Source organism: Poromitra crassiceps, assembly GCF_964638095.1.
Source record: "Poromitra crassiceps genome assembly, chromosome: 4".
In the NCBI taxonomy this organism is placed as follows: Eukaryota; Metazoa; Chordata; class Actinopteri; order Beryciformes; family Melamphaidae; genus Poromitra; species Poromitra crassiceps.
Genome location: NC_139626.1, coordinates 62,847,309 through 62,919,397, shown reverse-complemented (window position 1 = coordinate 62,919,397; position 72,089 = coordinate 62,847,309). Strand labels below are relative to the sequence as shown.

The 72,089-nt window shown below is 44.1% G+C and overlaps 2 protein-coding genes across 2 annotated transcripts in view; both read left to right on the top strand.

The window, feature by feature from the left end:
- Window positions 1-32,966, top strand: part of LOC310774662 (striatin-like) — an 88,882-nt gene extending 55,916 nt beyond the window's left edge. Inside the window, exons 7-18 of the mRNA XM_083634769.1 lie at window positions 1,525-1,687; window positions 7,065-7,178; window positions 9,885-10,079; window positions 11,777-11,913; window positions 13,257-13,432; window positions 19,755-19,802; window positions 21,445-21,566; window positions 22,960-23,127; window positions 23,822-23,962; window positions 26,477-26,578; window positions 29,655-29,741; window positions 32,245-32,966. Of these exons, the coding sequence (XP_083490895.1) occupies window positions 1,525-1,687; window positions 7,065-7,178; window positions 9,885-10,079; window positions 11,777-11,913; window positions 13,257-13,432; window positions 19,755-19,802; window positions 21,445-21,566; window positions 22,960-23,127; window positions 23,822-23,962; window positions 26,477-26,578; window positions 29,655-29,741; window positions 32,245-32,414 (1,623 nt within the window). The 3' untranslated portion in view covers window positions 32,415-32,966. The remainder of the gene's footprint in view (window positions 1-1,524; window positions 1,688-7,064; window positions 7,179-9,884; window positions 10,080-11,776; window positions 11,914-13,256; window positions 13,433-19,754; window positions 19,803-21,444; window positions 21,567-22,959; window positions 23,128-23,821; window positions 23,963-26,476; window positions 26,579-29,654; window positions 29,742-32,244) is intronic.
- A 20,742-nt stretch (window positions 32,967-53,708) lies between these two features.
- btbd3a (BTB (POZ) domain containing 3a) lies at window positions 53,709-67,132 on the top strand (the record flags this gene model as incomplete). Its single annotated transcript, XM_083634771.1, has 4 exons — window positions 53,709-53,863; window positions 60,806-60,896; window positions 61,600-61,718; window positions 66,100-67,132. 4 exons carry the CDS (start codon window positions 53,709-53,711, stop codon window positions 67,130-67,132), a joined length of 1,398 nt encoding a protein of 465 aa, XP_083490897.1.
- Between the last annotated feature and the right edge of the window lie 4,957 nt (window positions 67,133-72,089).

The following is a 72,089-nucleotide window of genomic DNA, read 5'->3' as shown; positions in this document are numbered from 1 at the left end:
AGAAAGCTGAGAGCTAGACCCATACAGACCCATCTAAAGGAAGCTGAGAGCTAGACCCATACAGACCATCTATAAGAAAGCTGAGAGCTAGACCCAAACAGACCATCTATAAGAAAGCTGAGAGCTAGACCCATACAGACCATCTATAAGAAAGCTGAGAGCTAGACCCATACAGACCCATCTAAAAGAAGCTGAGAGCTAGACTCATACAGACCATCTATAAGAAAGCTGAGAGCTAGACCCATACAGACCCATCTAAAAGAAGCTGAGAGCTAGACCCATACAGACCATCTATAAGAAAGCTGAGAGCTAGACCCATACAGACCATCTATAAGAAAGCTGAGAGCTAGACCCATACAGACCATCTATAAGAAAGCTGAGAGCTAGACCCATACAGACCCATCTAAAAGAAGCTGAGAGCTAGACCCATACAGACCATCTATAAGAAAGCTGAGAGCTAGACCCATACAGACCCATCTAAAAGAAGCTGAGAGCTAGACCCATACAGACCATCTATAAGAAAGCTGAGAGCTAGACCCATACAGACCATCTATAAGAAGCTGAGAGCTAGACCCATACAGACCATCTATAAGAAAGCTGAGAGCTAGACCCATACAGACCCATCTAAAAGAAGCTGAGAGCTAGACCCATACAGACCCATCTAAAAGAAGCTGAGAGCTAGACCCATACAGACCCATCTAAAAGAAGCTGAGAGCTAGACCCATAGAGACCCATCTAAAAGAAGCTGAGAGCTAGACCCATACAGACCCATCTAAAAGAAGCTGAGAGCTAGACTCATACAGACCATCTAAAAGAAGCTGAGAGCTAGACCCATACAGACCCATCTAAAAGAAGCTGAGAGCTAGACCCATACAGACCCATCTATAAGAAAGCTGAGAGCTAGACCCATACAGACCATCTATAAGAAAGCTGAGAGCTAGACCCATACAGACCCATCTAAAAGAAGCTGAGAGCTAGACCCATACAGACCATCTATAAGGAAGCTGAGAGCTAGACCCATACAGACCCATCTATAAGAAGCTGAGAGCTAGACCCATACAGACCCATCTAAAAGAAGCTGAGAGCTAGACCCATACAGACCATCTATAAGAAGCTGAGAGCTAGACCCATACAGACCCATCTATAAGAAGCTGAGAGCTAGACCCATACAGACCATCTATAAGAAAGCTGAGACCCATACAGACCCGATTAATGTCGGACCCGGACCCAAAGTCACTTCTCTTGAATGGACCCAAGGATACGTTCGTTTTTAATGACTTATTTGACGATATAAAAAAAGAGTGATTGACAGCAGCGACAGCCACTCACCGGGTCTACTCGGGTCCTTTTGGACCCGCCATTTCACTGTCTGAGACCTGAGAACCACAGCAAATGGACGTGGCCCCGGACCCTCTTTCACTTTCTAAATGGACCTGATACCCGGGTCGGGTCCTCGGGTATTCGGGCATACCCGAAGACCTCTAGTGCATGCAATCATCTTCCCCATTGTGCAACTCTTCACAGATGGTGAGGAAGAAGCCGTCGTCTACCCCGTCTTCCACGACCTCTGACCTCAGCGACGACCCCGACACAGAGGAGGCTTTGAAGGGGTTCGACTTCTTGGCCAGCCCCGACGAGCTGGACGGATCGCCCGAGTCCAGGAGTGGAGAGGACAGCGGGGACTGGGGTGAGTCCAGAAGCGGGGGGGACAGCGGGGACTGGGGTGAGTCCAGGAGCGGGGAGGACAGCCTGGACTGGGGTGAGTCTAGGAGTGGAGAGGACAGCGGGGACTGGGGTGAGTCTAGGAGTGGAGAGGACAGCGGGGACTGGGGTGAGTCTAGGAGTGGAGAGGACAGCGGGGACTGGGGTGAGTCTAGGAGTGGAGAGGACAGCGGGGACTGGGGTGAGTCCAGGAGGGGGGAGGACAGCAGGGACTGGGGTGAGTCCAGGAGGGGGGAGGACAGCGGGGACTGGGGTGAGTCCAGGAGGGGGGAGGACAGCAGGGACTGGGGTGAGTCCAGGAGGGCGGAGGACAGCGGGGACTGGGGTGAGTCCAGGAGGGGAGAGGACAGCGGGGACTGGGGTGAGTCTAGGAGTGGAGAGGACAGCGGGGACTGGGGTGAGTCTAGGAGTGGAGAGGACAGCGGGGACTGGGGTGAGTCCAGGAGGGGGGAGGACAGCGGGGACTGGGGTGAGACGAAGCACCCACAGGGGGCGGGGCTCTTCACAATTAGCCTGGTTAATTATGTTTAGCTCTATGTATCAGTTTGGACTCCAGTCCGTCCACAGTCATTTCAGGGGGTGGGAGTATACTTGCCTTGACAGATGACTCCTTCAGCCAATCAACATCACCAAATCCAGTCCTTCCGCCAATCAGCGTCAGATCCAGTCTAATCCAAATCCACTCAGAAGAACGGCGAAAATGTCTGTCCCCCGACAAACTCTGCTGGTGCATAGTCTTGTTGCTTCGGGAGCCGTCGTACTGTTTTGCCAGCAGCGTCCCTGATTGGCCAGTTACGCTTTCAACTACGAGGCAGGTCCCTGATTGGCCCGTGGACTTGGTAATTTCTGAAAATGGCTGGGGGCGGGGCTGGAGGCGGGGCTGCAGGTCAGACTGATCCACAGAACCAAACAGGATGTGAGGTCACGTGATCAGGATGGTTTAGCAGGCTACTTCACAACCTGGATCAGTGGGTTTTAATCATGTGACATCAGTGTCCAGACACCACACACACCGGCTGCTTTGGCTAATTGGTTCCTCCTGGGCAGGGGTGCCCACACTTTTTCAGCTTGGGAGCTACTTTTAAAATGACCAAGTCAAAGTGATCTACCAAACATATTTATTTATATATATATACACCGAGTGAAAAACAGTGGAAAAACAGTGGAAACAGTGGAAAACAGTGGAAACAGTGGAAAAAGCATACAAAACAGTGCCGGAACCACCACCAGATCTGGGGCGGGTCTTAAGCCCCAGACACACCAAGCCGACAGCCGTCTGTCTCTAGTATTTGCGGTGTGTCGCGCACCTTTGGCTCAAGTCGGCTTTGTCTGCGGCTTTTCTGGCCTTGAATCGGCATTGGATCATTGGCTGGTCAGGGGTAGAGAAATCACCCTGATTGGCTGGTCAGGGGTAGAGAAATCACCCTGATTGGCTGGGCAGGGGTAGAGAAATCACCCTGATTGGCTGGTCAGGGGTAGAGAAATCACTCTGATTGGCTGGGCAGGGGGTAGAGAAATCACTCTGATTGGCTGGGCAGGGGGTAGAGAAATCACTCTGATTGGCTGGTCAGGGGTAGAGAAATAACTGATTGGCTGGGCAGGGGTAGAGAAATCACCCTGATTGGCTGGGCAGGGGGTAGAGAAATCACTCTGATTGGCTGGTCAGGGGTAGAGAAATCACTGATTGGCTGGGCAGGGGTAGAGAAATCACCCTGATTGGCTGGTCAGGGGTAGAGAAATCACCCTGATTGGCTGGTCAGGGGTAGAGAAATCACTCTGATTGGCTGGTCAGGGGTAGAGAAATCACCCTGATTGGCTGGTCAGGGGTAGAGAAATCACTCTGGCTGGTCAGGGGGTAGATAAATCACTCTGATTGGCTGGGCAGGGGTAGAGAAATCACTCTGGCTGGTCAGGGGGTAGAGAAATCACTCTGATTGGCTGGGCAGGGGTAGAGAAATCACTCTGATTGGCTTCGCAGGGGTAGAGAAATCACTCTGATTGGCTAGCAGGGGGTAGAGAAATCACCCTGATTGGCTGGTCAGGGGTAGAGAAATCACTCTGATTGGCTGGTCAGGGGTAGAGAAATCACCCTGATTGGCTGGTCAGGGGTAGAGAAACACAAAACGCTCTGCTCATTTTCCAACTTCATCTCATCTGATCATTACAAAACAGCGATATTTTCACAGCGTGCCTCTCGCTGCATCATATCACCCATTTAGTTTGGTTTCTCCTTATTGTTCCACTTCCACCTCTTCCTTTCTTCCACAAGCAAAAGACGAGACGAGGGCCGACAACAACGCTTATTTGTACAAAATAAAAATGAAAACACAGAAATAAGACTGTGAAGGCGAGATAAAACAAACCCGAAAGAAATAAAAACGAATGGGTTTGTGAATGGAGGCCATCGCTGCACCGGCTCAGTCACCGCCTGCCTCCTCCGTTTGCCCATGTATGACAACTCTCTATATAAAAGGTTCCCAGCTGGTGACCTGGCTGCCCCCCCCCCCCCCCCCCGCTGTTCACAGAAAATCCCTTTTTCTCTTGTTGCCTAGCAACGCATTCTGTTTATAACGACCAATGACAAAAGGCTTCCCCACGCAATTTGTGATTCAACAGCCGTTTTTTTTTTCCTTCTCTCAGCAGATAAAAGCAGTCGTCGAGGCGTCATAGCTAGATTGTGATCATTTGGTGTAAATCTCTGTAGCCTTCCCTCTTTTCTAAAGCCATAGTCTTAAGCTGAGGATCTGTTGTGGAATGACAGAAATCAGCTGGTTGTGCTCATCCGCCTCAGTCTCCCTTCATAAGCTGTAATAATGGTGGCTAACATAATGAAGGACAGTTTGAAATAGTCTGCGGCTGCTCCGTTATCAAACCGATTCGTCATCCTCCGTGTGCCGATGAGACTCTGAAGTCTTTTCCTTCTTGATCCCACTCCACCTCCTCAACCCGACGCATCACTAGCCCCGGGCTACCAGGAGGAGGCTCCACCTCCTCAACCCGACGCATCACTAGCCCCGGGCTACCAGGAGGAGGCTCCACCTCCTCAACCCGACGCATCACTAGCCCCGGGCTACCAGGAGGAGGCTCCACCTCCTCAACCCGACGCATCACTAGCCCCGGGCTACCAGAAGGAGGCTCCACCTCCTCAACCCGACGCATCACTAGCCCCGGGCTACCAGGAGGAGGCTCCACCTCCTCAACCCGACGCATCACTAGCCCCGGGCTACCAGGAGGAGGCTCCACCTCCTCAACCCGACGCATCACTAGCCCCGGGCTACCAGGAGGAGGCTCCACCTCCTCAACCCGACGCATCACTAGCCCCGGGCTACCAGGAGGAGGCGCCAAACCCATTCGTTCTCGTAAAATACGCTGTAATCGACTCCCCCTCAGTGGATTAGCATGTTTTCCATCATACATACATACATACGTTTTCAGCGTATTTGATCTTCTGAACATTGAAGGCGTTCGCTGCCGTCTGAACCATCATGCATCGTGTTGCTCTGCTACTGCCACAGAGATGACCCGACGCAGTCACCATCGTTTATCATGGAATGTCGTTTGCTTCACTTGTGACTTCTCTATGCAAACCCCCCTGGGCTTGACTGCATTAACATTTCATTTTGCAGGACTGAGGAGAACCCATCAAATTTCACTCCAGCTGCAAATCGACGTCTGAAGTTTCATTTGTGTTCCAACCCCTTTGTGTGTTGAATTTGTGTTGTGTACATTCGTGTGTCCATGTTCACCCATGCAGAGACACAACAGGCCGAGACGTGAATTCTCTCCCTTTCATATCTGCCTGTCCTCCCAAGAGAGTTTCAGTACTGTTGGAAGTTCTGTCCATTGTCCTCATTGTGTCCTTGTCCTCCTCTCGTTCTTAAAGGAGGAGCTGAATGTATTGTCAATGCTTGGAGCGGGGGGGGGGGGCGGGGGGGGGGAGGGTATTTCCAGACCTTAGCAGAGACCTTTAATATTAGAGACACCTCACTCCTGGCTCCGCCAATTTGAAACGGAACTCTTCCGGTCTCTTAAAATGGGCGTGGTTCTCGGCTTGTTGTGACTGGCTCTCTGTCAATGGTATGAAACTTCATTGGCTGACCAGTCTCCTAAGGGGGCGTGGCAGTGGTGAAACCTCCGTGGCACAGATACAGGAAATGACTGGAAGTTGGGGTGTCTCTATATTAAAGCTCTCTGACCTTAGTACATTTTGTACTAAAGGTCTGTTGATAAAAGAGAGTCACATTCGCCGTGTTCGGAAGGTTCACTCATTCACTCACTCACTCACTAGTCCCCATGTGGTGTTTATCATATAGTGAACCATCAAATGAGTTTCGGACACTGCCTGACTCTTCGCATTGCATTGTGGTATATGGGACAAAATGTAGCGTATGTTCGCTCTTCACTAGAAATTGCAGTGCATCGTGGGTATTTTATAGACTACTGTACATGTACATGTAGGGCTGTCCTCTAAAAGTCCACTAGTCGAATGATCAGTCGAGAGACCTGTGAGTCGACGGAGATTCCTCAAGTCGAGCAGTCGTTTTCCCCCCTCCATCTAAATTCCAATCTTAATTTCATTTGGTAATTTATTCTTGTTTAGATTGATTTAGCCACTTAGTTTTTGAGAAATAGGCTAAAGAAGCCCTAGGCATTAGAGATGTCATGTTCAGAGCAGCGGCGATGCCTTATTTTACACTGTCATTTGTTTACTCATGTAGGCTCCATGTTGTTTTAATGTTGAAAAGGTGAAATCAAAAATGAGGCTATAAGTTTAATTTAAAAAAGAAATGTGTCCTGCCTGTGTCATTATTCAGACAAATCCATGATCCACACGTGGGCAATTCAAAACTTGCATTATCACGATACAGTCTCTTATTCATTTTTAAATGCTCAAAAATATGTCCCCATCACTCTGTTGCATTGACTGTTAATGTGGTCTAAATAATCACTCAAGATATTATATATATATATTTTTTATAGAATAGTTGAATATTCGTATTTTGGACGGTCGAATCCGAGTCGACTGGCAGAATTCTGAGTGGAGGACAGCCCTAACTACATGTACATAGTGACTCAAATTAACAGTTGAGAATTCGGACACTACTATAAAAAAGAATGACAAACACAATTTTAGAGTGCTAGATTGAAAGTTAGATTCTTAGAAAGCCTTCCTCATTTGAAGTGAGGGGTGTAGTGTTTGGTTATCTGGGTGCGTTTGGTCCCGTCTGGCTGAGTATACTGTCAAAGTAAACTTGGTGGATGTATGTAACGTTGGTGCATCCAGACACTTACAACACCTTCCTCTTCCTCCTCCTCCTCCTCCCCCTCCCCCTGGCCTGTAGAGAAGGACGAGCAGTCCTCCCTGGGCGAGCTGGCCTGGGACGTGGACCAGGGACTGATAGCCCAGCTCAAGGAGCAATACAGGAAGGAACGCAAGGGCAAGAAGGGGGTGAAGAGTAAGTCCTGTACAAGGCCTATGGTGCATACACTCTCTCTAACGCTCTCTCTCTCTCTCTCTCTCCAACGCTCTCCAATGCTCGCTCTCTTAAATTCTCTCCAACGCTCGCTCTCTCTCTCTAACTCTCTTCATTCTGACTCTTCTTTTGTCTGTCCTCAGTTTCATGGCTTTCTTTCTTTTCCTTTAACTTTCTGTCTTCACCTAGCTTGAATTATCTCACTCATCTGTCTAGCTATCGACTAGGGATGAGGATCCACACCCGATATCGATCGATCATTTCCCATAATCCAAAAATCAATAAGGTCTGAGCTTATCAAGACTCGCGGGTCCCATAACATGACGTTACGTCTCGAGAGATGAGAGCAGTGTTAGGGTTAACTCATGACGAAAGTAACATATTACATATTACTTTTAGCAGTAACTCAGTAATATAACTTATTACCAATAGGATTTCACTAATATTATACCAGTTGCTTTGTCAATTACCGCAACACAAGTTACGCAAATATTTAAATAAAAATACAATAATTTCCAAATCAAATTGTGTGTTTTTATGCAAATACCCACTAGAGATGACAATAACAAAGGAAAAGGATAACATTTAGAATTTTGGACGGTTTACACTGACTGTTTAAAATTCTTTTTCAGGATGGTTCCGGGGCGGCGATGTCATTCTGCTACTGCAGTTATTTTGGTGAAAGCAATGCAAAAGTAGTGTAATAATAAGTAACTGGTTACTCTACACAGACTAATATTGTAAAGTAGCTTATTACTTTCAAATGAAAGTAACTAATAATATGTAGTATATTACATTTTGAAAGTAACTTGCCCAACATTGACGAGAGAGTCATGCCATTTACCTCAAATCACTGGTGCACAAACGTACATTTTTGAATTAAAATAAATTGCCTGCCAACCGCCGTTAACTAAACAAAGAATGTTCAGAAATCAAACAATCACAGACACACAGTTCAGCACTAAAAGCAATACCAGTTATGTTAAGAATGTATTGTGATCTCGTCTTTTTGCCTAATAATCATATAAATATATCATAAATATCATATAAATCATACAATAAAAGTATCGATATCGCTAAATACTTGGATATTAAGCTATTTTGAAAATGTATCAATATCAATAAAAATTAAGATTTTCCTGTGTCTAAGGAATGCACCGTCTTTTTTTTACAAAATTGTATACATCGGCCAATGCCGAGTAATAGTTTACTCCAATACGTTGATCCATTTCTGACCAATGCAGACTTAGACCATTAATTGGGCTCATGGAACAGAAATCGTTGCAGTATAATCCATTTGTATCATTAAAGCCCCATTCAGCAGCTTTTCCAAGTTTTGCTATTGGAGAAACGGCGCCCTCTGGGTGCAATAACATCAGTATCGATATCGCCATTCAAAGTCAACAAAACACAGCGGCAGAAAGCTCTATGTACATGTTGTGACATCAGGTACTCACCACGTGATGAAATAATAATGCATAGTTACGTGAAACGGCATTTTCGTAGCAAATCCACACCGAGTTACTTCCTTGTTTTCATGAACAAAACGCTCCCGCTGTACAGCGCATGCGCGCATCTTACCACCGGGACACAGGCACTAAACTGCTTAGTAAAGGTCACTCTACCATCCTCAATGACTAAAAAGCTGTTATATTAAGGTGAAAAAGTTACTGATTGGGGCTTTAATATAATAATATAATAATATAATCCATTAGAGAGTTATATCATCCTACTGTACTGCATGTAGAAAATAAAGTAATTGGCTTTACTTTGAGTAGATTATAGAGTTATATCATCCTACTGTACTGCATGTAGAAAATAAAGTAATTTGCTTTACTTTGAGTAGATTATAGAGTTATATCATCCTACTGTCCTGCATGTAGAAAATAAAGTAATTTGCTTTACTTTGAGTAGATTATAGAGTTATATCATCCTACTGTACTGCATGTAGAAAAGAAAGTAATTTGCTTTACTTTGAGTAGATTATAGAGTTATATCATCCTGCTGTACTGCGTGTAGAAAATAAAATAATTTGCTTTACTTTGAGTAGATTATAGAGTTATATCATCCTACTGTCCTGCGTGTAGAAAATAAAGTAATTTGCTTTACTTTGAGTAGATTATGGATGTTCGCTGTCGGACAATTATCTGACATTGATCCACTATTTTAGCCTTGAATCAGGCTAATATCTCAGTACATCCCTAATATAATATCCTCCTTCCCTCTTTCTTTCTCCATGTCTTTGTGTTGTGTTGGGTAATAATGCTCCAGTACATTTCATCTGTCGCTGCCATTTCAGCTCTTGACAAGTGTTTACGCTCTACCCACAACACCCCCTACTGGCCACCGCGCTTCAATAGCATTTCGATAGCGGTGTGACTCGATGATGTGTATAACGTTGATCTAAACATATCTAGAAATGTTGATATGCAACATATTTTAGTTCACAAATGTTGACATTCAAGTATCCATGCTTTGCTTTGCAGAAAAGCAACATTTTATTCAGGCGTCCGAGCAGGCTGGACAGTTTGGACTCTTGACACTTTGCTAATATCTGCTGCTCTTCTTCTCTCTCCTGACCTCATTCTCCTGCTCTGGTTTCTCCTCTTTCTCCTCCCCGCATATTTGTTTCTCCTCCTCCTCCTCCTCATGGCCACCGTAACCCCTCCTGGTCTCTGTCCACCGCAGGGCCGAACCGGTCTAAGCTGCAGGACATGCTGGCTAATCTGCGGGACGCCGAGGAGCCGTCCCTGCCCTCCATGCCGTCCCTGCCCTCCATGCCGTCCCTGCCCTCCATGCCGTCCCTGCAGCCTCCCGTCACGCCCCCCTCCCGGCCCAGCGTGCCCCGGCTCAACGAGCACGAAGTGGGACATCCAGAAGAAGGTAGAGAACGCATCCAAGTGATGATTTATATATATATATATATATATTTTGTGTAGTTATTGAGTTGAAGTGCCTTTGTTGGTTGTTGTGGGAGCGGAGAACGTCACTCATTTGCTTTCCCTGTCCATGTTTTCCTCTGACCTCCCTGTGGAGGGGAGAAACAGAATCCTGTCCACGTTTTCCTCTGGCCTCCCTGTGGAGGGGAGAAACAGTATTTTCCTACAGAGATCACTCATTATACAGGGAATCTGTTGCTCCTTAACACATTGAGTGCCACAGCGCTTCAGTAAAATTGTCTGGAGCCTGTGCCAGATTCACTTCCATTCAGTTGAAAACAGCTATAGAATTTTTTCTATTAGGGCTATATTGACAGGACTGGACTTTAATGAAACATTGAACACTCCTGCTTCTTCCAAAGAAGAAATTTTGTTTCTAGACAGTTCCATTATGAAATGACAGCCTCTGAAAAAAGTGCACTTTCAAGGGTTTTCTGCCGGGTTTTTTTACTTTTCAAGATATAGTTACTTTTATGAATACTTTTTGCACTCTAATTTAGAGCACATTCACTGACTCTGGCTGGTGTTTTCTGATGTGGTGGCGTGGTGTAGTTCTGTGCAGCCTGCTCCCCCCACCCCCCTCTCCCCCCCCCCCCCCCCCCCCCCCCCCTCCACCTCTGAGCTGCAGGCTCCTCCCCACACGCACAGAGTCTGTTTTCTCACAGACTCCGTTTTTGCCCCGGACGGATCCTAGCGCAACAAGGAAATGCCAAACGCGACTGAACGAAAAGTTTTGGCCGTTCGGCTTCGGGTGCTGGCTTTCTGGCAGGGAATCGTGTGGAGAAACTATATGCAGATAGATAGAAGCAGAAGAGCTCAGTTGTGGGCGCGGATGCAGCCGAGCCAACTGTCCGCTGCAGACAGAGCAATCTATACGGCTCTGGCTGAAGCATGCATCGGTTTCCCCTTTGATCACGTCTTTCCCTGCTTTCTCCTGCACAAAGTAAAGGATCTGAGGTGGGTGGCGCAGCTCCCGTGTCGATGTTTAAGGTGGCGCCGTGTGATCCCTTGAAGGGATTCATGCTCACTGGCTAGGTACGACCTTAAACAGCAGAATTATGGAATAATATGAATTATGATTTTAGGACGTGCACAGACGTCCTTGGCACTCCACGTTACTTTTTTTTAGGACGTGCACAGACGTCCTTGGCACTCAATGTGTTAAAGGGACAGCTCACCCCAAAATCCAAAACATATTTGTCCATCTAGATCGTTTTGGGTTAGGTGCCTGGGTTTTGGAGATATTGGCCCTAGAGGTGTCTGCCTTCTCTCGATTACAATGGAACTGGATGGCACTCGGCTTGTGCCATCCATGCGCCAAATAAATTTGAAAAACGACAACAATGTCTTTTTCCAGAAATAATGTCCCGGTTACTCAAGATAATCCACAGACCTTGCTGTGAGCTGTTTTCATGTGGGAACTATTTTCTTTCAACTGAACTACACCCGCTAGCTAGCTCGCTGCTAGCTAGCTAGTTCCTACATGAAACTGCAGCTAGCAGCAGCAGCTAGCTACCAGCTAGTGGGTTTAGTTGGGTCGAAAGAAAATAGTTCAGACGTGAACATGTGTCAGGTGTGTCTTTCTGAAGCATGCAGATGGCTTGTATAATATAACCAGCGTGAACGCGTGTGTCCCAGCAGAGAGCGTGACGTTCGTGCCGTCATCTGGGAAGTCGTTCCTCCTGGGCCGGGTGGACGAGGCCGTGTCCAGTGAGCTGGGACTGGGAGAACTGGCCGGCCTGACGGTGGCCAACGAGGCCGACGGCCTGGCATACGATGTGAGTACCACCCAAAACTCCAAACGGGCCTGCTGGGGTTTCTGTAGGGGGACAGATGGAGAAGGAGGGTGTAAAAGAAAGGAATGGACATTTATTACATTGCATTTACCTCGGAAGTCGAAGTCACACCAGAGTTGCCCGCATTCCAGTGTAACAAGTCGGAAAACCAGCCAGGGTTAGCCATTGTTCGCAATGATAGTTGATAATGCATTATGTGGTATTTTGCACATACGAACACTGTAGCAACATGTCCACAGACAGAAGTTAGAGAGTACTGTGTGTACTACTGATTTAATGAGACACAAATAAGACAGAAGTGGTAATAAACAGTATTTACTGTACTACAGCTTTCACTACTGTTGATGCGGGAGCTGCCATCTTAGATTTTGAGGTCAGGGTTGGTGATGTTCCTCCCGACTTTCCGAGTAGGAAATCCGAGTTCAGGGGGAATGTTTCCATCTGTGGACTCGGAAACAATTCCTTGTGCAAATGTAATGCGGCTTAATATACAATGTGTCTACATTCACCCGTTCATCCACACATGGCGGCAGGCTAACACACAGGGTGCTGGCACAACCATCGGGGCAGTTTTCGGGTTCAGTATCTTGCCCGAGGACACTTCAACATGCAGACTGGAGGAGGCGAGAATCGAACCACCGACCTCTTTTATCCAAAGGGATTAGTGGACGACCCTCCTCTACCTCCTGAGCCACAGCCGGCCCCAGGAGGAAAGAATCAGAATCAGAATCAGAATCAGAAAGACTTTAATGATCCCCGGGGGGAAATTGGGACAAGTTACAGTAGCTCGCTCACAGAACACACATAGCATAAAATAAAAATGAACCGTAGTAAATGCAATATTAAGCAAATAAGCAGAAAAACACAAAATAGCATAGAATAACTAGTAAATGCGATAGAAGCAAAAAGCAAAAATAAGTAGAATGTCTAAGTAGCAAAATACAAATATGTAGAGTAAGTATAGTATACATTCCATGTCAATTATCCTTATTGCACATGACATATTGCACATATTGCACATGATTTATATTAAGTCGGCTTGCCCTATACGTTACACGTGGCTCAGCCAGGCACAGTTAACCTATCGGCTGGCTCAGTCTCAGGGAGACTGAGCGTCTCCGAGGTGCTCTTTTAAGAGAGGCATTAAATAGACCCCAGAAGAGGGGGGGGTGACACAGTTTTGTCACCCCTGTCGCACAGTTTTGGGTGACAGTTTGATTCCCACAAGTGGCTACGCAGCAATTCATGTTTGGCGAGTTGCACCGATCCCTTTTGCATTTTCATATGCCTTTTGATAGCAGTATCAACGTATGTTGTTCCCTCAGATCAGCAACAACAAAGACGCTCTGAGGAAGACGTGGAACCACAAGTTCACGCTGCGCAGCCACTTTGACTGTGTGCGCGCGCTGGCCTTCCACCCCGTGGAGCCGGTCGTCGTCACCGCCTCCGAAGACCACACCCTCAAACTGTGGAACCTGCAGAAGACCGCGCCCGCCAAGAAGTGAGCGTCTCTGCCCGGACTTACACGGACACACTAGGGATGGGCATCGAATTTCGAATTTTCGAATAATCGTTGTTATTATCAGGGTCGACTTTTATTATTGAAAGTCGAAATTCGTTTATTTATTTTTTTTTATTTTTTTTTGTGAGTGAAATGTTACATTGTCTCCCCTGATTCTAAGTATAGTCGAATCGCTTGGTTTGAGGAAGTAATTTTTTTGTTATAAGCAACCTCTCCCTCTTCATGGGATTTCATCCGTCATTCATTTTTCCATAAACCTTGCTTAAAATGCTTATAAAAATTGTTTTCCTTGCTCAAACCAAGCGAGTCGACTATACTTAGAATCAGGGGAGACAATGCAACATTTCACTAAAAAAAAAAAAAAAAAAGTTTTTTTTTTACATTTTTAATTTTATTTTCGAATTTCGATTAAAAGTCGACTTTGGCCAGCGAATTTCGAATAGTGTTTTTGCTAGAAATGCCCATCCCTAGGACACACCACATATTTCTTTATTTTTACTATTTTGCCGCAGTTTACCAGAGTAGTGACGACGTCAAAACTATGAAATAACAAATAATGCGGCGACCAAAAAACTGTTGAAGAGCGTGGTGCAGGTTGGAGACCACATTGCATTAATATGTGGAAGGGTTAATCACACATAGCTGCACCTAGACTCGTTTGTGATGTCAGCCCCAACAGAACGTCGTTCTTCTCTTGTGATGTGTCACACGAGGAGAATGCCCATTTAGAATGCCACCTTTTTCTCCATATTTCTGCCCTGGGGGACTGTAAAAAAATAAGTTTTTTGGGGGGTATTTTCGTACTAATTATGGGCCCAAAATGTAAATTCAGGATAAAGATTTAAGCTGCACCACGCGCTTTAGACAAATCAAAACTCTTCTATTTTAGATTCTTGAAAACAGCCACCCTTTGCTTTGACAGACAAAGGCTTTGCAAAGACATGCATAAATAGGATCAACTTCACCGTTTATATTTGTCCAAGAAACAGATTTCAAGCATTTAAGCAGAAGCCTTTACATCAAAATTGCTTTAAACACAGAACTTTTAATGGAGAGTACAGCGTTCACAACTACTGCATTTAAACACAGAACTTTTGATGGAGAGTACGGCGTTCACAACTACTGCATTTTAGCAGGGATTGACTACTCCCAAAAAGTAGTCAACCAGTCACGGCACCGGTCAAAAGTTCCAACACATCTTCCCATTCACTTAATGAGAAAGTGTATCCAAACTACAGCCTAGTACTGTATTTATTTATTATTTTATTTACCCAATACAAATGATCAATAGAGCACCACAGGAATGAGTCTGGAAGTATACTTCTGGGTTCGTCAGGGGAAAAGTGAATGGGGTTTTAGAATGGGGATTTCACTTAGATGCGTAAAATAAGGTCTGTGTTTTTTTTTTTGAGAACAATATACAAACAAGACAAACCGTTTCAGACACAGGAAAAGGAAGGAAAAAAAACAAAAAACAAACATACATCAACATTGCAACATGGCGCTATCAGCCGCATAATGTGCTTATATAAAAAAAGGTGCATGGGGTCCTGCGCAAAGGGTCCATGAGGTACCAGCTGGGCGAGCCATCCGTCACCCCTAACCTCAGTTACTGGTCATCCTTAACCTCGTTGAAGGTAGGGATGCAGCGGTTTCCGGTTTGAAGGTATACCCCGGTTTGAAAAAGTCACGGTATCAAAACCACTAAGATTTGCCGTCATACCTTCTCCATGGTATCAGCTGTTTCCCCAAAACAACGTGCCGGTTGCTTGCAGAGTGCAGCTTACGCGGCCCCTCCCCCTTGCTGCATGCCTACCTAGACGCACAGTAGTGAGGAGCTGCCCTTGACTGTGTTTACAACCGTGTGTGTGATAAAGCAGGAGAACGCAAGGACCCCCCTGAACTTTCCCCCCATCTAAAAAGACGACGTCGGCTGTATGGGAATATTTCGGCTATTGTAAAATCACAGATGGCCATAGCCTCAACGCGAGACTCATCAGAATGACTGATGAGTCTCGCGTTGAGCCTAGGATGGACAGGGCTTAGATCTGCGTGAGCACGACCCGTCGTTATTTGTCAAATTCAAGCTACATTAAAACGTTGTCTTGCTTCAACATACAGTACATCGCATTGGACATAAACTATTTCCACCCGCAGGTTTGAGGAGTAGCTAACAAACGTCAGATAAATGCTCTCTCTATGCTAACGTTACCTACTGAGGCAGCTAACATGGCTAATTAGCTAGCTAACACCAGCTATCTTTCTCCACTAAAGTTAACGTTAGTTGACTGAGCGAACGGCGCTGTACAGCAGGTCGTTATCAAAACGTATTGCACTGAAGAGAAGTAACATTAGAGAATGACGAAAGACTCCTCCAACCTGTCAGTGGAAAAGTATGCACAAACTTTGTGTGTGTGAGTGAGAGAGAGAGACAGAAACAGGGACAGAGGCTGTGTGTGTGTGTGTGAGGAAACAATAATTGTGTCCAGTGTTCACCCATTACAAAAGAGAAGCGTGTATTTGATATTATTATGATGTTTTAGTTTCACATCAAATTAATTAGATTAAATCGTTTACATTTATAAGTAAGAACAGTACTATATTAACATAGTATAATAACAAACTATTAACACATAGCTACTTGCCAGTTAACTGTAATTACAGTTGGAGGTTACATTAACACTTTTTCTCAGTCCACAATTCAGCAAACTGTTAAAAATAAAATAAATTTTGTTCATTGGCATTTTTTACACATAAAGGTCCGCGATACCGCGATACCGTGAAACCGTGGTATTTTTGTCCAAGGTTATCATACCGTCAAAAACTCATACCGTTGCATCCCTAGTTGAAGGAGGCCAAAAACGGGTCCCAGATAGTTGAGAACCTCCCAAGCGTGTTGGTTCTCAGGGACCTGAGTTTCTCCATCTGTACAACAGAGATCATGTCCATCAGCCACACCTGAAAAGAAGGTCTGTGGTTAACAAATGTTTATGGGAGTGCAAATTTGGGTTCAGCAGGATAACCATCACAAACGTGAATAACTTTTATGCCTTCTGGAACGTAAATGCGTTTTCTTTTTTAAAACGCTTTTTTTAGAAAATGCTTCAAAAGGCATAAAAGTGATTCACGTTTGTGAAGATTATCCTGCTGAACCCAAATTCGTGTTCCCATCAACTTTTGTTAACCACAGACCTGATTTTATTCATTTAAGTGAAATCCCCATTCTAAAACCCCATAGACTTTTTTTTCCTGACAAACAAAAATGGTGGCGATTTCTGGTTAAGCCTACAAAAATAGCTCATCCCTGCGCTATTCTATTCTCATCAAAAATATCTCAAAACAGCCAGTAAAGGGTGAACTAATGTAGGCGGGACCAACCTGGGGCTATGTGAAATAGCAGAGTCCTGAGGCCTGTACTACAAAGCAAGATTTAGGTTGATCCTGATAAGTTTGGGTTTAAACCTGGTTTAGCCGTACTACAAAGCAAGTTAACTTCTTACCGACATATATTTCCATAGCAACTTATGCTTCACACTTAACCTGGTCCGCAGCAGGTTAAGTTGCAAGGATAAGATTAGACCTTAAATACACCGCCCACGAACCAATCGAATCAGCAGTTTGGAAAAATGGCCAACCCCTTTCTGGACGAGTTTCCCATCGAGGAAGGAGCACGAATTGTAATGTTGAATTAATCAAGGACTAAAGCCTTGCACTTGTTGCAGGCTACATTTTAATTAAGCCCTACTTACCACTTTGGAATATTTTTTTATATATTCATTTTTGTGCTCTCAAGTAGCCTATGTTGTTTGACCCCGCTGATCGATTGCAGCTGAATGGTGAGTGGAGAAATATCACTAAACCGGCATAAAAAGTTTACATAAATGTCTCCAAAGCGCACGGAGCCGTGTGCACAACGGAGCTGAGACTGACGTTGGGTTGGAATTGAAATGGTCATAGCCTACATGCTGGAATAGCCTACTACATCTAAGCAATTTAATATGGGATCACCTGCACACAGGCGATCCCATATTAACACATTGAGTGCCAAGGACGTCTGTGGACGTCCTAAAAAAAAGTAACGAGAAGTGCCAAGGACGTCTGTGGACGTCCTAAAATCATAATTCATATTATTCCATAATTCTGCTGTTTAAGGTCGTACCCAGCCAGTGAGCATGAATCCCTTCAAGGGATCACACGGCGCCACCTTAAAAATCTACACGGGAGCTGCGCCACCCTAAAACCTTGGCGCTAGATCCTTTACTTTGTGCAGGAGAAAGCCGTGATCAAAGAGACACCGATGCATGCTGCAGCCAGAGCCATATAGATGGCTCTGTCTGCAGCTGACAGTTGGCTGCGATCCGCGCCCACAACTGAGCTCCTCTGCCTCTGTCTATCTGTCTGCATATAGTTTCTCCACACGATTCCCTGCCAGAAAGGCAGCACCCGACGCCGAACAGCCAAAGCTTTTCCTTCAGTCCCGTTTGGCATTTCCTTGTCGCGCTGGGATCCGCCCGGGGCAAAAACGGAGGCTGCGAAAATAGACTGTGTGCGTGTGGGGAGGAGTTTGCAGCTCAGGGGGGGGAGGGGGGAAGAGGGGGGTGGGGCACGCAGGCTGCACAGAACTACACCATGTCACTACATCAGAAAATATTATCTAGAGTCAGTGAATGTGCTTGAAATTAGAGTGCAAAAAGTATTCATAAAAGTGACTTTATCTTGAAAAGTAAAAAAAGACAGCAGAAAACCCTTGAAAGTGCTCTTCTTTCAGAGGCTGTCATTTCATAATGGAACTGTCTAGAAACAAAATTTCTTCTTTGAAAGAAGCAGGAGTGTCCAATGTTTCATTAGAGTCCAGCCCTGTCCATATAGCCCTAATAGAAAAAATTCTATAGCTGTTTTCAACTGAATGGAAGTGAATCTGGCACAGGCTCCAGACAATTTTACTGAAGCGCTGTGGCACTCAATGTGTTAAGATGATTCATATCTAGGCTACTCCTGCATTTTGCAGCTGCAACTGTGTTTCTTTTGGCCTGTATGATGTGATTGAACTTCATATTTCCATTATATGAAATATGGAGATATGCGACTCTGCTGACAATAGCCTATATATGTGACCACAAAATAGGCTAGTTTTTATCAATGAAAACTATGCCCGCATCGTCTCAATTCAGAACAATTAGGATATCATTATTTTATATATGAATTATTCGATCAGTGCAACCACACACATAATGAGTGATAGAGATCATTATTCATTGAGCATGCGTTTCTAAATCTATGGTCTAAATAGGCTTACAGATTGTGGAAATTTATAGACTGAGATTACACATTTACACTCGCAAAAAGCTGCTGTAGGAGACAGAAATCGCTGATCAAAGTAAATCAAATGACGGATGTGAATACAAGCGGCAGCAGTAGCAGTCCTCCAGCAGACTATATCCAACGCGGATTTTCATTCTGACATAGGTTACATTAAATATCCGCTAAAACTCTGATCACACTGCGCTCCTCATTGAATGAGGAAATGGGTGTGCCTGCCGTGTCAACTCAGCTGTTCATAATGTGATTGGCTAGCGCACCTCTTTCGCGTGGACTGCTACTGTGCACGCCTGACTGTGCACGAGCGAAAAACGTGCGCGTGCACAGGCAGATCCCAGATAAATCCAGCTTCAGTTATCGAGTAGAAAACCAGCATCGTAGTATCGTTAAACTAGATAGCTTTGATCCTGTTCAGTCAAACCAGATCAAAGTGACAGATCGCGGATCTGTTAAGATAGCTTCGTAGTATAGGGTACTGATTGGCTCGATTGTTTATTTGTAAACAGCCATTTGTAAACAGCCAGTATCCGGCCAGTATCCGGATACAGGTCGCATTTAAAAACCAGGTGTAAATGGGGTGTATGATGCACAGTGTCGACTAGTGGTTTTGATAGTCGACTAGTCTGTGAAACCCCTAACGATTAGTGTATTATATTAATTTGTATTTATTTTGTATATAATATGCTCCAGTGTTGTAAAAGGTCAATGGCGTCACATTTAAATATTTCATTAGCTATATCGTTTGTTTCCATATTTTATTTTGTTTGCTGTGTCCTGTTACAATTTCTTGCTGCAGCGACTCAGTTTGGCCACAGATCATTTGACTTAATTGATCTTAAGATATTCCTTACTGTAACTTAATTGGTCTTAAAATATTCCTTACTGTAACTTAATTGACCTTAAAATATTCCTTATTCTAACTTAAATGATCTTAAAATATCCCTTACTGTAAGCCTGCTGTTTTTCTGCTGCTGTGTTCCAGATGTGCTGCTCTGGACGTGGAGCCCATCTACACATTCAGGGCCCACTGGTGAGTTCTTCCGTCTCAGCTGCAGTCAAGGTCAGAGTATAAAATACTCAATTCTGATTGGCCAACGAAGCCATTCTGACCAGTGCGTAGTTTCACATCAGATCATGTTACTCTGCTGTTGAGAAGTCTAACCAATTTTCCTGATCTCCAATCAAGGTAACTGGCACCACCTTGTGGCTAATGCTGCACAGTACTGAGAAATCATCATATTGTGATTAGTGGGCAGTGGTGGCCTAAAGGTTAGAGAAGCGAGCTTGTGACCAGACCGGCAGATTAAATCTGGGTGGGGAAAATGAAAAAGCAGTGCTTGCCCCTCCCTCATTACCACCACTGAGGTGCCCTAGAGCAAGGCCCTTAACCCCTACCGCACCAGTGGAGCTGCTCAGTGGCCAGCAGATGTGGTTCTATTGGTCAGCTTCCAGGTGTGACTGTGAACAGGGCACTCCTGAAAAAGAGAGCAGTGCTCTCAGTGAGACTGCCCTGTTCATGTTGAGGCACCACTCTGATGAAATAATTGCAGCCTCTTATGATTTGGAAATTGAAGTAGCTCATATTGTGATTTATTTTTTATTTCTCTTATTTTGTCATTGTGCATGCACCCCTACTGTACTGGTGTCAAAAAGACAACAACGTTACTGCTCGTTGCTTCGTGAGCCACAGGCTCATGGGAGCAGCCATTACAGTTTTACAGAAGCCATTACAGAAGCCAGCGGCTTCCCTGATTGGCTGGTCAACTACGAGGCAGGTCCCTGATTGGCCCGTGCTTGTAATTTCTGGAAATGCCCGCCTCGGGCTGGAGGCCACACGGTAGGGCTGGGTCGGTTTGAAAATGTTAAAACCGGTTCGATATTGCCGTCTAAACCGGATCGAACCGGTATACCGATTTTTTTTATTAAAAAAAAAAAAAAAAAAAAAAAATGTAAGCAGGGCTCCCGAGTGTGGCCCATAACTGTCTGTAGTGCAACTTCAGTCCACCTGATAGCGATAATACACCTCTAACCTGGTATTGTCAACCAGCAATGATACTGAATAAAAAGAAGCAGGACACCTGTGTAACAAACACACCCTGTATTTATTTCTCATAACTATTCAGCTTAACTTTTCTTCAAACATCAACATAATAAACAAAATAAGACTTTTGCATGCTAGTGCAACTTGAGAAGAGGCTAATACGAACAATAGTGCAATCAGAATGGACTGGCAATTTTTTCTTTTTTTTTTTAGGTTTTTTAGGTTTTTTCGGTTCGCACGTGATCAAACCGGTTTGGGCTCGTACACCGAACCGAACCGGTAAAACCGGAAATCGACCCATGCCTACCACACGGTCCCACAGAACGAAAATAAATGTGGGTTCACGTGATTGGATGGTTTACTAGGCTATTGATGGACAACTTGAATTTAAATAATAATCCTGTGAAATTACATTACATTACATTACGTCATTTGGCAGACGCTTTTATCCAAAGCGACTTACAATAACACATTTTTGTCAGCAATAGAGCAATCAACTATGCAACACAGTCTATGACAACTACAACCTCTGAAGGAACAGTGGTACAAGTTTTAGTTTAGGTTAGTTTTTTTTTGTTTTTTTTTTATTATGACTAATGACTAGTGTGTGTGTGTGTGTGTGTCTCCACAGTGGGGCGGTCCTCTGTGTCACTATGAGTTCGAGTGGGGAGCAGTGCTTCAGTGGGGGCGTGGACTCTACCATCCAGAGCTGGAACACCCCCAGCCCCAACATCGACCCCTACGACTCATATGGTACACTCTGCTCTGTCCCGCCATGCTGCGTGTACTACAACTTTATACAGGGGGCTCATTAGGGCTGGGTATCCGCAGCACTGATTTCCTGATAGATTTAGAATTAAAAATATGAATATTAATGTTTACAGATGTTTATGAGATCTCGTGCTAAGAACCAAAGCACGGCAGTCTAACAGGGTTAAAATTTCAAGCATCCATGGGAAAAGGTATTATATTAAGAGATCAATATTGGAGTTTATGAATCGATATCGGTTCCTTCAAATAAATACTGATTTGATATCGATATATTGATTTTTGATTGAGTTTTTTACCCAGCCTTAGTGGTCATCACCCTCTCTCCCCTCATCTTCCCTAGTAGAGAGAGCTACTGTCAAACTAGTAGAGTGTGAGTAGAGTGCAGATCTCTGTTACGCCTACCATAAAACTAGCCCAGTGGTTCCCATCCTTGAGGCCGCAACCCCAAGTGAGGTCGCCTGAAATTATCATTATTATTTATTTATTTGTTTATTTTAACACACCACACACAATTTAAAACTACGGAAGAGCATTAGGGTCACATGTGAAAAATGTATTTGATTTCTGTGTTTAAGTCGGTATTCTGAGAATGAAGTCAGAATTCAGAGGGAAAAAAAGTAATAATTCTGAGATTAGCCGTGGTTAGCGTGATTAGTCGTTGTCGTCGCTCAAAAACTGACAAAGAAAAGTTTGGTCTCGGTTTGAACCGCAGCAGCTGCAGATTAATTCCAGAGCCGATGTGTTCCACTAAAGTTAATTGTGATAAGAGATTAATAAATCCATGTTTCTGTTATCTTCGCCGCCATGTTGTTGTCCGTAGCGGATCACTTGCGCTCCTACCGGACGGAGGAGTGATTGCAGCAGTCAGTCATTGTAAATAAATAAATATGGAGGACTAATTGGCCCCTTGCTATTGGTCCATGATCTGCAAGCTATGTGATCACTGGACAGACAACCTGTCAATCACCCCAAAACAGTCTTTTCTATCATCTATTTTACTCTAAATGGGTGAGTTATATAGAAATTCATCCCTCATACAGTTATTAAACGTGAAATTAGCTATATAGGCCAAAACCATGTTTTGAACTAGGATGTAAACATGCTTAATCCTGTTATAAGGTCGGGCATTTTAACGTGGGGGGTGAATGGGCAACGACTCCCTTTTGGAGCCAGCCCTCAAGTGGCCATTCGAGGAGCTGCAGCGTGTCACTACTTCTATAATTTTTTTTATCATAATTAGAATGCTTATCTATTGTATGCTTCATGCTTTTGCCATATTCCCATATTTATTTTGATAAGGTCTTCATCTTAATGGCCATTCCCTCTCTCTCTCTCTCTCTCTCTCTCTCTCTCTCTCTCTTCCTGGTTGCTGCAGAGCCCTCTGTCCTGAGGGGGGCGCTGTGCGGTCACACAGATGCTGTGTGGGGTCTGTCCTACAGCTCCGCCCACCGCCGCCTCCTGTCCTGCTCAGCGGATGGGACGGTGCGGCTGTGGAACGCTGCCGACGTTTCGCCCGCCCTCGCCGTCTTCAACCAGAGAGGAGGTAAGACATGCCCCTCCCCCCTCACCAACCAACCAATCAGCAGCAGAGAGGTGGTAAGACACCCCCCCCCCCCCCCCCCCCCCCCCCCCTCACCATCCAATCAGCACCCGAGAGGAGGTAAGATTTATTAGGTCCTATTTGTCGCACAGACACTCACGGTCCTCGCGGATGCGTCGGGTATTGTTCGTGCTTTAGTCTCTGTTGTTGAGTAATTAAAGCGAATGGAGAAAGGTCTCTATAAGGTCTCTATAAAAGTTATTAAGTTAATGGAGAGGATTGTTGATTTTCAGAATGTTGAAAAGATTCAGTCAGCTTCAAGGAAAAGTTGGTTAATGTGTCTCTTCCTGCCTGTCTGTCTGTCTGTCTGTCTGTCTGTCTGTCTGTCTGCCTGCCTGCCTGTCTGCATGTGCGTCTGCCTGTGTGTCTGTCTGTCTGCCTGTCTGTCTGCCTCTCTGTCTGTGTGTCTGTCTGCCTGTCTGTCTGCCTCTCTGTCTGTGTGTCTGCCTGCCTGTCTGTCTGTCTGTCTGTCTGTCTGTCTGTCTGCCTGTCTGTCTGTGTGTCTGTCTGCCTGTCTGTCTGTGTGTCTGTCTGCCTGTCTGTCTGCCTCTCTGTCTGTGTGTCTGCCTGTCTGTCTGTCTGTCTGTCTGTCTGTCTGTCTGCCTGTCATATCTGTCTGTGTGTCTGTCTGCCTCAGAGCTGGGAGTGCCGACCTCGGTGGACGTGGTGAGCAGCGATCCGGCACACATGGTGACGTCGTTCACCAGTGGACACATCGGCCTGTTCAACATGGAGACGCAGCAGCTCATCCTGAAGCTAGAGGGCACCGCATCACCAGGTACACCACACGCACGCACGCACACACACACACACGCACGCACGCACACGCACGCACGCACACACACACACACACACACACACACACACACACACACACACACACACACACACCTGACTGACACCATGTGAAATCTGAAGCACGACACTGACTCCCATAGGAGCATTGAGAAATTACTCAGCTCATTTTTTGACCTGGACTCTTATTTTGCCATCTTTGCCCACCTGAGTGATTCTGATCAAAAGCTCATCACATGCTTCACTATAGAGCTCAATAGTCAGGTGACATCGTGACGTCACCTTTCGCCCCGGAAGAGTATTTCCAATTAATTTCTCTCATTCACCTTTTATCTAAAGAGTTTTAAGCCTGCAATAAAGCCAACTGGTGATCCAGAGAATCGCAACCATAAAACATTTCAATCATGGGAGACCAGAGGGTAATATTTGACAAGCAAGCTTTATACACAAATGGCATGGCGACTAGTTTTGGCATAATGACTCTGTGGTAAGATGACCCTCTTCTTGTGGTGAGAGAGGAGGGCATCTGCTCAGGCTAGGATAGATAATCCCCCCCCCCCCCCACACGTCATAACAGACGTCACACTTGACTTATGTTGAGAGCTGATTGCTATTGTGATATGTGGTAACATGAAACTTGGTCGAGACGACCATTTGTTTCAGAGTTGGAAAAACGTCGAGATACGGGGGTAAAGTACGAAAGTACCTGGTACAAGAAGAAAAAGGGATGAAGAGATACTTCACTCTTAAGAGCATAAACTGCTCTTAAAAAACAATCTCAGAAAACAATCAACTGCACCAAAGATGGATCTATCCCAACAGATCATCTTATCTTATCTTATCAAAACATCGCATAGTTAATGAGGGGAGAGACAAAGCACACTTGTTTTAATGAGGGGAGAGACAGAGCACACTTGTTTTAACTCATTCATGGCCAGTTTAGGACTGCCAATATTTAGCACAGGCCAAAGATTTTCATAATTGTTGGTCATCTTTCAAGACCCACAGTAAATTATCTATTAGCACCAAAGTGATTTGCAATACCTCAAAATGAAGATGTACGTCTCTGGGTTCACCAAAAAGTGATCTTTTAGCATGTTCTGTACTCTACTTATAGCCATTTATATACACCCTGTTTTCACCCAAAAGGTCTCTCTGAGAAGAAAAACAGGAGAAAAGGCGATTTTTGTAAAGCACACAATCTCAGGCAGAACTCGCTCTCAATTCTTTTATTTTGAACTGTATTGACATCAGACATGTAAATATTATTCGTTATGACACAAATGACAAAAAAATATATATATATATATATATATATATATATATATATGGGGCGTTTCATACATGTACATACATATACAAGTGCTTTTTTTTACATTCAACAATACAGTTTACTCAGTGTGAGTGAGTGTGCAGACAGACAGACAGACAGACACACACACAGACAGACAGACAGACAGACAGACAGACACACACACACACACACACACACACACGATCCCCCTTTTATCTTCGTTACGTTGTTTCCGGGTCTGAGTACTGCTGGCGTCTGCTGCTGTGACTGCCGCTTCTGCCTTGTTAGCTGTTCGTGTGTTTATTTTGTTTTGTTCTGGTCCACCCGTCCTCGTCCATGTCTCCCTGTCCTATACTCCCTGCTGTTTGATCGTTCCCGTTTTCCCCTCGGCTATTCAACACGTCCTCACCGCCCTCTGGATTACCCGTCAAACTGATCGATCATTTCCTCATTCCTCCGATGATCAAACACATCTCTGGATTACTTTCTCCCGTTTTCTCCCGGCTGGCACACAGGAAGGCGACCAGCTCGTGCAGCGCGCCGAGGGGCGTTTCAATGGCGTTTCTCCTCTCTGCACAAAGAAGCGTTTATCCGTTTTCTGTTTTTCCTCCTGCTCAATTTCAAAACAACAGCTGCGGTATGTGTTTGTTCACGTGTTGTCGGCTTGTCTTAGATGCCAGGGACCTGATAACATGTCACAGGCTGGGGAAGTCTTTGAACTACGCGCTGCACTAATAAAAACAAAAACACGTCAAACACGTCATTGGCTGGGAGGGCTATTCCTGATAACACGTCAAAGACGTCTTTGGCCATGAATGAGTTAATGAGGGGAGAGACAAAGCACACTTGTTTTAATGAGGGGAGAGACAGAACACACTTGTTTTAATGAGGGGAGAGACAAAGCACACTTGTTTTAATGAGGGGAGGGACAGAGCACACTTGTTTTAATGAGGGGAGAGACGGAGCACACTTGTTTTAATGAGGGGAGAGAGACAAAGCACACTTGTTTTAATGAGGGGAGGGACAGAGCACACTTGTTTTAATGAGGGGAGAGACAGAGCACACTTGTTTTAATGAGGGGAGAGACAGAGCACACTCTTTTTTGCAGCAGAACTCATAACCTCGTGCTCCATGAGAGATGTACAGGTAAAAATAGCATGATATGATATGGGACCTGATAATGTCTGCTCCGCCCCCACGCAGACGCTCCGTGCAAAATCAACAAAGTGCTGAGTCATCCCACCCTGCCAATCACCATCACAGCCCAGGAGGACCGGCACATTCAGTTCTTCGACAATAACACAGGTAACAATAACACAACACAGGTACAATAACACAACACAAGTACAATAACACAACACAAGTACAATAACACAACACAAGTACAATAACACAACACAGGTACAATAACACAACACAAGTACAATAACACAACACAAGTACAATAACACAACACAAGTACAATAACACAACACAAGTACAATAACACAACACAAACACAAGTACAATAACACAACACAAGTACAATAACACAACACAAGTACAATAACACAACACAAGTACAATAACACAACACAGGTACAATAACACAACACAAGTACAATAACACAACACAAGTACAATAACACAACACAGGTACAATAACACAACACAAGTACAATAACACAACACAAGTACAATAACACAACACAAGTACAATAACACAACACAAGTACAATAAAACAACACAAGTACAATAACACAACACAAGTACACTAACACAACACAAGTACAATAACACAACACAGGTACAATAACACAACACAGGTACAATAACACAACACAAGTACAATAACACAACACAAGTACAATAACACAATACAATAACACAACACAAGTACAATAACACAGGTACAATAGCACAACACAGGTACAATAACACAACACAAGTACAATAACATAACACAGGTACAATAGCACAACACTAGTACAATAACACAACACAAGTACAATAACACAACACAAGTACAATAACACAACACAGGTACAATAACACAACACAAGTACAATAACACAACACAAGTACAATAACACAACACAAGTACAATAACACAACACAAGTACAATAACACAACACAAGTACAATAACACAACACAAGTACAATAACACAGGTACAATAACACAACACAAGTACAATAACATAACACAGGTACAATAGCACAACACTAGTACAATAACACAACACAAGTACAATAACACAACACAGGTACAATAACACAACACAGGTACAATAACACAACACAAGTACAATAACACAGGTACAATAACACAACACAAATACAATAACACAGGTACAGTAAAGCCCATGGCACACCAATCAAACATTATGCAACAACTGCCAATGGATAATGTTTGATGGATGTGCCATGGGCTAAAGGGTTGAACATGCCGAATCTGACCAAACATCTCCAAACAAGGACAGACAGCCATGGTACACCAAACAAACATTTGTGTCTGTGTTGTAGGATGTTTGATTGGTGTGCCATGGGCTTAACACAGGCACCCGGCCGGAATCAACTGTAGACAATGGCTGCATCCTGATCATTTGGGAATTCAGGAATGTATCATGAAGTCAACATGTGTCACGTGTCCAGAGAGTGTGGAGCTTCACTCTGCGCTCCTTTCAGAATGGGGCGTTGGAAATTCCCGGCCGGTCAACTTGTAATCACAGCTCGGAAAATCCAAGAGAGAAACATGAACGGCCCCGAGATTGAATTTGCCACACTTGTTTTGATAGATTTTGTGATGCTGAAAATGGAACTTAATTATATTTTGATGATTATAAAATTAACACGTTCACTGGCGTCGACGAGATATCTCGTCAAAAGAAATCCAACGGTTGACTGCCGTCGACGAGTTATCTCGTCAAAAAAAAAAAAATTGACGGTGGGACATGGATCAAACCCTTTTACATCTCCTATAAAAATATGGGAGCTATTGAATGTGTATAACCTATTTTACCGACCCACTAAGTGGCGACAGTGCTCTCCAGACGAGAGAAAGCCAAGCAAAAACAGCAGCGTGAGGAAGCCATTCTCATGAAAATGGATTGGCGAAAACGCTTTCGCTTTCGCGCTGGGAGCTGGCGGTGGGGCATTCCAAAAATAGATTCTGGGTGCAACACACTTTGAAACACCAGCAGAAAGCCCAGAATCGCACGCAGCTTCATTCCAGCTGAGCTCACAACCGAAAACCCAGAAACGAACGAGCCCCATCCAGACTCGCCCAAAGAGCGGCCGCCAGCAGCCAGGCAGCACAGACAGCAGAAACTCGCTTGTGACACGCCCGCTGCAGAGCCACGGAGGGAGGAGGAGAACACACACGGAGGGAGGAGTTTGAAGGAGAGGGGGGTGGGGGTGGTGTTATGGAGGAAATTACTGTTCAGAACTATTGTTTAGATGTCTGATGTGTTACTGATGCCAAAAATAAATGGTTAAAGTGACTGTTCTATCGAATTTCACAAAAAGGCATTTATCTCAACTTTCCTTTTCAGACGCTGAAACCATGCTGTATTCTACTGCTAATGCCTACATAACTACTAACTCTACAAACTAACTCTTTTAGACAGAGAAAGCACACATTCTATTAGTTATTTTGAGATAATTTGTGTTCACAAAATCTTAGCAGAAAATAATCCTCGGCTCTTGAAAGATGAGCCAGAATCCTCAAAAAAAACCTTGGCAGAAGCTACCTACAGTAAAAAAAAAACTCTTGGCAGTGAATGTGTTAAAGGTAATTCTGTGTAGCGTTTTCTCCCCGTTTCCCGTTAAAAATCCCAGCTATTTCAAGTTAAATGTTGACAATAATACAACATTTACTTCCTTTTTATCAATTAGGTACTGCTCAATAAAGGACATATTTTGTAGTCATAGAAACATGGTTGGCACAGGGAATTTACGGCAATCTGGAGATTATAGGCTATAGCCTCAATAAATACAGATCTAATGTCTGTCCCGAATTGATTTGTCCATTAAACTGAAACCTCCAGGACACATGTCCAGGACACCAGGACACATGTCCAGGACACCAGGACACGTGTCCAGGACACATGTCCGGGACACATTTATTTGAAGCGGAAATGTTGGAGGAGTGACGTAGTGTGATAGTGAACCATTACAGAGAGGGGAGTGACATAATTTGATAGTTGGAGGGGGAGGGGAGTGATGTAGTTTGATAGTGAACTGTTATAGGGGAGAGAGGAGTGATGTACTGTAGTGTGATAGTGAACTGTTACAGAGGAGAGAGGTGGCTCATTGTGACTGATTGGCCTCACTTTGGTTTTGAACACAACAGAGTTTTACCAAAATGGATAAATGTTTTGAATGCATTTTGAATTTAAAGGTAAACTGATCCACTCCATGGTTGCCCATCTGGACGCAGTCACAAGTCTAGCTGTGGATCCCAATGGACTGTACCTCATGTCTGGCAGTAAGTATTTAGCATTTACCGGCCATATCATCATTATCATCTGTATTTTTATAACCAAATAAGTCACCAACTTGATTTTCACAGATGTCGAGAATGGATGTGTCAAGGTCAGAGACGTCTGCATAAAGTGACATTGTCTTTAGTACATTTTATTTGTCTCTTTTGAGCTAATGAAGCTAGTGAATAAATCACACTTGCAGAGTAAAGACCTCTGTCTTTAGCATCGTTCAGTGATGAATGACGTCACCTGCTACACCACTCAGGGTACACCCCACCCACCTGCTACACCACTCACCCACCTGCTACACCACTCAGGGTACACCCCACCCACCTGCTACACCACTCAGGGTACACCCCACCCACCTGCTACACCACTCAGGGTACACCCCACCCACCTGCTACACCACTCACCCACCTGCTACACCACTCAGGGTACACCCCACCCACCTGCTACACCACTCAGGGTACACCCCACCCACCTGCTACACCACTCAGTGTACACCCCACCCACCTGCTACACCACTTAGGGCAGGGGTGGGCAATTATTTTTCATGGGGGGCCACATGAGAAACCCAGATTGTTGCCGGGGGCCGAACAAATATTGTCATGCCGTAACCCATGGATGGGTAACTTTGATGATAGAGAGGGCCACAAAAAATGTCCTCGCTACCAGGTTTTGCTGAGGGCCGAACGGCGCCAGCGTGAAAAATTAGGTGCATTTGAAGCCAGGTTTAGAGGAATAACTAATTTTAAATTAACAGTTGTGATGTCATTATTCAGTCTTAACCACCAATATTTGATCCTTTTCTCACTCACTCCTATGTCACCACCTGCTCTCAGGGCTTGAAATTAACTTTTTTGACCACCTGCCAATATGGCTGCTAGATTTTAAAGTTACCAGCCAATTAGAATTTCCACTAGCTGAAATGTTTTTCTTGAAATAAATCAGAATATGAGTGGGTTAATTTAAGCATACGTATCAGTAAGTGTCCCAGGATGATCAAAGCCTGTGTTGAGGGTCACACGAACAAAAATGCAGTCTTGAAGCTAAATAAATCCAAAACCAATGAGTTATTTGAGTTATTTAAATTTCTACTTCAATGTAGCCTTTTAGTCATAAAGATTATTGAAAGATATTCCATATTCCAGACTGAAATGCTACAACAGAAGTGGAGTATTGGCCAGAATATGACATGAACATTTGGACACTTATTCAGCGGGTATCTTACATGTTGCCTTCAGGTGCACTGTGTGTGTAAAAAAAAAAAAAATTGCAATTCCATCGCGGGCCACACAGGTGGCGCTCGCGGGCCGCATCCGGCCCGCGGGCCGTATTTTGCGCATGTGTGACTTAAGCCGTTTTCCCACATGCGCTTTGTACCGCTAAATGACCGCAACGTGGTCTAATGCCTGCATGTGGGAAAGTCGTCGTGCCGGTATAAGCGCGACCCCGTCATCGCGGAGATTTCACCAGTTTCGAGCCAGTCAGAAGAGCGGTATGCATTTAAGGGCACACAAGTGGGAAACGGATCCAGTCATTTTCCGCGACACTGGTCCTTCTCTCATGGGCGAGGTGTACACACGTTGCTTAATGTTCCAGCGGGCATAATCTAATCATTCGCGCACATTAAAGCAAACTGGCGAAATGATCTTGTGATAATAACAGCGGTATATCAGCTTCATGTGTGGGCATGCTGATTTTCCCCTCTCTCCTCTGCTGCCTGCTCGCTCTCTGGCCACAGTCCGTCCTCCTCCTTCAGTCAGCCCGACAGGGACACAGACGAAGCAAAAGCACGAAGCGAAATGTGGAAGTATTTTGCTTACGTTGCCGACAGCGAAGGCAAGCCCGGACACATCAAACGAAGCCAGTCTGTAAAAAGTGCTTTAACGCGACGCAGGTGAACGGATAAACAAGCAAACTTATTTCACCATTCGGAGTTTTGCCGACACCTCACTCCCCACCCCCTCTGCAGTGCCGCCCCGCCCCCCAACATACAGGCAATTTTGCTGCTAGATTCTCACATGCGAATGGAGAGGTGTGAAGGGAAATGTCCGATATTGACTTACAGGTAATTTTCCGGTACGCATGTGGGAAAACGGCTTTAGGGTAATCTTGTCACTCCAATCTGTTGTTAAACACATCCGAAATCAACAACCACAGCAGCAGATATTCTACACTTACAAACACATATATATACTGGGTATATATACTGTATATATATATAGTTTATATATAAACTAGCATTCCAACATGAATGGATTTGCTGCCTTCTTTGCCACCCGTGTGGACACACTTCTGCCATTTGCAGTGCAGTGATAGACATGTCGTACTTATTATCACTAGGAAGATGACGTGAGCAGCTTTTGCTGGTCGGCAGCTTACATTGACAGTCAATCCAACAGAATGTGAACACACTATAATAACGTCTTAATACAGTGTCAGGACAACAACATGTACGCGCTCTTTCTCAGTCCTCACCTGCTGACCTCTGTGTCCTGCCAGGTCACGACTGCTCCATCCGCCTGTGGAACATGGAGAGCAAGACGTGCATCCAGGAGTTCACCGCCCACCGCAAGAAGTGGGAGGATTCCATCCACGACGTGGCGTTCCACCCCACCAAGTGCTACATCGGCAGCGCTGGGGCGGACGCACTCGCCAAGGTGTTCGTATGACCCGAACGACCGGGCCTGCGACGGACTGTTCAGCACCAAAGGACCCGCAAATAGCGATGGGCGTCGCATCGAGGAAACGCCCGTTTTGGGGTGGGTGTGTTGTTTTAGCAGGCAGTGTGTGCGGACAGGTAGGCGAGTTTAGTAGCTGTGCGAGTTCTGAGTCTGGATGAAGAAAGAAGAGGATTTGAGAGGGGAAAATGAAATAAGCGATAACGCTGGTGGCAGAGGACGGAGGGTGACGGTACATACTGTAGCTCCCGTAAGATTCGTCAGCTCCATCGCCCTCCCCATGTGACCCGGGCGGGCCCTCCCCATGTGACCCGGGCAGGCCTGGGTGCCGAGGCCACACCCCTTCACCACCATCCCCGGGCGAGACCACGCATGGTCGGCGAACCGGAGGAGCCGTTAAGACGGAGCCAAGGCAGGCGTGTTTTGTTTGTGTGGTAACAGATAAACGCTCTCTCCCTTCACTAACCCATACACACACACACACACACACACACCAGTTACTGCCTGTGTCGTTTGTTGTTGTTTTGAAATATTTCATGAATATGTGCCTTTTTCTTCAGAAAATAAAGACAGGTTATTTTAGGTCTAGTAGAAAAGTTTTTTTTTGTTTTTTTTGTTTTTTTTTTCCCCATTTTTGTGCATCACAGCGTGATGGGGTAGAGGCCAATTAAAGAGTTAATCTCTTCCAAAGAGCAAAATTAAGTTTCCATCCGTAGAGTTTAGTTTGACGTCAGAGTTGGAATACGCATCGTGAGTCGTATCCCACAGGACACAGGAGAGTTGGACACTAAATTTATTCCAAGTACTCGGAGACCGGAGTGCTCCTATTGCACCTTAAGATTACAAGTCATTGTGAAGGGTCAAACTTCACACGTTTCACATTTTTTGCTCTTACATCATGGCTTCAGTGTGATTTTACTATCTAACTAATTGAATTATTTCCTGTCCTCAGAATTGACCACAGCCTGAAAAATAGTTTTAGTTTGACCTTTTGATTTCAAACCAACTGAGCGGAGAACAGGTGATGGTCTTTGAGTAGCGGCAGTGATCCCTCGGGCCTCAAGGTCTTGCTTGCACCTGCTTTACTTCCTGCCTCTTAGATGGCTGAGTTGGGTGGGATGTGAAATAGGCCCTAGGTTTACAGTACCAGGCCACCCTGCTGCCCCTGCAGCCCTCCGCACACAACGGCATTGACTATGTTTACATGGACTACAATGTTTACATGGACTACAATGTTTACATGGACTACAATAATTGGGACTATTGAGCTTATTCTAAAGACAATATTTGTATTAAGGCGTTTCCATGACTTGCTTATATTCCATTCATATTCTCGTTTACATGCTACAGAGCAGAGTCCCATTCATGACGGAAGATCCACGACCACATGGCGTCCCTACGTCAGTTTCCCTCCTGAATTTAACCGGAAAGCCTTTCTGTCATGTTTCTACCGTGTCAGAGACAACATGTTTGGACTTCTTTTTACCGCTGGCAGCCATCTTTTCTTCTGTCATGTTTCTATCATGTTAGAGACAACATGTTTGGACTTCTTTTTACCGCTGGCAGCCATCTTTTCTTCTGTCATGTTTCTACCGTGTTAGAGACAACATGTTGGGACTGTTTTTTACCACTGGCAGCCATCTTTCTTTTCTTCTGTCATGTTTCTACCGTGTTAGAGACAACCTGTTGGGACTTATTTTTACCACTGGCAGCCATCTTTTCTTCTGTCATGTTTCTACCGTGTTAGAGACATGATGTTGGGACTGCTTTTTACCACTGGCAGCCATCTTTCTTTTCTTCTGTCATGTTTCTACCGTGTTAGAGACAACATGTTGGGACTTATTTTTACCGCTGGCAGCCATCTTTTCTTCTGTCGTGTTTCTACCATGTTAGAGACAACATGTTGGGACTTATTTTTACCGCTGGCAGCCATCTTTTCTTCTGTCATGTTTCTACCGTGTTAGAGACAACATGTTGGGACTTCTTTTTACTGCTGGCAGCCATCTTTTCTTCTGTCATGTTTCTCATAGACATATATAAAGGCTAGATGGCTTACCCGCGCTGCCGGTCAATGGAGAGCGACGTCGTCGCATGGTGGCCATCTTGCTACGGCACCACAGCTTTATATATATCTATGGGTTAAAAAAACGCTAACATTTTATTATTATTTTTGGCTCCAAATTACACCAAACTTAGACCGAAGCATCAGCATCATGAGATGAATTCACGCACCTAGTTTCATGCAGTTTCATCCATTTTGCTAGGCGCTATGAGCATCTGTTGTTGGGTTAGTATTATCACATCAGATGATCATAACTCCTAGGGAAATGGATGAAACTGCATGAAACTTTGTGCCTGAATCCCTCTCATGGCATAGATGCTTCGGTTTAATTTTGGTGTAATTTGGAGCCCATCAAAAAAATAGTGTTTTTAGTGTTTTTTTTGTTGTTGCCGTATCTCGGGAACGGAATATGCTTGTAATAAACCAAACCGTTTGTAAATCCGTCAAGATTTCAGCGAGTTATGAGTATTTTTGTCTGTGCACCCTCCAACAGCTACCATAGAACGTACCAGAAAGCCTGCCGTAGCAAGATGGCGGCGCTTCAACGACGCTGGTGACTCCGCCTTAAGCCATCTAGCCTTTATATATGTCTATGATGTTTCTACCATGTTAGAGACAACATGTTGGGACTTCTTTTTACCACTGGCAGCCATCTTTTCTTCTGTCATGTTTCTACTGTGTTAGAGACAACATGTTGGGACTTCTTTTTACCACTTGCAGCCATCTTTTCTTCTGTCATGTTTCTACCGTGCTAGAGACAACATGTTGGGACTGCTTTTTACCGCTGGCAGCCATCTTTTCTTCTGTCATGTTTCTACCATGTTAGGGGCAACATGTTGGGACTTCTTTTTACCGCTGGCAGCCATCTTTTCTTCGGTCATGTTTCTACCGTGTTAGAGACAACATGTTGGGACTTCTTTTTACCGCTGGCAGCCATCTTTCTTTTCTTCTGTCATGTTTCTACCGTGTTAGAGACAACCTGTTGGGACTTATTTTTACCACTGGCAGCCATCTTTTCTTCTGTCATGTTTCTACCGTGTTAGAGACATGATGTTGGGACTGCTTTTTACCACTGGCAGCCATCTTTCTTTTCTTCTGTCATGTTTCTACCGTGTTAGAGACAACATGTTGGGACTTATTTTTACCGCTGGCAGCCATCTTTTCTTCTGTCGTGTTTCTACCATGTTAGAGACAACATGTTGGGACTTATTTTTACCGCTGGCAGCCATCTTTTCTTCGGTCATGTTTCTACCGTGTTAGAGACAACATGTTGGGACTTCTTTTTACCACTGGCAGCCATCTTTCTTTTCTTCTGTCATGTTTCTACCGTGTTAGAGACAACCTGTTGGGACTTATTTTTACCACTGGCAGCCATCTTTTCTTCTGTCATGTTTCTACCGTGTTAGAGACATGATGTTGGGACTGCTTTTTACCACTGGCAGCCATCTTTCTTTTCTTCTGTCATGTTTCTACCGTGTTAGAGACAACATGTTGGGACTTATTTTTACCGCTGGCAGCCATCTTTTCTTCTGTCGTGTTTCTACCATGTTAGAGACAACATGTTGGGACTTATTTTTACCGCTGGCAGCCATCTTTTCTTCTGTCATGTTTCTACCGTGTTAGAGACAACATGTTGGGACTTCTTTTTACTGCTGGCAGCCATCTTTTCTTCTGTCATGTTTCTCATAGACATATATAAAGGCTAGATGGCTTACCCGCGCTGCCGGTCAATGGAGAGCGACGTCGTCGCATGGTGGCCATCTTGCTACGGCACCACAGCTTTATATATATCTATGGGTTAAAAAAACGCTAACATTTTATTATTATTTTTGGCTCCAAATTACACCAAACTTAGACCGAAGCATCAGCATCATGAGATGAATTCACGCACCTAGTTTCATGCAGTTTCATCCATTTTGCTAGGCGCTATGAGCATCTGTTGTTGGGTTAGTATTATCACATCAGATGATCATAACTCCTAGGGAAATGGATGAAACTGCATGAAACTTTGTGCCTGAATCCCTCTCATGGCATAGATGCTTCGGTTTAATTTTGGTGTAATTTGGAGCCCATCAAAAAAATAGTGTTTTTAGTGTTTTTTTTGTTGTTGCCGTATCTCGGGAACGGAATATGCTTGTAATAAACCAAACCGTTTGTAAATCCGTCAAGATTTCAGCGAGTTATGAGTATTTTTGTCTGTGCACCCTCCAACAGCTACCATAGAACGTACCAGAAAGCCTGCCGTAGCAAGATGGCGGCGCTTCAACGACGCTGGTGACTCCGCCTTAAGCCATCTAGCCTTTATATATGTCTATGATGTTTCTACCATGTTAGAGACAACATGTTGGGACTTCTTTTTACCACTGGCAGCCATCTTTTCTTCTGTCATGTTTCTACTGTGTTAGAGACAACATGTTGGGACTTCTTTTTACCACTTGCAGCCATCTTTTCTTCTGTCATGTTTCTACCGTGCTAGAGACAACATGTTGGGACTGCTTTTTACCGCTGGCAGCCATCTTTTCTTCTGTCATGTTTCTACCATGTTAGGGGCAACATGTTGGGACTTCTTTTTACCGCTGGCAGCCATCTTTTCTTCGGTCATGTTTCTACCGTGTTAGAGACAACATGTTGGGACTTCTTTTTACCGCTGGCAGCCATCTTTTCTTCTGTCATGTTTCTACCGTGTTAGAGACAACATGTTGGGACTTCTTTTTACCACTGGCAGCCATCTTTTCTTCTGTATTACTCACTGGAAGCTAGAGCATGCGTCGTCAAGTAGTTGGACTGCCCTATGTGGTGCAAAATGCTGCGAAAACTCCCGCTAGGACGGCACTGCGATTAAGTTTTATACATGTAAATGCATTTCAATAATGTGACTTAAAGGATAGGTTTTCCGTGGGGAATATGAATATATATTAAATCTCACGCCCCTAAGGTTTTAGAATCTGTTGAAATTTTTGAAATTGGTTATTAACTGCCATGCCTATCAAGCATCTATCACATTATTTCCATGTCGCTCTGACGCAAAACGCGTCAGAGCGACACCCCCCGCCTTGCGGAAGTCGTGCACCTATGAACTACAACTGTTGTGAGCCATGGTCCTGCCTCTAGAGGTCCTCCACGCCCCTTCAGAGGTCTTCAACAAAAACGAAAAGGCAGCCATCTTTTTCAACCGCCTAGCCTGCTGTAGCTAATATTAGCTTCCCATAGTTCCTTGCAAAGAGACCATATCTCGGGAACGGAAGCACTAATAGACACGGGACTGGCGGCATTGGAAAGCTCGTCAAATTTTACATCTAGTAGTAGGTGGGTTGAAGTAACGAAATCAACGCTGAGCAATGTACCCGTTTTTACACATTTTTACAGAAAATAGTTACAACATCAGATGCGCGTAACTCCTACGAAAATGCCTTAAAATGCATGAAACATTTTTTATGAAGACATCTCCCGACATATATACTACAGTTTAAATTTGGTGCAATTTGGAGGCAATTTTATTTTATATAATTTTCTTGTTCTTTGTATGTTTTATTGTCGAAGCCTTCTTCTTCTTCTTCTTTGAGTTTTATGGCGGTTTTTATGGCGGTTTTGTGGCGGTATTACCGCCACCTACTGGAGTTTGATATCAGCCAAATGCCTGAGGGGTGGGCATGAAAACGAAGGCCACGCGAGCCCAGTGCATTGTGGGAAATGTAGTATTTCGAGTCCCCGCACCCGCACCCCCCCCCCCCCCCCCCCCCCACACACAGAGTGGATTTCGGTTGATATCTCTGTGAGTAAACCTCCAATTTCAAAAATTTCAACGGATTCGAAAACCTTAGGGGCGTGAGATTTAATATATATTCATATCCCCCACGGAAAAGCCGGCCTTTAAGATCGGAATACTCCACGGCTTAATTATTCAACTATTGCTAATGCTTGTCCCGGTTATAACCTCATTCAAGTTTAGGTCATCAGAAAATGCTGTTTATATGGCAGTGTCTTATTCAGAGTATTGTTTTAATCGGGTTAATATCGGAATATTGCAGTCCATGTAAACGGGCTCATTGTCTCTTCGTAGCTGTCGGGTCTGTCGTGGCCAACAGCAGGTCGTCGTCACTAACTGAAAAGTTTCAATCCAAAATGAGCTCTCAACCTTTTGAAAGAAGCACCTTAAAGGAACAGCTCACCCTAAAATCCAAAATAGATACATTCTCTCTCACCTGTAGTGCTATTTATCCATCTATATCATTTTGTGTTAGTTGCCTGAGTTTTGGAGATCTCGGCCGCATAGTTTCTGCCTTCTCTCTCCAATACAATGGAACTTGATGGCACTCGGCTTGTGGTGCACAAAGTGCCAAAGAAATCCATTTGAAAAACTGAACAGCAATGTCTCTTTCCAGAAATCATGACCCCGTTACTCAAGATAATCCACAGACCTTGTTATTAGCAGTTTCATGGAGGAACTATTTTCTTTTGACCGAACTACAGCCGCGAGCTGCTAGCTAGTTCCTACATGAGACTGCAAGAGAAAATAGTTCCTACGTGAAACAACAAAGTCTGTGCATTATCTTGAGTAACCGGGTCATGATTTCTGTTTTTTGGTGCTTCGAGCACTACAAGCCAAGTGCCATCCAGTTCCATTGTATTAAAGAGAACCCAGACATCTCTGTGGCCAATATCTCCAAAACTCTGGCCACTATACCAAAACGATATAGATGAATTAATAGCACTACAGGGTGAGAGGAAAAATATGTATTTTGGATTTTAGGGTGAGCTGTCCCTTTTAAATAACAAAATGTCATGAAAATAAAACTTATTACGTATATTATTTCGGAGGAGCGTCTGGCAAGAGGGGAATCCAATGCGCCCGTACACCAGGCAGTACGATAGACCTCACACAAGCATCAACCAGCTGCTGGCTGAACGCCCACAGACCAGGAAGTAGCTGCTGATCTACCGTCATGGCCTGCATACCCAGAATGCCTTGTGGTCCGGTCAGGAACATAAACAGAGTCCCAAAGGTTGGTTATTACGGTTATGGTTAGGCAAGTAAAACAACTTGGTTAGGGTTAAATAACAAAATAGATGTGGCCTACCTGCAAATCAAACTCGGGTCCTCAGCATGGAAGACAAATGCCAACAGTTTTCTTATTTAACCCATGACCAAAGCCAAGTTGAAACAAAAATGAAACATGTTTGAAGAGTTTTGTGGCGTGCTTCTGTTCCCCCGTCATTTGTCCGTCCGAAGGCATTCTGGGTATGACGGTACAATGTCGGTAGATCTAATTCTCTCGTAACTGAAGATCAACATCAACACAGGAAGTAAATATTTTGTTCAGTGATTCTCTGACAGTACGCCGGTGTCAGCTGGAGTTTATAAAGTCATGCAGGTCCCAACCTATAAACATATTAGCAGATGTCTTCGTGCATTCTTTTTTTAATATTGAGTAATTGCGTCGTTTTTTCTTCCAAAATGAATCTCTTAACATTTTGGAATAGTTCAAATCTGATGTAGAGATTGCTAAAGCTTTCACCAAACCACACTTCACCAGGTCCCGGTGTTGTGGCTGGTGTCATGTTCTGTTGTGAAGGCTACATAGGACAGCAGTACCGTCTGTGACATGTTAGGATAATGTAATATACTGTGCCAAGCATCCGCCTGTGTTGTCAAGTGACACTGCTAGTGGTAGATCAAATGAAGAGGTTCAGTCCAAAGTTCAATCTCCACCATTTTGAAAAAGGCTTGACATCATGTGAAGCCCATTACAAATACAAATATTTTTGAAATACATTCATGGTTTAGAAATACTGACTGATGAGTTTCAGGTAGGACCCCCCCCCCCCCCCCCCCCCCCAAAAAAAAAGGATACAGTTTATTCACCTTATTCACCACGCCCACTTTTTCTCTCTTCCGCGTTCGACGCAAACGTATTTGTTCTTCCGGTTCAGCTGTAGTTCACGCGGTGCGAGCCCTTTAAGACCAGTGCATCTATGGGTAATGCCTACTGTGGCTAATATTAGCCGCTAGTTAGTTATGTTATATGGCAGTAAAATGCCACTGAATGACCAAATTGATATAACTTTTAACCATTTCGAGTAACACTGTTTTCATACAGATCACCAGCGTTAGTTTGTTGTTTATAACGTGGCTATATTCATAACGTTTTCTATCTCAGATGCGTTGTTTCGAATCCCACATAGGTTACGCTGGCGCAAAACGTGTGGGTTTCAGGACGAAACGGTCTCGAGCCACTAACGTCATCTTCAGAGCACAATATTCCTGGAATGCAAATTTAACTAAACAGTTACGTGTCCTCTGCATTCTACATAATATTAAGATATTACGGGTTGTTTTATTTTGTATGTTACATACTTATTGGCCAAGATATGTTAGTTTATGGGGGAGTAATTCTGCCAGCTTAGGAGGGGAGTGTGGGCGGCCATCTTGCCTGCGGGGTTTTTGGCAGCTTTTTGGCAAGTCTAAAAAATAAAAGTCGAAGAAATAATCTACATCCAGTTCTAAAACGGAAATACTCTTACGAAATGACGTAATGCGGAAGCGTCCATGTGTGGGCAAAGAATAAGGTGAATAGAGTTTTGGAAGTAATTACAAATCAAATACAAAATAAATAGTTCTACGAGTTTCTTCTCGATTGATCCACATTGTGGTGATGAGAAACCCGATTGGAAAGCATGCTGCTTTCTTTTTTTACAGTGTATTTAGAGCTGAATATCCAGACAAACTGCATTGGGGAAAATGTACAGTGATGCTTTTTCAAGCGGCTGGCGACTGCACATGTATCGATGTATCGGAGGAAGCATGTGCTAGTCTACGGCTCTCCCCAGATCGGCAGAGGGGGTGGAGCAACGACTGGGACAGCAGGGGGAATTGGCCAAGTACGACTGGGAAGAAAATGGGGGGAATCCGAAACCCCCTTTTTTTTTTTTTTTTTCCTACTTCCTACTAAACCCGCTGTAGCCAAAAGGCTCACTGCTAAAATGAGTTATTGTAGCTAATGCTATTAGCCGATGCTATTAGCCACTTTGTAAAATAAAGATAGCGCAAGACTCGATGTCACCTCGCGTAGCCACACCTCCGTCTCAAGCTCTCTGAGGTCTAGAGAAATCAGGAAATGTTGGATAATGACTCAATGTGAGACCTAACACTACACGTAAAAATGTGTGTATATGCTTTACACGCTAACTGGTTGAAAATTGTATTTTGTGTCATTATTTTTGAGCAGTCATTAGTTTTTTAATTACTGTTTGTGTTTGGTGAAAAGGCAGGCTTGTAGGATACAGGTAAATATTTTTTTAAGACGTATTCTCTGTTTTACTTGAAAAGTGTAGTTACTCTTTTGGGCTTGGTGTGATGATGCTTTATAGTGGGTGGTTGTGTGGGGTCACCTCTGAGCACTATTTTACATAACAAGATTTTGCTTTTTACCAAAATGTGGTCATCTCAAAAACGCAGGCGGTTTCCTGGGATGGTGGATTTGGATGGTGGGATTTGGTGTGTTTGTGTCGAGCAGAAATACAAAAAAAAAATACGACTTTTAGCATTTGTCTTCAGGTAAATATAGACAATGTAAAGAAGGGAAATTTAAAAAAAGTGTACAGTTTTAAAGTATTAAAGCAGATCTATTTATTAACTTGGCGTATAGTGTATATTAAAGGAAAATTTAACCCCAAAATGAGAATTCAGTCATTATCTGCTCACCTCCATGTCAGCTGAAATGCCCCCGGCGTTTGTACGAGCGCTAATGTTTGGAGTGAATGGAAGATGAGAACATTAAACAATGTGCAGCATAATCCAAGTGTTTTGTAGCCGAATGATTGCTCTGAATCTGTCTATCTGATTGCTCTACATCCAGTGTCTATCTCATTCTGTAAGACCACGGGTTCTCATTGACGCCACTGCTCTGTGCTCCGCCAGACCCCAGCCTCCCCTATTGGTTGGTGGTGAGCTATAAACCAGATGAGCCAATTTCCATGTTTTGGTTGCCATATTATTATACAAGAAGTTACAGATTGTTCTACAAAGAATAATGCTACATGATGAGGTGAAATCTAGGCCTTTGGGGACTCGCAATATTAGCGTTCACATGTTACGTTAGCATTTTAGAATTAGCCTATTAGCAGTATTACGTTGGTCTCGTCCATGTTAATAGACGGGCAATGCATGCGGTACAGAAAGAATATGCACCTGTTCTATTTTTGTCGGATCCCGAATGCATCTGACAGGTGACATGTGGGTCTGTTCAGTCTGACAGATGACATGTGGGTCTGTTCAGTCTGACAGACAGACTTTTTTTTTTTTTTTTTTTTTTGGTGCCCGCAGTCAGGCCACTCACTGAACAGCAGGCCAGGCACCGCCTACTGGTTTACTAGTGGTTTTATTACTAAAAGTTAGTCTGAAGTAATAATCACACTTCAGGGTTAAAGTGGGTGCATCTCATTGTAAAATTGGACTCGGCCCAAATTGGGCTTCAAACGGCCCAAATCTGGCTTCAAACGACCCAAATCTGGCTTCAAACGGCCCAAATTGGGCTTCAAACGGCCCAAATCTGGCTTCAAACGACCCCATTGCAGCCGGTGGACATAGAACATAACGCTGAGCCACCCGCATCACCACAGCCACGCCCCCTACCCACCTGACCCACCCCTCGAACCCTGTACTCTTAACACCTTCCTATCCCTAACTATGGCCCCTTTTCCCTAGCCCTGCCCCCTTCCTGACCACTCACACTCCCATCACCCACATCCTCCTAGCCACTCCCCCTACCCACCCCCCGACTCTCTAGCCCCGCCCCTTCCTTGACCCAACCTGGATCGGATCCGCTCCAAAATGTAATGGGTTCTTTCCTGGCCCATGCTACATCTTTCCACCAAGATTCATGAAGATCGGCCCAGTCGTTTTTCTGTAATCCTGCTAACAGACAGACAGGCAGGCAAACTGCAACGAAAACATCTTTTTGTAGGAGTCTATTAGTCCATTCCTTTATTTGTATTGGAAACTAGGAATATCGCCGTTGAGCGACGATCCGAGTTACTGGTGTTCCATTTAAACAGTCGGGACTAGTCATTGTTAGCAATAATAACAGTTGATAACAATATTTTGTGGTATTTTCGGCATACAAACACGTCCACGCAGATAGAAGTTAGACAGTGCTGCTGTGTACAACTGATTTAATCAGACACAAAGACAGAAGTGCTGATAAACAGTATTTACTACGACTTCTACACGTCACTACTGTTGAAGGGCAGAGCTGCCGGGGATCTGGGCTGGTGAGGCTCCCCTGAGTTCCCCCGAGGGTAAGTGATGTCGCAGGGACGCGTTCCTGACCTTTGAACCGTGAAAAACGTGAATGGAGCATATACAGCACAGTTGATTTCTTCTTTTTCTTTAAGCTAATTTAAAAAAAATTGCCTGAGTTTTTAAGGGGGGGAAATGCCAATCCTGTTTACAACTTGCCAGCCAATAGGGGAGGCTGGGATCTGGTGGAGCATGGTGGCATCAGTGAGGACTTGTAGTCATTCATAATGAGGTGGATAGCCTACAGCTGTTTGGGATGAGTTTCGCCTGACTTGGGCCCTGAGTAGAAAATGACTGAATTGTCATTTGGAGGCGAGCTGCTCCTTTAGAGACAGATAGGGTGATAATGATGTCATTGCCTCCTTTAGAGACAGAAAGGGTGAATAATGATGTCATCGCCTTGCTGCTTGTGGTGGAAAATGTTCCCAACATCTCGCCTCATCACTACACTCATTCATCAGAACCACGACAGCTGCAGCGCCCCCCTGTTGGTCGACATGTAGAAGACCAGTTGACCTGAGAGAGCTACCGGTCAAACACGCCATTTGCTCTTTTTATAAGGCTATTTGCAAATGTTATAAAAAAAATATATTTGTGATATTGTCAGCATAGCACAACAACAGTTGATATCGTTGCTGTCGGGCGGAACTCTTGGAGCTCCAGATTTTCCCTTTTTTCTTGTATTGGTTTTTCCCCATAAATGGATTTAGTGGGTACCCAAAAATAACCTGTTAAAGTTTCAGGTACTTTGGATCAACGAAAGATCTTATATTACTTTTTATTAGTGTTATTACCATTACGCTACTGGTATGTTAAAATAGGATTTTTTTTTTCTTCCTTGTGAAAGATAGCTTATTTTTTTTAAATTTTTTATGAGGTTTCCGGCCAACAGAGATGATGTGAGGAAGAGTGATTGAAGCTAAGAACAGTTAGGGGCTGTGTCCAAAGAAAGCATCCCCCCACATTTTTTTTTGTCTTCTTGTCTTTGGATATCAAAAATATGAATGTCCAAAGCGCACAGAGACACAGTGCACGGTTGTTGCTGTTACAATATTGATTCAGGGTTCCCACGGTCATGGAAAACCTGGAAAAGTCATGGAGTTTCAAAATCTTGATTTCCAGGCCTGGAAAAGTCATTGAATTTTTTAAGTTTTAGAAAAGTCAAGGAATTTTGTTGTGCGTGTATATAATTATGATGTCATTGGACAAAAGGACACCTCTTTATATTGGATTTTAGTGCTTTATATATATATATATATATATATATATATATATATAAATTGTTTCTTTGAGTACCACTGCGCTCAGACCCTCCTGGTAGTCCTATCCATGGAATGAAAGAGGATCGCAGAGCAGGGAGAATGTACAAATTCACTGATTTAATTATTCAATAGCACGGCCATCCAGCCTTCATCTTCATCACTGATGAAGATCTTTATCTTCATCAGTGATGAAGATGAAGGTCTTCATCTTCATCACGGATGGAGGCTGGACTGTGTTGTGCTGTTGAATAATTAAATCAGTGAATTTGTACATTCTCCCTGTTGTGCGATCCTTATATTATATAAAAAAAAGTAAATATAAATGATGCAAAATTAATGTTTTATTTCAGTAGCATATAAGTTGATGTGACTCCAAAGCAGTAAAATCCAATATGAAGAGGTGTCCTCCTATGTGTTCAGTGTAGTAATAACTTCTGGTATTGATTCACCGCCTCACATTACATGGACCTTCTATTAAGGATCCTTGAAAAGTCATGGGAAAGTTTTGAAATTTTATCTATGGAAATGTGTGGGAACCCTGTTGTTTGGTCGGCCGGGGGAAAAAAAGTGACATTGATCTCGGGAAGTTCAACTGTTTTCGACTTGAGGCGCCCAGAGCGCTCCGCCAAAAAGCGCTACTGTAGCTGCCAAGAGCTGAGAAACCAGGCTTTTGTGCTGGGAAGAGGAGCGCTCCTAGCACGTCCTTTACCATAGAGAATGAATTGCAGAAAGCCGCGGGTTGCTCAAAAAAACGCTTTGTGTGGACACGGACCCTTTAGACCAGCTCTCCTAAATGCTGAGGCTGCTGTGTGTCACCTGCGGAGTGATGGAGGTGTATCCACCGATATGACCCTCTCCTCCTCCATTGTTGGGAGTGTGTGTGTGCGCGCGTGTTTACCTCTAGGTGTACATCATCTCCTTAATATTAAAAGTCACATTTAAGGGCTTTTCACACTGCATATTCTTAGCTAACTTGGCCCCTTTTCACACACACATTTTTAACCCAGGTCAATCTAAACCCAGGCCGAGACCATTCACACTGCAGTTCTATTAGCCCTGGGTTACGTGTCGGTTGGAACACGTGACTTACGTTGGCACTTGAGCCTAGGAATGCCATGCATCGTTGCTTAGCAATAAGTAGTTTGATTTGATTGGACAACACACAAGTGACACAAAAGTGTTCTAACCCTGTTCACATTGCCAACAACAGATAACTCTGGGGGTGAACCCTGAAAAGACAGGATTAACCCAGTTTCCGGAACAGAGCTAGCTAGCCCTGGGCTAAAGTCGGGGTTAGCCCACTTTGGAACGTTCCAGGATCGTGCCAGTGTGAAAGCGTTCTTAGCCCCAGCCTGGGGGCAGTGTGCAGTGTGAAAAGCCCTTTACAGTTCTTCAGGAACACTAGCCAGTAGTGACGCAGGTAGCTGATGATACGCATACTGTACTACGAAGTTCGGTTTGCCTGTAAATTATTGTCATCGCCCCTTTAACCTGCCGCTGTACAGAGAAACAATAAAGAAAGGGTATGAAGCTAATTAGCCTGTACATAAAGTACATACAAGTGTTGTCCTTCTTTTTCATGATGTCTTCTGTTTTTCTGACATGGGAGAGTGACAGATTTATCAATAAAAACAATAAAGGAATATGTTGTATATCATGATGGTGATGTGTGTCTTCTGTTGCATTAAAACGACGGTGTTGAATGTTTTTAAGCCTTATTTATCCAGAGAAAGTCACGTGGCTTCACATTCATATAGAACCACATATTCACACTAGAGCCCGACCCATATATATCGGTCCACCGATATTATTGGCCGATAACCGATATATCGGTATCGGCCGATATTTTTTTATTTTGTATTTTTTAAGTTATAGACAGCATTTTCTGTATTTGATATTTTTTCCTAACTCAAGTTATATTTGTTCTATTTGTGTTTTTGTTTTTCTAGTTATTTATAATTATTAAATTCCCAGTGAAGTTTCCGTTTCATTCCATTGATGTCATTTTGGACAATATTGTTTATTGATAAGCTGTAAAATATCCTGCCTACATTACATATCTCAAGTCATGTCAAGTCTTTGTCAAGTGTTTGATATTTGAGGGATCTTTGCAAAAACAATTGTAGTATGTGTATATATAATATAAGAATATCAGCTGATATATCAATATCGAAAAGTTTTCACTCCCTAATATCTGTATCGGCCTCAAAAATCCAGTATCTGTGTGTGTGTGTGCGTGTGTGTGTGTGTGTGTTTTAGAAAACGCTTCACAACCAATAAGAATGTGAAGTGTTAGTAACACTGTTAGGAGGAGCGACTAAAATTTGGGCAAAAATGACTAATTAGTGGCCAAAATGACTCAAGACGGGTTCAGCAGTGCTGCTCCACTCTGGAGCTCTCCATGGTGCTGATTACCTCAGCTCCCCTCGAGACAATAACATCTTTCCACCGGAGAGGAAATAATGATGCATCATATTTAGACTTCCAGTTGATCTGCCAAGTTCTCATTTCATCACGTTTGCTACTGAATGCAAAAAGTGATGAATGTCTGTTGGTTGTCCACTAGACGGCACTATCATGTTTTAGGCACATGTATGGGATTTCTCTCATTCAAAAAGGCTTTGTTGGCATGGATGATATTAATGTCATTGTTGCCAAAGCAATGAGGTGTAGGCTAAAACTAATAATGACATATCCAGTTATTAATAGGCTATCTCTCCCTCCCCCCTCCCTCTCTGGACTTTCAAAAGTGGGGCACATGCGTATAGGCTACTGTACACTGTATACCCTTTTTACATCAAAAGTCCCACTAGTAAAATAATGTCAGTGGTTCAACCCAGTGTAGGTCAATGGGTGTAGATCAGGGGTTTTCATAAAAGTGGGAGGCAGGCTTCCCCAGGGGGGCTGCAGGCAGATTCAGGGGAGGCTCAGTGAATGGAAGTGAAAATACTTTAAAAAATATCATAGAATAGCCTAAATAATAAATGTGTGATTTGGTTCAAAAAGATAATTCAGTGATACAGTAGTTTGGGGGGGAATTTGACAGTTTTCCACACAGAGTCCGAAACTAATAAATGCCTTTTAGACAAACCTTTTTATGTAAGAGCAATATCCGGCTATCTTGATGATGATGATGATCAAATAACATAATCATGATCCCATAGTCATCCAGGGTTTGAGCGAGGGGGGGTCCTTTTTCCCATGCTTTGTCTGGAAGAAAGGGTATGAAGCTAATTAGCCTGTACATAAAGTACATACAAGTGTTGTTCTTTTTCATGATGTCTTCTGTTTCACAGTCTCAGACTTTGAAAACCCCTGGGTGCAGATTATTTATTAAATCACATTTTATTTAAGACCTGTAGAGGGCAGCGATGTTCCTTGATTCAGTTCATCCGCGCCGCAAATAACACGCGAAGAAGAATAACTAGTGAAAAAAGAAAGAAAGAAGAAGAACTAGTGTAGCCTACAGTAAAGTGTAAACAAAGCAGAGCCGCGTCAGTCTGTTGTTGTTGTCTCATCTGGGACACAGTAGCTGATATGGTGACGGTAAGATGACACAAACTTGGACTTAAAGCGAGTTAAGGGTTTGTTTATTTTGGTGCTTAGAAAAACGTCCACTCGTTGAAGGGCTCGAAAGAGAGTTGACATCGCCTTTTAGCTTAGCTATCTGGCTAACGTTAACACTAAAGTAACGTTAGCCTCCCGCATTGGTTAACGTACTAGATTCGTAAAGGATGAACGTTATTGTGTTCACTTTGTAATGTACAGCATTTCACTCGGTAACGTCGTTAGCCGTTTCGTTGTCGCAGTCTTTACTCGCTAGCGTTACATGCGAAGTAAGTGTTTGTTAAATAGGACTTTGACGGAATGTACCTTGACTTCTCCTAGCGAGCTAACGTTAGCCAAGATAGCATTTCTTCCTCTGGCCCTAACAGTCACTCTCAACCGAACCAAACCGAACCTTTGTCATATCAATGACTGTAATTTAGCCCACATCAGAGCCTCCGTTTTCGGACACAAATCTGTGAATATTTTAATGATCAGATATGATTTTGTAACTGTCTGTACTGTATTTTAGGTAGAGAGGTAACAGAAACTATGCTCAGAACAGTCAATCTACATTCTCTAACTGTGTTAACTTCATGTTCTTGCACCTTTCAAGAACAGAGACGTCACAGAGGAAATAAGCAAACATATTACAGACATACAACACAATAACATGTATAAAAAAACACAATGCTGAACAATTACATTTTACAATTTACATACACCTTTTGAACGATGTTTCTGACTGTAGGTTCTCAATGTGTTTGAACGGTGCTTCTGACTGACTGTGGGTTCTCGGTGTGTTTGAACTAGGGCTGCACAATTAATCGTATTGTCATCGTCATCGCAATATGATAAGGTAAAGGTAAAGTCCCACACCTGAGTGTGCAAAATTTGTTCTCCGCATTGACCCATCCCCTGGGGGAGCAGCAGCAGTGCTGCGCTCGGGAATCATATGGGGATCTAACCCCCCAATTCCAACCCTTTGATGCTGAGTGCCAAGCAGGGAGGCAAATGGGTCCCATTTTATAGTCTTTGGTATGACTCGGCCGGGGATCGAACTCACAACCTCCCAGTCTCAGGGCGGACACTCAGACCACAAGGCCACTGAGCTGGTCTTTTGCAGTGATGGCAGTGATGATATGATATTTTCATTTATATTGCGCCCCTCAGCAACCTTTTACATCGGTCCGGGGGGGGGGGGGGGGGGGGAATGAATAGACAGGACAATGGCGACAGGGAACCAGGCAGACGGACAGACAGAGAACATAAGTACACCTCAGACACACAACACAACAGCAAAGTAACTCAGTGATCATCTAGAGCGAAAAGGTGGGTTTTGAGCAAGGCCTTAAAAGTCTGTAAGGTGTTGGCAGACTTGATGTTCAAAGGGAGCTTATTCCACAGTGTCGGCGCCATCACTGCAAAAGCCCGGTAACCCTTTGTCACCAGTTTGGCCCGCATATGAACATGCGCAATAAACACATCGCAAAAGACTGCCTGAAACGCAATGAATAACAAAAGTGGTTTTATTTACATGCGTCGTGCATTCCCACTCAGCATCTGATCATTTTGTCTTGTGTTGTAAATCCAGTGTACACCTTTCCCTTGCAACAGTCTCTGCCCCTCTGCCAAAGCCCAAACACGCTGTGTGTAGTTTCAGCTAGAGTCAGTGTGTATTTCATTTCTTCATTCAGTGGGCATAGGCTATGTTTGGGGTCTATGTTAGCATTATTGAAGCAGAAAGACATAGGAACTGTATAGCTAATAAGCATAGTTTAATATTTGTTTATTTATCGCTATATTGAACAATGATATTATCGCACATCGTAGATTTTCTTCATATCATGCAGGCCTAGTTTGAACAATGTTTCTGACTGACTGTAGGATCTGTGTGTTTGAATGGACGTCCTGATATCGCCGTGTTGGTATCGTTCCCGGACCATAACTTTTTTCCTAGTATGGGCCGGGATGACCACATCCTGAACTCAGTTGATTGTTCACTAGTCTGCAACTGCTTCTTCCTGGATGTGGTTAAGATTAGGGTTAGGGTGTGAAGAAAGTGCAGCTCGGGGTGTGCTCGGTCATGTGGCTTAATGGGTATTGGTGTTTGCCTTCCAATCTGAGGACTGGGGTTCAATTCCTGGTCAAACCATGCACATGTTTATAAAACATTAAGGGTAGATATTAGGTTTAGGCAAGTACAACAATGTGGTTAGTAGGGATGGGCATTTCTAGCAAAAACACTATTCGAAATTCGCTGGCCAAAGTCGACTTTTAATCGAAATTCGATTTTTTTTTTTTTTTATATATATATATTTTTAAAGGGCCCATATTTTGCTAATATAATGTATTATTATTTTATTGTTGGCCTCCACTAGAGTAACTTATTGCATCAGTCATAGTTTAAAAAACTCAGTTTATCTTGTACTGGCTCTCACTGCCCCCTTCAGTTCACCCTCTGTCTGAAACGCTCTGTTTTTAGGTCCTGTCCCTGAACCCCCACCCTCCGGAAAATACTCCAGGTGGGCAGCGCGAGGAGTTTTTGCGTTTGCAAACTTCTGCCCAGAGAGCTATCGCTGTAGAAGCGAGACTGTCTGTCTGTCTGACTATCTATCTATCTATCTATCTATCTATCTATCTATCTATCTATCTATCTATCTATCTATCTATCTATCTAGATAAGATAGATAGATAGATAGATAGATAGATAGATAGATAGATAGATAGATAGATAGTCATGCATAACAGAAACAGACAGGCGATCTCTGCTATGGCTACTAAATTTGGTAGTTGTAAAACAATTATATCAACGAGCAACGGATTGTCAAAACGAATTTGACCATCGATGAAAAACGTGACTTGGACATAAAGCAAGCTATCAATTGATTTATCAACATCCCCCTAGCTATCTACAGCTCCGCTAGGCCGGGCTGCACCCGGACATTTCCTTCGGTGGCTGGCCAAGCAGGGATTCTATTACCACGGCCTGCCATAACGTTACACCCTGCCCGGGGAGCTTCACACTAGCTAATGTAGCTAGTTAGCTAACTTCCCAAATGCTTGTGACTATAGTGTGCCTCTCCTAGCAAAGGCTACACGGACCAAACCAAAATGAGGACTTGGAGAAGTCAGCAAGTTGGACTAATGTTACAAGTTCTGAAAATATGTGCCTTTCGTCATTCATCGGTTGTTCATATGTCTATAAGGCAGCTGTGCTGCTAGGCTAACATAATAGCAAGTGCTAACGTTACCCAGCCGGTAAGTAACGTTAGCGCTTCCTAGCAGCACATTGGACCGATGCTGGAATGAGACACATATTTTCAGAACTTACCACTTCAGTCCTACATCCTGGCTCACTTCCATGTCGTCTCCTTGTTTTTGCGGTCTGGAATCCGTTATTCCATGAGACTACTGTACTGTTGTGTTAGTCCCAGACAGCCAGGCTAGAGAGAGCGTGGTGAGTGGTGACGCGGGTTACTGAAACACAGAACAGGGAAGAGAGGGGAAGGGTGGGAGCTAGCGTGCGCGCGCTGCGCGCCGGCCGGCGGCAACGCTTTGTTGCCAGGGTAACAAGTCCTTACTGACGTCACAAAAATTATGGTTCTCGCACAAAATCGCCATAAATCCATGTCATCTCGTCTACGAGAGTTCATAGGCGCGAGGGGTGGTTCATGGGGGTAACATTAAAACACTTTCACATATTTATTTGAAGCTTAGCCCATGTTTAATATGACCATCCAAGATTGTAACAACATATATATGATACAAAATTAAGAAATGCATAATATGGCCCCTTTAAGTATAGTCGAATCGCTTGGTTTGAGCAAGTAAAACAATTTTTATAAGCATTTTAAGCAAGGTTTATGGAAAAATGAATGGCGGATGAAATCCCATGAAGAGGGAGAGGTTGCTTATAAAAATTGTTTTACTTGCTCAAACCGAGCGATTCGACTATTCTTAGAATCAGGGGAGACAATGCAACATTTCACTCACAATTTTTTTTTTTTTTTTTTTTTTTTTCAAAAAACGAATTTCGAATTTCAATAATAAAAGTCGACCTTGATAATAACAACGATTATTCGAAAATTCGAAATTCGATGCCCATCCCTAGTGGTTAGGGTTATGGTAGGGATAGGATTTTCTGGTTAGAAGAGATTTTCTGGTTTTCTGGTTCACTGGTTAGATAAGAAAATCCCATCCCTAATCTTAACCACATTCAGGAAGAAGCAGTTGCAGCGACCAATCAAATGAGTTTCGGGCGTGGTCGTCCCGGCCCAACTAGGGAAAAATGATGGTCCAGGAATGATACCAACACGGTGATATCAGGACGTGCGTGTTTAAACAGTGTGTTTCTGACTGACTGTAGGTTCTCTGTGTGTTTAAACAGTGTGTTTCTGACTGACTGTAGGTTCTCTGTGTGTTTAAACAGTGTGTTTCTGACTGACTGTAGGTTCTCTGTGTGTTTAAACAGTGTGTTTCTGACTGACTGTAGGTTCTCTGTGTGTTTAAACAGTGTGTTTCTGACTGACTGTAGGTTCTCTGTGTGTTTAAACAGTGTGTTTCTGACTGACTGTAGGTTCTCTGTGTGTTTAAACAGTGTGTTTCTGACTGACTGTATGTTCTCTGTGTGTTTAAACAGTGTGTTTCTGACTGACTGTAGGTTCTCTGTGTGTTTAAACAGTGTGTTTCTGACTGACTGTAGGTTCTCTGTGTGTTTAAACAGTGTGTTTCTGACTGACTGTATGTTCTCTGTGTTTTTAAACAGTGTGTTTCTGACTGACTGTAGGTTCTCTGTGTGTTTAAACAGTGTGTTTCTGACTGACTGTAGGTTCTCTGTGTGTTTAAACAGTGTGTTTCTGACTGACTGTAGGTTCTCTGTGTGTTTAAACGGTGTGTTTCTGACTGAGTGTAGGTTCGCTGTGTGTTTAAACAGTGTGTTTCTGACTGACTGTAGGTTCTCTGTGTGTTTAAACGGTGTGTTTCTGACTGACTGTAGGTTCTCGGTGTGTTTGGACACACCCAGCTCTTCCTCCCCTGAGCAGCAGCCAGCGAGCTTCAGCCGGGTCTCACAGCACCTGCCATGCCCTGCCCCGTGTGGCTGTAGCGGGGAGAAGATGGCTGCTGAGCTGTTCCCCACCAAGAAGTCGGTCCCTTCTTCCACCCCGGCTAGCACCACCATCCAGCAGCAGAACCAGCAGCAGAACCTGACCAACAACAACACCATCCAGGCCCAAAACTGGCAGGGCCTGTACCCGACCATCCGAGAGAGGTGGGTGGCTCGGATTCAGTCCTAGGTTGCCCGGTTTCATATAGGTGTGCTCCCAGGGTCCTATGTTCCCCCAGCCCTATAGTACATAATGGAAACTTGAAAAAGATGTTCCCCAGCTCTGTCAAACATAGGGTCAAATCTGCCCCCCAGAGAACATTTGTTTTTAATGGTATGACATACAGCAATACAACTTTTTGGGTATGTTTTTTTTTGGGTCAGACCCAACCCAAACCAAACACAGAACCACCTAGGCTCTTTAAAACACAGCCGATGTAACAATTCCTTTAGAGATTATATTCTGAATCAAATCATATTATCATCATCGGTTTTGACTTTGTGTAGCTGTTTTGAAGCCTTGTTCCAATAAAAGGCTGAATGAATAACTCAGAAATATCCAATTCTGACCCAAATTCAATCTGATGGTTAATTGTGTGGACATGTATATTTAACTGGGAAACATAGGACCCTGAGAACATAGGACCTTGGGAACACAGATACACTCCCGGTGGCTCCCCAAAGTGCTCCACACCACCTGGCTTACCTAAGTTACTATACCTTACCTCACACACTGACCTGACCTGACCTGATGACACTGTGTTATAGTTATAGCCATGTGAAGGCTGTAAGACAGTGATACTCAACTTGCGGCCGCATATGGCCCACGATGGAATGGCAACAAAAAAAAGAATTACAGTGCACCTGAACGCAACATGCAAGATACCCGCTGAATAAGTGTCCAAATGTTTATGTCATTCTGGCCAATACTCCACTTCTGTTATAGCATTTCAGTCTCGAATATGGAATATCTTTCAATAATCTATGATTTAGCTGCTAAATTGTCAAATACCGCCGTCTGCTCGCTACCCAGGCACTTATGTATGTACTTAACCTAACTAACTATCCGGTGTGCACAACATTGTCAGATTAAACTCCGGCTGACACCCCAAAAACCTACAATCCGCTACAGAAAAATGTATATAGTTTGTTTATTAACTGGCCCCTGGCCTTCTATCATTTCACGAAAGTGGCCCCCGGGCAAAGCAAGTTGAGTATCCCTGCTGTAAGACATGCCATGCTGCCAGCCAGTCAAACATCATCTACTTTGACAAAAAAACACTGCTGTGACTGTGATGCCACGGTTTCTAATCCAGGGCCTCAAAGTGTTGGGATGTGTTAGCACGTTAGGGTTCCTCATAGGGATGTTCATTTTGAAAATTTTCCAAAATCGATAATCGGTGAAAATTAACGATCAATTATCGATTATCGATCATATTAATACTTAGAAAATTTTCAATATTTTCAATATATATATATATATATTTTTTTTAACAAAATGAATGCCTATGGCAGAAAATACGAAAGACAACGTGTTCTCCTCAATGAACTCTTTATTTCAATGTGTCTCCTCTCCAACACTGCTGTCCCCGGCGCATGCCGGTGTGAATTTCCCATGTTTAAAACAGTTTTGTTGGCACAAAGGCCGGTGCCCAGCCAGAAAACTAGAGACTATATGAAGCTCCACCTCACGTTAGTCGGCTGTGCAATGGAGTGGGGCGAGGAGGAACGAATTCCACCCAAACCTAGTCCAAAAAAAAAAAAAAAATTTTTTTTTTTTTTTTTATAATTAAAAAATCGATCCAAATGCCACAGGATCGATTCCAATCCTTAACGATCAATTATCGATTTTCGATAATTGATGAACATCCCTAGTTCCTCAAAGTGTTGGGGTGTGTTGGCACGTTAGGGTTCCTCAAAGTGTTGGGGTGTGTTAGCACTAGGGATGTCGAAAATCATAATTTTTCTTGACCAACAACCGACACTCATTAGCCGACAACTGTCGGTTAACCGAGAAGATTAAAATGCGCTATTTTACTGTCTGTGCCCCATTAAACCTTAGGCCTACCAAATGCTTGATTTTTTTTCAGTAGAAAGCGTTTATTTTTACATCTACAAGCAGAAAAAAACACATTAACAAAACGAGAAGACAAGTTAAATCCTCCAGCCATCTAAACAAAAACATTCCTCGGATAGGCTATGAGGAGCTGCACGCATTTGCAGAAGGGGGAAATACGGAGGGAAAAAACCCATACTCACGCTCACAATTCTTAAATGAATTATCTTACTGCATGTGTCGTAAATAGTCTAATAAAACCAGCAGAAACTAATTTTAAAAGCTCAGAACGAAACGTGTCGCTAATTGAACGAATTTCCACTTTGAATAGCACATCAAGACACCGCCCCAAGCCTTCACGCTGCAGGGCGCACTGACGAAGCGCTTATTGCTCTCTCCTCCTTCTGACATTCTCACTAATTCAACAGTGGTTTACCTGCTTTTGAGATGTGCAAAAAAATAGTTTGCTTCTCTCTCCACGCTTCTCCCTCTCTCTCTTTATCTGCGACGAGGGCTGTAGGTGGCTATTATGCTCTCTGTGTGTCCGGCTGCACGACATGACGACAAGTGCAGCAAGTCCGCACGCTGACAGCTGTCAGCATTGCGGGACTCGGGAGGATGAACAAATGAAGCAGTCTGTCCAAACTTTTTACCGATCTAATATGAGATGCAGAGAAATAATTAGGCTATATATTAATAGCCGATGTGTTTAGAAGAGCATTCTCACTCTTGCTGTAATCGTTGTGGGATTATTACACCTGAGAGACAGACAGACCCGGAGAGAACTCAATTTACGGTAAAAGTGTGGATTCCTCAGTGAATCGATGTGGAAGACGCAGCTTGTTTTGAAACGCGTCATTGAAAGTAACCTCATGGTCTCATGACAGCGGCTGAAACACAGAAGGAGCATGACTGACTGGCTCGCTGTAGTCTGACTCTGCACAGGGCAGGGCGTCTTCTCCCGTCTGGTCAAAGCAGAGGGGAGGCGGGGGTGTGGCGCATGTGTGGAGCTGAGTTTATCACAGAGCACATCTCGCACGCGGGGGGAGAGGCGGACAGTGCACACTGCTTTTCCATTTGGAAAAGCCTTTCTCTAAATGAATGTTGTGGCAGTGGCAGGAGCTTTTAATTCCTATATAATGCTGCTACAGTAACTACTTAGGCTAGTTAACATTGTTGCTTACCGCGAAGGAGGGAAAAAAAACACCATATTGGCAACACGTTGTATGCCAATTTAATATGCAAATTAACCGTTTGACCGACATGCTTAACCGACCAATGACGTTGTCGGCGGTTAACCGGTTAACGGTTAACCGTCGACATCCCTAGTTAGCACGTTAGGGCTCCTCAAAGTGTTGGGGTGTGTTAGCACGTTAGGGCTCCTCAAAGTGTTGGGGTGTGTTAGCACGTTAGGGTTCCTCAAAGTGTTGGGGTGTGTTAGCACGTTAGGGTTCCTCAAAGTGTTGGGGTGTGTTAGCACGTTAGGGTTCCTCAAAGTGTTGGGGTGTGTTAGCACGTTAGAGTTCCTCAAAGTGTTGGGGTGTGTTGGCACGTTAGGGTTCCTCAAAGTGTTGGGGTGTGTTGGCACGTTAGGGTTCCTCAAAGTGTTGGGGTGTGTTAGCACGTTAGGGTTCCTCAAAGTGTTGGGGTGTGTTGGCACGTTAGGGTTCCTCAAAGTGTTGGGGTGTGTTAGCACGTTAGGGTTCCTCAAAGTGTTGGGGTGTGTTAGCACGTTAGGGTTCCTCAAAGTGTTGGGGTGTGTTAGCACGTTAGGGTTTCTCAAAGTGTTCGGGTGTGTTAGCACGTTAGGGTTTCTCAAAGTGTTGGGGTGTGTTAGCACGTTAGGGTTTCTCAAAGTGTTCGGGTGTGTTAGCACGTTAGGGTTTCTCAAAGTGTTCGGGTGTGTTAGCACGTTAGGGTTCCTCAAAGTGTTGGGGTGTGTTAGCACGTTAGGGTTCCTCAAAGTGTTGGGGTGTGTTAGCACGTTAGGGTTCCTCAAAGTGTTGGGGTGTGTTAGCACGTTAGGGTTCCTCAAAGTGTTGGGGTGTGTTGGCACGTTAGGGTTCCCACCACAGGTCATGAACATCCTTCAAAGTTTGTGGATTTGAGTCAAATAAACCAAGGCCTCATGAGGGGATGGCTCATCTCTCTCCATGCCAGCATACAGCCCTGTGATGGAGATGAGTGTTCATACAGCAGCAGTTTGAAAATTACAGATCTCACCGGCACTTCTTGCCTTGACAATCAGGAGGAAACACTGGCTCCTTTATCAGGGGTTTTCGAAGTCGACGAAGTTTCGCAAAAGGGGCGCCGCTCACTCAATTCCTGGATGCAGATGGGATTAGGGGTGGGCGATATGGCAAAAATATCATATCACGATTTTTTCAGGCAGGATCACGATCCACGATCTTATCACGATTCTTTTTCATCTTGGTTTTTAAGACTATTTTGCAACTTAACTGAACAGTACAAGTACCGTAAATTCCGGACTATAAGCCGCGGCTTTTTTCCCGTTTTTTGGCCTTTTTTGCCCCCTGCGGCTTATATAACGGTGCGTCTTATCTATGGATTTTTTCCAAAAAAAAAAAAAAATCTCTCTTTTTTAGCACTCTTTCTAACTATAAATCCACTTCTGTTTTAATTTCCTCTCTTGCCCTCTTTTAACAACATAACATAACATAACATAACACAACACAGGTAAGCAGAAAGAAAAAGACGAAGCAATCACGCCATGAATGAGGAAATGACTCACCTGCTGGAGGCTGGAGATACACGCTTGGGCTAAACTTTTACTCCGTGAAACACTATCGATTAAGTCCGACATCGCTCAGAGGTTTTGAGCAGCTTGAAAACAAGTTTGAAAACGTGCAGAAGTCCATCCACTCACTCACTAAAGAAAATAATGCAACCGTGAAGAGTTTCACTCGTGTCCAGCCATCTGGCCGAGTTAGAGCCGAAGTCCCGAACACAGTGAGAAAACCTCCCGAAGCTGCTGCTGCAGCGGGGTGCATATTGTCCGGCCAGCCGACCGAGAGGCATGCGAGCCGGGCACTATTAAACAGTTGGGGTGTGTGAGGTGGCTGGCTGTGGAGGTGGCGGTTTCTCCTCCTCCTCCTTTCTTCTTTCTTTCCGGCCTGCCACCGAGGGCCATCTTCATCTGCCTACTCCGCTGGCCCGACCGTCAACTCATCCTCCAGGCTGCGGGGAAGAAGCCCCTCACCTGGGAGGGTACGCGCTTTTTCGTCCGGTCCGCGTTGGTGCAACAGAAACGCGCAACATACAACAGCATCATCGAGTCAATGGATATCGCTTTGGCGTACTGTACCCAGCGAGACTCGTCATAACCAGACCGGACTATCTTTAGCACTCTTTCTAACTATAAATCCACTTCTGTTTTAATTTCCTCTCTTGCCCTCTTTTCACCACACCGCGGACACTGTGTGCCCAGCGGCGGAACAAGAGCTCAAAGTGAAACTGCCGAATATCTTTTGAGTTGGACTGGTCAATAGTACTGTGAGTAACTAAAATAAAAAAATAAAAAACGGAATTCTCTCTTCTTTAGCACTCTTTCTAACTATAAATCCACTTCTGTTTTAATTTCCTCTCTTGCCCTCTTTTCACCACACCGCGGACACTGTGTGCACTGTAAAAAAAACAAAAAATACCACAATGTGTGATTTTGTCTGGGGATTAGTGACCTGACTTTTGTTTTGTTGAAATGTTAATACGGTAAATGGGAGCTTCCCCAAACAGCCATTCCCGACAATCCCCTCTGTGCACGAAGCCTTACATATGGTAATTAAACATCAAAACACCCGCGGCTTATAGACCGGTGCGGCTTATAGAAGAAAAAAATAGTCACCTTTGAAGGTGCGGCTTATAGACCGGTGCGTCTTATAGTCCGGAATTTACGGTACACCCAAACTAATTTCAGGATTCGATAAAATACAATTCCCAGGCCCTGGAAAACTTGTAGAAAAAGTTTGGGAAAAGTCATGTAAAGTTTGATAAATATTTTCATGTCGTTCATTTCTTACGCTGAGTTTACAATAATTCATGTTTGGGGTTCCCAATTTTTTTAAATCTTGGGACCCAAAAGATAAATGTTGTGTCTCCCTGGGCCCCAAAAAAACATACTGTAATGAGTTGCCATGACGGCCAGTTGGCGACCCACCCCCCACGGGTCCACGACCCAAACTGAGTCCCGACCCATAGTTTGGGAAACGCTAAGAAATAACGTTAACAAGAAGGCACGCGCTGAATAACGTTAGCTGAAAACTAGTTTGGTGGTGGCCTGACACAGTTCTATAAACTCGGTGAGGGAGGCAGGCAGACTAGCCGCTTGGTTAATGGAGAAATCATCTTTCAAGTCATCTTTCAGACATAGAAATGCAACTGATAGAATGTGCACTGCCTGTAGCGCGATTCTAACGATCTGTCTGGACAGGCAGATCGTGGAGCCAGTCTGATCTTTAACGATCTAAGGTCGTCATATCGCCCACCCCTAGATGGGATCATGATTATGTTATTTGATCCCATAGACACTCAACAATTGAGCCAAGATAGCCTGATGTTACTGTTTGACATACTTCAGGATGCACCAAATTAATACAAAGGTCTGTCTCAAGGCATTTATTAGTTTATGACTCTGGGAAAGTGGAAAAACTGTAAAATTGCCGAAAACTATCTGAACTATCAATTTAACCAAATCACACACATTTAGGCAATTACATGAGATCTCCTTTTAATAACGAATGTAATATTCTTTTTCTATTTCCGTTCTCTGAGCCTCCCCTGAAACTGCTTGGAGCCGCCCTGGGGAGGCTCGCCTTCCACTTTGAAAACCTCTGGTCATATATCATTTTATCGTCACTCACACAATTTTAAGCCCTTGAATTTGATCAAACTTTTGACTAATTTCACGTCTTTGAAGTCTTGATGAATGAGTGTGGGACCCCTGATTTGATGTTTCAAGATGCGACATAAATGATCTGACATGGCTGAATTCTGTGTGATTGAATTCTGTGTGATTGAATTCTGTGTGATTGCAGGAATTCAGTCATGTTCAACAATGAGGTGATGGCAGATGTTCACTTTGTGGTGGGGCCGCCTGGTGGGACTCAGCGAGTGCCAGGACATAAGGTAAAACCTCCGCTCAACAAAAGAGTGATTTCACGTTCGTGAAAAGAGGATGAAAACCTCGGTATTTCACACAAGAAATGTAAGAATTTTAGAAAAAATTTGGGAAAAACTAGACATTACCACACATTTGTTTAGTAGAAATATGTTGTTTGTCTAGCTGTCTAATTAAGGATGATCAGGCACCATTGTTAATCAGTAGTGTAAACTGGGGCTGCAACTAACCATGTCGATTATCTTCATTTTCGATTAATCTGTTGATTATTTTCTTGATTGATCGATTAGTTGTCCGGTCAAATGTCAGAAAACGGTGAAAAATGTCGATCAATGTTTCCCAGAGACCAACATGATGCGCTCAAATGTCTTGTTTCGTCCACGACCCATAGATATTCAGTTTACTGTCATTAGTAAAGAATGCAGAACACATTCACATTGAAGAAGCTGGAATCAGAGCTTTTTTTTCTTCTTAATAAATTACTCAAACTGATTATCGAAACTACAAATATCACATGCTTCACATGCTCAACGCACACAGTTCAGCAATTGTGCGCGGAACCCCTCCGCCTTATTATAGTGGATAGTTGCCAATTAATGTACCAGCTGATGATTAATGGAATAATGGTTGCAGCTCTAGATTAACATGATTCATGAAGACAAAAAACAACAACATATGAGCGAATTTCATTAAGTGTCTCTCTGATGACAGTACGTCCTGGCTGTGGGAAGCTCGGTGTTCCACGCCATGTTCTACGGGGAACTGGCCGAGGATCAGGACGAGATCCGCATCCCCGACGTGGAGCCTCCTTCTTTCCTGGCCATGCTCAAGTACGTCCATCTCACTCTCTTCTTTTCACATTCTTCACACCCCATTTACACCTGGTTTTTAACTCATTGAGTGCCAGCCACTTTTGGAAAACGGATGCTCCCAGTGCCAGCCCTTTCAGAGCGTTTTCAGTGATTTCTCAAGACCCACAGAATATTGTGTGATATTACTATGTAAACACCGAACACGCCCAAAGAACGATGAGACTCTCTTGTATCATCAGCAAAAAAAAAGTTTATTGATATCATTTTCCGTTCTTTAGTTATCAGCAGTAGAAGAGAGGTTGGTTTCACTAAAAACAGACGTTTCAAACTAGAAGCTGAGATAATGAGCCTTTTGTGAAATGAAGCATTTCAAGCACATCACTGACTCTGAAGCTAATATTTTCTGATGTAGTGACACCTCAAAAATAATTTCCTTCAATAAAAGAGCAAAAACAAAGGAATTTTGATGGCAAAATAATATTTTTTAGCTGCAACCAGCAGCGCTGGCCCCTGCGTGCGCAGGTGTCGGTCCTTTTCTGGCAACTAATCATGTGGAGGGGCTATCGCAGCGGAGACGGAGGGGCTCAATTGTGGGAGCAGTGGCTGCTGTTCACAGCTAACGTTACAGCATTTCCGTTTCCCCACACGGCTTCTTCTACTCTTTTTTTCTCATCTTTCTCTAATCCGGAGAGCACTGTCACCACCTAATGGGTCCGTAAAATAGCTTATACACCTTCAACATCCCCCATACTTTTACAGGAGATGCATCAGCCTTTGATCCACGTCCCACCGTCAAAAAACGCAATTGACGACTTCAGTCGTCATTGGCACTCTACGTTACTATTTGAATTGACGACTTTAGTCGTCATTGGCACTCAATGAGTTCAATGTGACCTGTATCCAGATACGTTATCTGGTTTTTAAATGTGACCTGTATCCAGATACGTTATCTGGTTTTTAAATGTGACCTGTATCCAGATACGTTATCTGGTTTTTAAATGTGACCTGTATCCAGATACGTTATCTGGATACAGGTCACATTTTTAAAAATGGTGTAAATGGGGTGTATGTTCATCTCACTCTATTCCTTTGACTCATTTAGTTCCTATGAGCTGTGGTGGTACCTTTTATTTTTACATCAAAAGTACCACTCACTTAAGCCGTTTTCACACATGCGCTTTATACCGGGAAATTACCAGAAAGCGTTGTAATGCCTTCATGTGTGAAAGTGGTTTTCCGGTATAAGCGCGACCCCATCATCGCGGACATTTCACCAGTTCAGAGGTTGTCAGAAGAGCGGTATGTCTGCTTCATGTGGGCGTGCAGATTTCCCCCCTCCCCTCTCTGCTCGAGAGAGGCCAGTCCTTTAGTCGTCCACACTTCGCAGCAGCCCGACACACAGGGACAGACACAGCGAATTTTGCAATCCGCCCAACGCTCGTATGTAGAGAAAGCAAATGCACGAAGCGAAATGTGGAAGTATTTTGCTTACGTTGCTGACAGCGAAGGCAAGCCCCTGGACACATCAAACTAAGCCAGTCTGTAAAAAGTGCTTCAACGCGACGCAGGTGAACATAAACATCGGATAAACATCGAACCAGCCAGGCTATTTCTCTCAGACAGGGATCCCAACATCTTCAAAGATTTCAGTTCAAAGTCTGGTTAGCGAATGTGAAGGATACAACATACATGCCCTCTTAAGTCAAACGAGTGTGATTTATTGTGTGACAAGCGAACTTATTTCACCATCGGAGTTTTGCCGACCCCCAAAATAAGGATTCCCCATCCAAGTGCACACGTCACTCCCCACCCGCTCCGCAGTGCCGCCCCGCCCCCCAAAATACAGGCTATTTGACGACTATATTCACACATGCGAGCACTCAGGTGTGAAGGGAAATTCCGGGAAATGGCCGATATTGATTTACAAGCAATGTTCCTGTACGCATGTGTGAAAACGGCTTTATACACACACACACACACACACACACACCCACACACAAACATGGAAAAAGCAGATGAGAACGCGTTGCTTGGCCCTGGTGGATAGGAAGTTTAGATTAAAAAAACTTGCTGTTGGAAGCGTAGATAAGAGCACGCTTGTGTGCAAATTGTGCAACAAAGAATTTGCATAATTATCAGCACTTCAAGCCTCCGGTATCACTAGCTAGCGTGTAAGCCAGAGCTAACGGTAACTTAGCCGCTGATCGTGCTAATGTTAGTCCTACGCACGAGTACGAGCAAGCAGTCGCCAACCCACACTCGACCAGATTACGGGGTTCAGAGCCAAGATGATTAAGGCCACGTCTGACTAGTACAAATACAGCAATATGTATTGTCTATTCATTGATTCACTCATATAACAAAAAACATTTGAATTGAAAAATCTTGCTTCTTGTCAAATATTGATATGCGATTAAAATGCGATTCATTAGTTATAAAGCCTCTAATTAGATTAATTTATATGTTTATATAACATATATATGTATATACTTGGTATATATATATATACTTGGTGTATATATATATATATATATATATATATATATATATATACAGGGCCCGAAATTAACAGTCCAAACACACTCCTTGCTAGCAAGCTCGCAAGAGGTAGTGAGTACACTCACCAAATAAGAAATTAATCCAGGTGCACGGCACAAAAGTAATAGTAAAAAACGAAGAACGCCAGCACTCACTGAATGTCCTTTTTAGGGTTTTTATTCCAAGGTCAAGACCAGTTACAACGAACGTTTCGACCAGCAGGCCTTCTTCAGCGTTGTAATGCATAAGGCGGAAATGACAATTATATACAGGTAGCATCCGGAAATACAATCAATCAAGCCAAAAAAATTAAGCAAAGTTTCTTTCCAAATACACCACGTAACAGTACTTAAGGAAACAATTATAGATATTATTACATGTAAGATATGTGAAACATAAAACATGTTTTGGAAGCTCTTACTGCTGGATATGAAGTAGTAGCTCCATACAAGCAGAAAAAAGGGGAGAAGTTAACACCCACCAAGCGCCATTGGCGACCATATTTTACGTTTGACAGGTGACGCTCACGCTCAGGGGGTCTACCCGCCACGCGTAAAATTAAAACTGTGTGTTTTGGTGTGCTAGCCGTGCTAGCCGGCTAACATTTGTGCTTCATGAGGCTGTTTCATTCTGGCTCTCTCATATAGGCTACCAAACGTGACTCTGGAATGAAATGCAGTCATCAATTTAGCCTACGTCGGGCGAATCAATCAATGAATCAATCGCTCGCGCTTGTAGCCGATGCTCGTATGATATGAGGAGATTAATCTAAATGCTTAGCACAAATAAAGCCAAATGAGAGCCAAGAGCGAGTGCAGGAGAGCTGACGCAGGTGCCAGGTGTGGAGTGGGAGAGAAAGGTGCGTAGCCCAAGTTGTGCGCTGTCTGCACTGACGCTGTCGCAGTTATTACTTTTAGCTACGTTGTTTTTTCATCAAGGCAATGTCCAGAAGATATGGGTTAATGAGTGTCTGCAAATGCAGATAGATAGGCTACAGTAGGAGCATGCATGTTGTCTGTTTCAATAACCAAAGCGTCCTTACCGAGAATGACGTGCCTGTTGAATAATGCCGACCAATTAAATATTGTTGCTGCAAAATCGGCCTCTTAACAACATGAACAAAGTGTTAGACCGAAGAAAAAGCCAGTAGTTTGTGGATATTAATGGGTTTTGGAGCCGATCTAAAAGGCCTTTCATACTCCCTATCTGGGCTGTTATGAAACATTTTGAATACAATTGAATTGCTCTAAATTCATGATGACTAATTGACTCATGTTCATAAGATTATAGAAAAGTTACATTTCAGAGTAAAATGGGTCTATGGAATGAATATAATCCTATCCTACTACTATAATTGGAGAGCCGTAAGTATGTACAATATGTCCGGAGTTGCAAGGCGCACCGTTGCTCCGATCTCCTCCAAAAAAATGCCAAAACACTTTTCAGGGGTCTGGCATGAAACTGGCGCAGAGAAAAAACACAAGAAAGATTTCAGACATGCGCATAGTCATAGCGCCACCTACTGGCAACACAAAATGCGGTTTATCCGATTGACTGCCGGGAACCAAACGGAGTGCGTGCCCAATTTCGGACGCACTCATAGTCATAGCGCCACCTACTGGCAACACAAAAAAATATATATCTCAAGAACCGTTAATCCGATCGACTTCAAACTTGGGAGGGGGGGGGGGCGCTGTTGGGGACCTGACAGAGTGCAGTGCCAAATTTCTGAATGAATTTGGTCACACCCCAAAAAAAGTGCGCCCATGGCGCATTGTCTCCACCAGAATAACTTTTATTTTCCCGTAAGGAAAAATTATCCACGGTCTGTAATCCAGCCACTGTCTCTCTGACCCCTCAGGTATATCTACTGCGATGAGATCGAACTGTGTGCGGACACGGTGCTCGCCACTCTCTACGCCGCCAAGAAGTACATCGTGCCTCACCTGGCGCGGGCCTGCGTCAACTTCCTGGAGACCAGCCTGAGTGCCAAGAACGCGTGCGTGCTGCTGTCCCAGAGCTGCCTGTTCGAGGAGCCCGACCTGACGCAGCGCTGCTGGGAGGTGATCGATGCGCAGGCCGAGCTCGCCCTGCGCTCCGAGGGCTTCTGCGACATCGACTCCCAGACGCTGGAGAGCATCCTGCGCCGAGAGACGCTCAACGCCAAGGAGACGGTCGTGTTCGAGGCGGCGCTGAACTGGGCCGAGGCCGAGTGCCAACGGCAAGATCTGACGGCGACCATCGAGAACAAGCGTCTGGCGCTGGGGAAGGCCATCTACTTGATCCGCATCCCCACCATGGCGCTGGACGACTTCGCCAACGGCGCGGCGCAGTCCGGCGTGCTCACGCTCAACGAGACCAACGACATCTTCCTGTGGTACACCGCGGCCAAGAAGCCCGAGCTGCTGTTCTGCGCCAAGCCGCGGCAAGGCCTGGCCCCGCAGCGCTGCCACCGCTTCCAGTCCTGCGCCTACCGGAGCAACCAGTGGCGGTACCGCGGCCGCTGCGACAGCATCCAGTTCGCCGTGGACAAGCGCGTCTTCATCGCCGGCTTCGGCCTGTACGGCTCCAGCTGCGGCTCGGCCGAGTACAGCGCCAAGATGGAGCTGAAGCGGCAGGGCGTGCCCATGGGTCAGAAGATCATCAAGTACTTCTCGGACGGCTCCAGCAGCACCTTCTCCGTGTTCTTCGAGTACCCGGTGCAGATCGAGCCCGACACCTTCTACACCGCCAGCGTGGTGCTGGACGGAAACGAGCTCAGCTACTTCGGCCAGGAGGGCATGACGGAGGTGCAGTGTGGGAAGGTCACCTTCCAGTTCCAGTGCTCCTCAGACAGCACCAATGGAACCGGAGTGCAGGGAGGACAGATCCCCGAACTCATCTTCTACGCCTGAGGCCAAAGCTCTACTTCACCGCCTTGTTCAGGTGGAAATATTCAACTGGGGAGAGGAATTCTACGCAAACTGGAACACAGAGAGAGGGGGGGGAGACCTTCTGCTGTGGGTCAGATTCAGTCAAACCTCAGTGATGATCCACTGACCGAACCCCTGCTCCTCGAGTCAGGTGTCTCCACAGCTGCTCCTCCTAGTCACAAGTCATAGATGATGGGCAAATGAACAACGCTTAAAGGGATACGCCAACACTTTGAGAGTTTCGCCTATTTGCCTTATTGCCGATACTAAAACAACAATGTGGATGCCTTTATCTTCGCTGTGCGTGCTTTAGAAAGTGTGTTTTTCACCCCTCATTGCTATTAGCTTAGCACTACAAGCTATTCTGTCGCCCAAAAGACACATTCCAACAGCGACAGAAACACTCACATGTAGATGTTGTGACTCGTGTACTCACCACACGCGATGAAATAATAACCCAAAGTTACGGGAAACAGTTGTTTTCAAACTAAATCCATAGCGAGAACTAACAAAGAGGGTTCCCACTTCCTCGTTTGCCTGCACTGTGTGCAGAGTCATCAGTACTGCGCATTCGCCTCAGGCAAACGAGGACGTAACTTTGGTTTCTTTGTTAGTTCTCACTATGGATTTACTTCGAAAATGACAGTTTCCCAACTTTGGATTATTAATTCATCGCGTGGCGAGTGCACGAGTCACAACGTGCACTTATGAGTGTTTCTGGCGCTGTTGGAATGTATATTTTTGGCGACAGAACGGGGGTAGGCAGCGGTACCATAGACTGCCATTGTAGTGCTAAGCTAATAGCAATGAGGGGTGAAACGCACTTTCTAATGCGCACACAGTGAAGATAAAGGCATCTACATTCTTATTTTAGTATCGGCAAATAGGTGAAACTCTCAAACTGTTGGCGTATCCCTTTAATGGCGTCTCCCTTTTTTCTGGTGGTAGACGTACAGAGGAATCCAATTTGGTCAGTTTTGTGTGGACAAACGTGTTTGCGGTGGCGTGGGAACTAAAGCGCCCGCACTAGGGGCTGGACGTTTATCGTCTTTCAGTGGGATTATATTGTGATGATATGGTGAATTTGGGCTATCGAGACGCACAACTCTGCTGTCTGATAACTGATAACAACAAGCACATTTATTTAGGGCTTCAGACAAAATGAAGTATGTTAGGAATATTATGTGAAAATGTCAGTTTGACATCACACAGAACATTCCCATTGGGTTCAATGTTATGAACATCAATTTGCTTATTTAATGTGATTTCCCTTATGTGTGTGAGCCATATCGTCATACATATCCATATAAAAGAAATAGGGATGCACCGATATATCGGCTGTATATCGGTATCGGCCGATGTTGGCCTTGTTGACTGCATCGTTCACCAATTGCAGTGGCCGATATTTAGCCGTCAGCCATCAGTTGGGTCACATCTAATTTCTGCCTGGCTACCGTATTCACCTTATGTAGCCCCGCCCACTTGACCCATTGTGTCACAAATTCCTGTTCAAAAGGCTGGCTGTTTTAGCTGCTCAAACTAGTCTGTCTCACCTGGTCAAACCTAGTTTGACTCACATAGGAGTCAGACTAGGGTTATGAGTCACAGGAAGTGTTAACACAATCAGAACTTCCGATTGTGTTTACACTTCCTGTTAGTCTCTCAAGCCAGGCTGTCTCTTCTACATAAGGTGAATAGTGCTGAAAAATTCTCATTGAATGGCTAAGTAAATGAATTTAAAACTGTTCAGTTATTTGTTTATAATGAAGATTGCTTTGTTTCCCTTTGGGCTATCTCCCAAATTATTTTAAACCCCAGAATTTTGTAATCGGTGCATCCCTAAAAAAAATAATAATCCTTGATTATCGTAATATTGATTTCAACCATCTCGTCCAGCCCTACACCACATTGTCCTCGGACTCTGTGTGAACAGACTAGCCGGCCAAACTCGTTCACACTACTTTACACGCTGCGTGCCCATCTGTGATTGGCCAGCTCCCGCTCTGTGACCGTCTGTGATTGGCCTAAAAACAGGGGTTCTCAACGTGGTCCTTTTCTCCATCTCCATGCGGTTTGCTGAGCTTGTTGGAGGATTTCTGCTCCCTTTTGACGATCAAACAGCTTCTAATCCTAAAATTCCTTCAGCTGTTTGTTTTGTTAGAATAGCAAATATATATCATATAATATATAACACATCTTCTTCTAAACGTTAATCCAGCTTCCTCCCTCACTTTTCTTCCAAGCTATCAGATTTTTTTCAGTTTCTGTATGCGTCTTGTGTCTTATCAACCGGGAACCAAAGTAAACACAAGCATTAAAGGTATACTACGCAACTGTTTAATCAAAAAACAAAATATACAAACATACAAAAGTTTCCCCTATCAATCATCACTTATGGCCTATAGGAATTGTGTGGGGTGTGTTTATATGGAGGGACACTGCCCTCTGCCTGTTGTTGGCAATGTTTGGTTCAGCGGGACATTTTTGGGCGGAGGGCTTCGAGCACTGACCCCACGTGTGTTGTGGAGCCTCCAGCCAATTAACATTGCTCACAGGGCAACAGCCCACTGAGGCCAGCCAATAGCGTCGCTAAGATGTTCTGAGAGGGATCGCTCCCCGCACAGTGGACTGGACTAGAGTGAGGTCTAAACAAGGAAGTACAAGCACCTTTGCAAAACACTCCATACAGCTGTTTGGAGATAATATCTCCATGGTTTGAAGGTAGGTGTGTTGCTTATGCTTTATAACATAACAGCTGTGAAACTATCAGAGAAAAACGTTTAATCCCTGCTTTTCAATTATTTTCTGCCGCTCTCTCTCCCCATGTAATGTCAAGCTCACTCGACCACATAAACGCGGGAACAGAATGTAAACGATGTCTAACCACGAACATACACACTTAGGGGTGTCAAAAATAATCTATTATAAGATGCATCGCGATGCGGACGTGCACGATTCTGCATCGATTCATAAATGTCAAAAATCGATTATTTTTATTTTATTTTTTATAATAAAATATTTAATGGAAGTACATGCAGTTGTTTATTTGGATCATAATACAATGCAATTCCAAATGCACTTTTATTTTAAAAGTAGCCACACGGTGAGAAAAAATAAATCATGTATTGGGGAAAAAAGTGATGCATCGATTTAACACATTGAATGCCAGCCATGTTTTCATTCCTGTAGGTAAGTTGTGCCAGGGGTGTTTTTGACGATTCTGGCTCATTTTAGAAGAGCCGAGGATTCTTTTCTGTTAAGAATTCATGAACACCAATCATCTAAAAATAACTAATAGAATGTGTGCTTTCTCTGTCTAAAAGAGTTAGTTTGCAGAGTTAGTAGTTATGTAGATATTAGCCGTTGAGTACAGCATGGTTTCAGCGTCTGGAAATTTATTCAGAGATAAATGGCTTTTTGTGAAACAGTCACTTTAACCATTCATTTTTGGCATCAGTAAGACCGTCAGACATTCTAAACAATAGTTTTGAACAGTAATTTCCTCCATAACAACAGGAAACACCCCTCTCATTCAAACTCCTCCCTCCGTGTGTCTTCTCCTCCTTCCTCCTGGCTTCAGCGGGCGTGTCAGAAGCGCGTTGTGCTGCCTGCCTGTCTGTCTGCGTGCCTGCCTGCCTGTCTGCCTGTCGGGCAAGACGAGTCTGAAACGGATTACTGTAAAATCGCGTCGCCATTTCCTTGAATGGCTTTCTCCCGCGGTGTGTGTGTGTGTGTGTGTGTGTGTGTGTGTGTGTGTGTGTGTGTGTGTGTGTGTGTGTGTGTGTGTGTGTGTGTGTGTGTGTGTGTGTGTGTTCGCGCGTTGCTGCGCGGCTCTGGGGGGAAGGGATCTCTGTCCGTTCTGTGTGTGTGTGTCCGGGCTTTTCCGCGGGAGGCGGCTGGTTTTGTGGCTTTTGGGTCCCGTGGCTGTGACTTCTCTCGGTCTCTGTCGCCACTTAGTGGTCGGTAAAATAGATTACACGCATGCTCTTGCTCCAAATAGTTATCTGGAAGATGTAAAAGGGGTTGATTGATGTCCCACCGTCAAAAAAACATGTAAGACGAGTTATTTCGGCTCTGGCACTCAAGCGCTGGATTATGTAAGACGAATTATTTCGGCTATGGCACTTAAGGTGTTAAGATGCATCGATAATCCGAATCGAATCGTAGCCCTCTGAATCGTAATCTAATCTAATCGTGAGGCCAGTGAAGATTCACAGCCCTAATACACACACGGGGCTGCGTCTGACCACATAAACACACTGCCACAGTATTGTGTGCATGAAAATTTATGCTTTTGTGGGGAAACTTTTCTATAAGGATACATAATGTTTTTTTAATGAAAGAGTTGCATAGTATACCTTGGCTTTAATGTTAGCGGGGAGTGCTTGTAACATTACACCCAGCTTGCCTGACTTGACTGCAGCTGGGGAACACAGCACGTAACCAGAGAGACTCCTTACCGCTCTCTCTCTCTGATGAAACCATTGACTGTAATGGATGAAACTCCTCACTTTGTTGACTCCAGAGTGGGTGCTTTTAGGAGGGAGTGTGTGTGGGGGGGGATTCTTGGTGATGTAGAATGACGCTGTTGACGTTGAGTGGCACAAGATGAGCCGTTGTGCAGATTCAAACAATAAACAGTGGATTTCAACCACTAGATGGCAGTCTCGCTGCATGAAAAAATTAAAAAGTATGTAGAATTACACTAGCACATTGGTTTAAAGCTGCTGGGTTTAGGGTTTATTTAGCCTTTAAACTTCATGCTCCCCCACTAGAAGCTACAGCGAGTATTTAGGTCTGGGCGATAATTCAATATTAGGGTCTTTCAGTGGAATCATATCTTGATGATATGAAGATATTTTAATATCGTGACTGTATTTGCTTGTCATCAATTTAGACCACAGAAATGTGTCCTGTACAACAAGCAAATTCTACTTAA